Genomic DNA, 72,089 nt, shown 5'->3' with positions numbered 1-72,089 from the left:
CCACTACAGTCATTAAGGGGTTAACCCACCCTCACCCACCACTCGGGATGCCTATATACCCTCCCACACTAACCCCCCCCTGAGGCCTAACCACCCAGTACCCACAAGGGAGGCCTACCCACATACCGTTGGGGAACCCCCCCCCCCACCACCAGTACCCACAATAAAAACAGTACAGTGACCCACAATAAACAGCATTATATTTATTAAATACATTACCCACCCCCTGTGCCCCCCCATAAATACAAGATTTATCCTTTTACATACAGGGTTCATAACGCAGCCCCACGCGAGTCCCTGGTGGGCTGGCGGGGCACCTGGACAGACCTACAGTTTACCAGCAGCCCTTTTTACACAGGTTCTGGAGGCCTGCTGGTGGATCCCGCCAGCACCATGGCCCCCAGGTGGTCTCCTTGGGTTACCGTGGGCCACAATTGGGTCCCCACGGTAGGCTCGCGGATGTCTGGGAGCCCCGGGTCAGACCACAGGTGTCTGCGGGGCCTCGGGTGGTTCCCTCGGGGGTCTGGGGAACTCACGGGTGCTCACTACGGGTCCGCGGTGCCCCCACAGAAGTGGGACCACACATCATCATCCCCACACCTACGGGTCGGCGGTGCCCCCACAGAAGTGGGACCACACATCATCATCCCCGCAGACTACGGGTCCGCGGTGCCCCCACAGAAGTGGGACCACACATCATCATCATCCCGCATGTGTCACCCGTGGAACCACCAGCCTGATACCCTTGGGATACCCGAGGATACCCGCAGGTGGTCTCCAGAGGTCCCACGCAGAACCACGGAACCAACCCTGAATGTAAAAAAAATAAACCTGGCCAAGCAGGGAAGCTTAGCAGACACAATAGGGGGAGGGGGTTTTACATAGATTACAGTGAAGGCAGGGAAGCTTCACACACAATAGTGGGAGGGTTTTTTACATAGATTACAGTGAAGGCAGGCAGGTTTAAAACACACAATAAAAATATGTATGTCATGTATTTATTGTTTATGTATTTTAAATACACAGGGGGTGTACTGTATGTTGTTTATTGCAATGTTTATTGGGGGCAAATCAAATGTCCCCAATAAACATGCTATTCTGCCTTCATTGCCTTAGCGGCTATCAGCTAAGGTAATGAAGCAGCATTTCTGTATTTTTAATAATATTGTGCAGGAGCAGGGGGTCCCCTGAGCATTAATTTCTGGCTCAGGGAACTCCCTGCACACTGTACAATATTATTAAAATACAGAAATGCTGCTTCATTACCATAGCACATAGCCGCTAAGGTAAGGAACGATTCTTTATTGATGTGTGTGTTTTATTTATACTGTACATGTGCAGAGGGTCTCCGGAGCAGAACCGCTGTGGTTTTAGGTCCGGGGACCCCCTGCTCCCCGAGATACAGGCCCCTTTAGGGGGTGCCGGTATCCCTTTGCTTGGTTTACAGGCCGCGGTCACGTGATCGGGACCTTTAAAGGCAGAGGGATACCGGCACCTCATAAAGGGGGCTGTATCTCGGGGAGAAGGGGGTCCCCCGACCTGAAACCAACGCTGTTCAGCTCCGGAGACCCCCTGCACATCTACACTATAAATAAAAATGTATTTCAAATGTATTTATTTATAGTCATTTATTTATTTAGATTTATTTATTTATTTTTTGGCGGCTGCTGTGTGTGAGTTTTTTTTTATTGTGGGTAGTGGGGGTGGGTGAAGGGGGTATTAGCCCCAACGGTGGTTGTTTAGGGCTTGCGGGGGGTAACGGGAGGGCTTAACCCCTTCATGACCGTAGCGGTATTAACTGCTACGGTCGTGAAGGGGTTAAGTGCACCCGCAACCCCCCCGCAAGTCCTAAACTCACACCAAGGGCCAAATACCCCCCTCACCCACCCCCGCTACCCACAATAAAGCGGGCACGGTGAGTTAACCCCTTCATTGCCTTAGTGGCTATACGCTAAGGTAATGAAGCAGCATTTCTGTATTTTTAATAATATTGTGCAGGAGCAGGGGGTCCCTGAGCATTAATTTCTGGCTCAGGGAACCCCCTGCACACTGTACAATATTATTAAAATACAGAAATGGTGCTTCGTTACCATAGCACATAGCCGCTAAGGTAAGGAATAAGTTTTTATTTATATATGTTTTTTATTCACAGTGTAGATGTGCAGAGGGTCTCCGGAGCAGAACCGCTGTGGTTTTAGGTCCGGGGACCCCCTGCTCCCCGAGATACAGGCCCCTTTAGGGGGTGCCGGTATCCCTCTGCTTTGTTTACAGGCCGCGGTCACGTGATCGGGACCTTTAAACGCAGAGTGATACCGGCACCTCATAAAGGGGGCTGTATCTCGGGGAGCAAGGGGTCCCCTGACCTGAAACCAACGCGGTTCAGCTCTGGAGACCCCCTGCACATGTACACTAGGAATAAAAATGTATTTTAAATAATTTTGAATGTGCCGATGTTTGCGCAGAGAGAGCAGCGGTTCTCTCTCTGCTGCAAACACATCTCGCCCCCGCCGGCCTACAGTATCATTGATGTGCATATACAGCACTGTATGTGTACAGTACTGTATGTTAGGGGTTATAGGGGTTGTTGTTATACAGTATATATATATATATGTATATATATATATATATACTGCATTACAATTTATGAATTTATGCCATCTGGCGGACACGCGAAGCATTGCAGCCTAGTAAATCCTGAACCATTATTAATTAACACATCAACCGCGCGTCAGCCGGGCATGACCCCTGGCTGGGAAGGCAAAAGGAGCCCGGCATGCTCCGGGTGAAAAGTGTCACATTCCAGGAACATGCCAGGTACAAGCCAGTGATTAGTAAGAATAAAGTCTGCCGCAGCAGTACATGTACAGCTATATATCTGACCCCAGCAGGCTCTTTGCCAGCTGATTAGTATCGCTTGCATAGGGGAGTGGTGGACTCGGGCACCTGCCCTGGTATTTTCATATATATAAATCAATCTATGGAAACAAGAGGGGTTAGATATAGGATTAGACAGAATGAGACAAAGGAATAGAGAAAACATGACAAAGGGAGAGAGGAGAAAGAGGGACAGATGGGGGGGGGGGTTAAAATCAGCTGGAGATGTTGAGTAGAGATGTGCAAACGGTAGGGAGTTCGAGTCTTAAGTTTTTTTTATTGTGAAATGTACTTAATTTAGCAATTTTCTTGGTTGGTGAGAACATGGGGCACCACAATCAGATGGAGAGATTGTTAAGTACGTACATTTTTTTTATACAAACACATACCATTAACCTATTATATTATATATAATAATCTTTACAAAAAATTGCATTACTATTTAGTAATTGTAAGTGTGCTAGATTAAAGGCCATTGGCTTCACATTGACCCTTCAACTCCTCCAGCCAAGGCATTATTGCTCAGTAATATCTGCTGTATCATAAATAAGTAGGTGGACAGCACAGGGAAAGTTAAAGTGCATGAAAAATGTAATTAAACAAATTAAATGAAGGTGTCCCTGCCCAACAGAGCTAAAACTGCCCATTTCACATCTATGGCTGCAATCTAGCCCGCCGTGAGGTGACGAGAAATATTTAACAAGTATTTTTTTTTCCGTTTTGTATTTTGAACTTTATGAGATGAAGACATTTTTGACATACTGCGCAAATTTGCAGAGCCGGAATAAAATTGTGTGGTTTGGACATGTGAGAAGTATTTAGAATACAGCGTGACGCTAAGCCAAGTGTAAAGGGAAGTCCTCGCATGGAATAGGCCCCTATGTGTATCTATTCCTATTTCAATATTTCTAATATGTTCTCGAATTCTTATTTTAAGTTCTTTACTCATCTTGCATACATATTGAAGCCCAAAGGGGCACTCCAACATATAAATAATACATTTGCTGCTGCAGTTAATATAATGCTTTATGCTAACCTTGTCCCCTGTAATGTTAGATTTAAAACTCTTGTTTTATTCATTCCTTAGTTACACGGCGTACACGACTGACAACCATAAAATCCCAGTGGTTTCTCTGATAGTCAATTTATATTGGCTCTCTTTTCTTGGGGCATTTTTTAATTTTAAATTGTCTGCTTTAGTAATAATCATGCAGGCTATCTGCAAAGATGTCAATAAAAATTGGGTCTTTTTGTAGTATGTCCCAATGTTTATTTAAAATAGTTTATGGATGGAACCGCTTAGTTAAGTTGGGTAACAAAAGGAAGAAAATGTTTGTCTTTCAGAATTTTATATTTATTGTTCTAATCTATTAATTATGGCCTATATAGTTTTTCCTGACTATATAGTAGACATGCTTTCCGTACAGCTGATTTTATGAAGCCGTTTCCGATTTGCATTTTTAAAATCATCCACTTTATAGCAATTCCTCCAAATTCCCCAAATATGATGTTTTCTATATCCATTTTTTTAATGGTTGCTTGTGGCTAGGGAATAGTTATTATTATCTACTTTTGCAACATTAATCCTAGGTACAGTAGCATGACTGCGTGACCGCTGCACCAAAGACAGTTCGTTTAGCTACATCTATACATTGGCCAGGAGTCATAAACCCGGAATGCAAGACTTTGCGTCAGATGTTACGGTAACGACTAGAATGGCAGTTACTGCCAGATTGGTTGGGATGTACTGCTTTGCGGCTTAATGACTTGCAATCATTGTCTTCCCATTCTCCTAAATATAGGTTGGCATAACACTAGGGGCCATCACTGTTCCACAAATTTGAAGATAAAAATTATCTGTGAACCAGAAATACAGCTTAACCCCGTTATAGCGCGGTCCTCGGGGGCCACCCGCGACCACCGCGTTATAAACGGGGTCGCGGAAAAAAAATGGCCGCCTAAAAAAAACCATTTTTTTTCCAACTTTTTTTTTTTTGTGGTGGTATTGTGTCCACTGGAGGGGGAAAGCTGAGAACTCTCCCAGCGTTCCCAGACCCGTTGGGGCAGCGGCAACAGCACACAGCACTTACCCGGCATCTGGCGTCTCTTCTCCCTGACTCTGCTTCCTGCTTCTGCTTCCGTCTTGCGAGAGCAAGCTCCCTTAAAGAGACAGTGTGTCTGTGTGTGTGTGTGTGTGTGTGTGTGTGTGTGTGTGTGTGTGTGTGTGTGTGTGTATTTGACTGTGTGAGACTGTGTGTGTGCTGTTTGTCTGCAGTGTGCAGTGAGTGTGTGCATTGTGTGCAAAAAAAAAAACTTTAAAAAAAACCCTTTTTTTTAAAAAATTTGGGGTCCACGCTCAAACCGCGTTATTTGCGGAACCGCGTTATAGCGGATCACGCTATAACGGGGTTGAGCTGTAATTGTGTTTTAATATACAAAGTATACTTTCAATGTAAAATAATGTTTGTATCGGGTCCATTAAAAGATCTGCATTGTAAAAATATCTAATCGCCTCATATCCCTGTAAATGATCTATACTAGTGTAGAAGGATATGACATCACATTACAAAAATAAATGGAAATGTATTTTTATTATTTTTTCATAATAATTTAAATTTTTTAGATGTGATTTTAAATTATTGATTAACTTCTCCAGAAATATGTTATGTATTCAGAGGTTTGATGTTGCAGATCAAATACCTGATATTATTAGTTTAACAAAAAAATTAAATATATCCAACAATTTCTGACCCCCTTATGATTTGCTTACACTTCTGATATATATATTTAATCACTTACTCTAGGCTGGCGTTAGCTCTATCTAGCCTATGTATATAATGGCCAATATATTAGCTATTATATAAATAGGCAAGAAAAGCTAACTTTAAATACATTACAGTACATATTAACTCCATATTCTCCCAAGTCATCAACTAACCATGGGTTTCCATGACTAGCTGACCGTAAAGGGCAGCAAAGGGGTTAATATCAACATGAAAGTACACTACCTACCCTACTTAACCACCTTAGTGGCTAGTAAAGCATTGCCATGTAATGGTTTACTAAGCGCTAAGGTAATCCAGGAGTTAACCCGTAATGCCCCCCACGACATGCACCCCCTTGCCCCTCAGAGGTCTAATTCCCCACCCAGGGCAATAACTACCATCACCCACCCCCATACCCCCACCACTCCCAACAAACCTAACCCCTCCCCCTATTGACTAATGACCAATAGCTGTATTAGCCAAATGTGGCTAATAGGGCTATTGAACATTTCAAATACTAAAAAAAAAACACTACCATAACAAATAATACAAAAATAAATTTGAAACATAAAACCACGGATTGGCATTGTGGTCACCTAAGCGCTCTCAATGGGGACCTAGATAGCCACATTGGCAATCAATGGTAACATTAAACTAAGCTACTTAGCCCTCTTGGCTACCTTACTGGTTAGTAAAGCATTGCCATGCAATTCTTTACTATCTACTAAAGCAAACAAGGTGTAAATCCCTACAATCCCATCTCCGGAAGGCCTAACCACCATCCACCGGGTAACTATCCCCATCACCCACCGAGTCTACACCAACACCTCCTCCCAACAAACCCATGCAAATGTGGTAAACTCTGCTTTTGGCCATTCAAAGGCAAAAAAAGTAGTGTAAAAAAAATACATAGTAAGACTGTAGTTTAAAAAAAAAACACAAAATAAAAATCCAATTTAAACCATAAATCCATTGATTTTTCCAGTGGGTACATACCGGTATGTCTCTACCAAAAAGAAAATCCAAAGCCTGATGGCTACCACCCATAAAAATCAATTCCAGGCCCGATGGCAAACTCCTCCTCCCCCCAAACCAGAAACAATCAATCAAAGCCCTATTACGACATTGGATCCTCATTTTGCCACGAAGCCCTGATCCTCTGTTGATTGAACAATCTACATCTGTTAGTATTTCTGTTATACTATCATCTTTTATTCTTCTTTTCTTGAGAGATGTCTCCTTTTTCCTTCTTCTTTAGTCTTCAGCCACCAGATGTCGCCTCTTCAGTAACTTTTGACCTTCAGAGAGAGTTGCAAGAGTTGGTTGTAGTGTTAACTCCTTGTTGCCATTGCGGTTAGTAAAGCATTGGGTGGCAATGTTTTACTAGCTACTAAGGTATTCAAGGGGAGTAGGTAGTGTATTACAACTTTGATGCTGTGGTATACCTTGGTAGCCACAGGCATCTAAGGGGGTTAATGTTATATATAACAGATATTACAGAAGCCTATGATTGAAATATTATTAATGCAGTAATTAGCACGTTATTAACAGTTGTGTCAATACCCAAATCGCGACTATGGGTAAAATATTGTACCCAGTAAATTATTAACACAATTTTGATGAATTCCGTCATAAAATTGCAGAAATAAGGTGCCTTTTTTTTCTGCCTGGTGCGATATTAACTCCGTTTTAACGGAGCTCGATGTAATCGGGCTATTGTGTTTAAATACCATGCACAACTTGAAAGTTAATTTTCCCCCTTGCTTTTGGATATCAAGTTTGAACTAATAGAGGGTGTGGGGTACTATTTGTATCCAGGTGCAGCACAGGCTCACCATGTTTTTGTTTTTTTCAGCAAAATGTCACAGAAACACATTTATTATACACACGAATATTGGTTTGGGAGAAGCGCTCTTCACAATACTGTACACTATTATTATGTGTTACCTTACTGTAAGGATTTTAAATCATATTCCACTGACATGTAAATAACATAATAAAGGTGATAAAGGTTATATTCACACATTAGATAAAAAATGCTGAACCATCCTCTACTCTGATTTAGTCTTAAAATAAACATTTTTGTGCCTCTTCCTCTCTCTCTCTGCCTTTTTTTATCGTCTAAAAATAGAAACTTGCTATAAACATAAGTATTCAGAATTACTCACACACAGTAATGTACACATTTTAAACACTCTTCATCTCATTATGAACGAAAGATTGTACCTGGATTGCAAGTTTACCCAAATATATAAATAAAAATATGACTGGATTCTGTGTTTAGGCGCAGAAATGGGTGTCATGATTTGCATATCTAGGATAGTATAAAGGAATGTAAACAGTATATGATGCATGTAAAAATTATAAATGTATAGGAAAGCCTGGGGATGCACTCTTCAAGTACGGCAGTGTCATTGGCTGCAATATTCCAGCATTGTTTCGGAGTAATACAAGCACTTTAAATATTCATACATTTTATACAATCAACATATTTTTTACAAAACTGAAGCAAAAAAATATTGCTAATGGCTAATTTCTTAACACCATGCACCTGTCATGTATAACAGACCTGTTAGCAATGATACACCACACTTAAGCTACAAAAGACATAAAAGTCCAATTCTACAGTACATCCAATATACATCCAATGTGACAAAAATACATTGTGAAATACTTGAATATTCTCTTGAGTAAGGATCATTTAGTTAAACCCTTTGGCCAAAGCGTTAAAAGCCTGCAAGCCTCGTCACGGGTGGCTTAAGCTGTACTGATGTGATGTAGTCTTTTCCCTTTCACACCCATAATAACCGTTTGTGTCTTATTTTCATCTTTCAGCCATTTCTGGAGGCCATATCTTCAGCCGAACATAAATAAATTAGAGATTGGGCAAAGAAGGGCTACTAATGAAGCAATAGATGTGTGTGTAACCAGATGGAGGGCACCAGGTTCAGCCTATGATTGGTCATGCCCAGGCCTGATGTACTGCCTTCCGCTGTCACTCAAATGCAGCTCCTCGAAGGGGGAAAATCCTATAACAACTACTGGCAAGGCCTGCTTATATCCGGACTGCCAGGAGGGAACAAACTAGTGGCATTGCTACATTCAGTTGCAGACTTAATGACCCATTGGATTAACACAGCAGGTGTGTGAGTCCTACTGGGGTCTGCCTGTCTGTAATAGACGCGCAGTAAGGGATAAGCTGAATCAGTCACTCTAAGTGTGCACCTCTCACAGGCGATTGCAGGGTTTTTATTTAATTTTAAACATTACATTAATGTAGCAGGGGTTCTCCAGAGCTGAACGCATTGATTTCAGGTTCGGGGACCCCCAACTTCCTGAGATGCAGGCCCCATTATGGGGTTCCGGTATCCCCGCCATGTTAAAATCCTGTGGGTCACATGACCGTGGAATTTAAACAAAGCAGAGGGATACCGGCACCCCATAACAGGGTCTGTATCTCGGGAAGTAGGGGGTCCGAAAGGCTGAAATCAACTTTGTTCAGCTAAGGAGACCCCCTGCTCATGCACACTATAAATAAAAATAAAATGTAAGCAATTTCATTACCTTAGCGGCTAACCACTAAGGCAATGAAAGGGTTAAGGCAGACTACCAGGTGTATTGGGGGCAGAGGGGGGGAGTGAAGAGGGTAATAGCCCCAAGATGGTTGGTTAGGCCTCTCGGGTCAGCATTGGGAGGGGTTAACCCCTTCATTACCGTAATGGTAGTAACTGCTATGGTAATGAAAGGGTTAACCCCTCCCACTACATACCGAGGCCTGACCACCCCTCCTGTGGCAACTACCCCCTTCAATCAATCCCTCTACCTACAATAAACATTAAAATACCTACTACTGTAGTGCCGACGAGTATTCTAAAACAATCTGGGGCAATCACCAACAAGATCCAGGTACATGCTGGGTACATACTGGGTACATGCTGCAACATTTCCCTGACATTTCTGCAGACAGACTACTGGCCCATCGGATTAACAGCGGGGGTCCCTGGCAGTCCCATTCAAACTGAATGGGACTGCCAGGGACCCTGCGGTGTTAATCTGATGGGCCATTAGTCTCTGCAGAAATGTCACTGAAACATTTGCAGCATGTAGCCAGTATGTACCCAGCATGTACCTGGATCTTGTTGGTGATAGCCCCAGATTTTCCAAGGCAAGTTTAAGGCAAGTGTTAGAATACTCGTCGGCGCACCTGTACTTACTGTACCAATACACAACCCACCCCTTGTACCCCCAACAACCCCCCTAACACATACAGTACAAAAACGGCCAAAATTACTATTATTCAGATATGGATAATAGTGCATTTTCCCATTTAAAATAAAACATACAGTTAATCAGCAGCATAATTAAATTAAACTGGCACTTACCCCTGCCAAGTTGAAGACTGTCCTCATCCTCATGACTGTCCATGTTCTCCGTGGGCATCTTCACCACAGGATCTTGGAGCCCAAAGATACCTCTACAAGTGTGTGCTCACACTGGCCCGTGTGAGTATTTTGATATATCATTTTTTCCCCTCTCATCATTGTTAACATCTGACCTTTGGTCTGTGTTTATTTACTTGAAGACCTGTTATCTACACGGGTGCCAACAATATACGGCTATAGGAGATCACTCACATTAGGCCGTGTGAGTGAAATATTAACCTATATATGCAATAAGATATTGCTTTATCTCCTCCCCCTGTATCGCAGCTGAGTTGTGTATGTATGTGTCTAATTGCCTTTTCATTCACATTTACATTCTTATGAGAGGCGAATTACTGTGAAGAATCCATCTATTCAACGACAAACATCCAGGACTTAGTGAGAAAAAAGGACCGGAAAGAAAGAAGTACTGGTATCCAGAAGAAAGATACGAATGCGAAAGAAACCTTGATGGGAGAGAACTTACACAAGGCCGTGTAAGTGATCCACTTATTTATTTTGCAAACCTACACACTTATTACCATACCTGAGCTCCCCACCCAAGGAGCTAACCATCTCTCACTGAGGGTTCAATAGAGGTGTTAGCACCTCATTGACCATCAGTGAAAGAATATACACTTCAACCTCATCTTCCCTCACGCTGTGCTCCCCCATCTCTTCTTGTATTCCATTTCTCCGTGGGCATCAACAGCAACAGCACACTAAAAAAAATTGACTGGCATGGTGGCACTCACATGGCCAGTGGGCATGAGCTGCCACTATGTCAGGCAACAACATGCATCCTGCCAATCTGCAAAAGAAGCCTCTTATAAAAAAAACACATTCAATTTTAATCTTAAAATAGCACACCAAAAAATTGACTGGCATGGTGGCACTTCGTGTATCAGCCATGTGCATGTGTGTGAAACCGATCACAGGACTCTACAGTACTTTAGTTCAATGGCAAAAATTTAAAGCTTGAGAAATAATGAATCGCTCTGGGGAGGTGTCGATAAGCAGTTGAATGCCCTTCTGCTATGCTTTGTGAGGGGGGAAGGTGCAACTTTGCCAGTCTGAGTGTGCAGGATAATACACTGTAGCTCATAGATATCATTTGAACAGTTTTACAATAAAGGTTCACTGCAGTACATACTGTAAATAACATGGGTGTGTGTTTGAGATATTTCCATAAACAGTATGTAAAGCAGACCAAGCCTAGAAATAGGTGAATGTTTTCAATAGCATAACCCCCCCCCCAAAAAAAAATAGAGTATGCCACCTCATACATGTATATAGTAGAAATAAAAAGTAAGTGATTTTAAGAATGTAAAATTTGATAAAATATTAAAAACACATCACATAATGTTTTCTTAAAATCCCTCATTTATTAAGCCCTTTTTTGTTTTGTTTCACTTCACACTTGAAATACACATTGGCAGTCCCAATGATGGACTTACTGTATCAGCCGTGCGCATGTGTGTGAAACCGGTCACAGGACTCTACAGTACTTTAGTTCAACGGGCAAAAATTAAAAGCTTGAGAAATAATGAATCGCTCTGTGGGAGGTGTCGATAAGCAGTTGAATGCCCTTCTGCTATGCTTTGTGAGGGTGGAAGGTGCAACTTTGCCAGTCCGAGTGTGCAGGATAATACACTGTAGTTCAAAGACATCATTTGAACAGTTTTACAATAAACGTTCAATGCTATACATACTGTAAATAACATGGGTGTGTGTCTGAGATATTTCCATAAACAGTAGGCAAAGCAGACCAAGACTAGAAAAAGGTGAATGTTTTCAATAGTATAAACCCCCCACCCCCCAATTGAATGGGAAAATATTGCATCATACTGTATACGGTTTTGTATAAAGCTTACAATTATAGTGTGTTGTCCAAAAGAATAGCATGGCAAAGTTTTAAAAGTGTGAAGCTGGTAATACTAACTGTATAAATGTAAAAAAGCAATGTTTTTAAAAAGCGGTATTAGAGTTCCGTCGAACTTCCTCCTTAGAGTATCTTTTGATGCTCGATGTTTCTTTTCTGGATTTTTTTTTGCTATTATTTCAGGGATTGCGCATGCGTCAATTCGCGTTGTAGTGTGCAGGAGTACAGTACAAGCATTGATACTGTATGGCAGGCATACACTACTATAGTGTCATTGGGAATTAAAGTTAATAGTGTACTGTATAGTGTGATACAGTATATTGTAGTACATTATATTTACCTTCATTATAAACTGTGCCAAGCGTGTGGAGATGAGCCAATGTCAGAGGTGTATTGTGCGTAGAAGCTTGGGTCACTCCTGTAGTCTGCATTATAGTTGACAGGTGCATGCTGAAGTGGCGGAAGCTGTTGAAGCTGGTAATAATGTTGGGAATCAGGCTGGAAATCTTGCTGTTACTCTGGCGGGGTCAGATACTGTAGCAAGGATTGTGGTTCGTCAGGTTTTCACTGACGGTAGGACCGTTATTGTAAGCCATTGCTGGATTCAGGCTGGAAATCTTGACGGTAATATGGCGGGGCCAGGTAACAAGCATTGTGGTTCGCCAGGTTTTCACTGACGGTCGGACCAGTATTGGTGCTGGTGCTGGTGCTAGTACATTGCTGGGTCAGGACAGACAAATCTTGCATTTTTTAAACCTGACCTTTCTCCATTTGTAGTTGCCATGAGCAAACATACTGTCAAAAAGTGGGACCACAGACCAATACCCTCTTCTAACTCCCAGAGGAGGAGCAGTGCGAAAAAAAGAAATTATCATTAGTTAAGGTTCGCCTTACCGAATGCTTCCACCCATAAACTTTCAGTGAAAATTTGAAAAAATCATAGTTTGAAATGAAATATTCATATATTTCTGATAAAGTCGCCCTCTTATCTGTTCCAGCATTAATTGCAGAAAATAATAAAAAATGTATAACTATGGTAGGTTTGGTATACATGTACGGAGTTGACATGGTGTCCATTCAACTGTATGTTGTGCAAAGAACTGCACCCAAAGAATCCAGGTACTGTAATTCAAAGAAATCAACAACGGTAAACACAGTTGTGACTGGTGTGATTGGTGGCATGCACTGAAGAATAACGCGTGAATGCCGCGTGGAATACTGCAGCGTTCACGAAAATGGCTCCGTGAAATGTTAGAATAACGGCCGCTGCATCTGTATCAAAGTAAACATTTAAATTAAACATATGGGAGCTTATTAAATAAGTTCCAAAGTGACCGATCCCACTGCGATTGCCTAAAAACTCTTGTTGACTTGAATTGGAGCTTTCAGCTGATCACAGCCATCAGCCACTCTCTAGCATATTGAATAAGCCCATTAAAGAACAATCTATTTTACAAGGTTTTTCAAAGAAGTCACTTTTAAATTAGAGAAGGAAGTGTTTTGAAATAATATAATATTGGTAACAATGGTTTCCCTAGTATAAGCTTCTCAAAGCTGGGCACAGTCTATAAAATAATTGATAGCTAGTAAGTCTCTCTCACTCTCTCTCTCTCTCTCGTTTGTTTGTTTGCAGAACAGTTTGTTTGTCCGTGCCTCTAGAGAATCTGATTGGTCCGTTGATCCGCCCGCCCCCCAATGGCTCTCATTGGCCTGCGGTGTGCGCGGACGTCACTGACACACCTAACCCATTGTCTGTCACACACACAAACACACAGACTCATACTGCCTGAGCCTCTCACCCCTGCGGACTCAGAATACCCCTGAGACTCATACCTCCTGAGCCTATCACCCCTGCAGACTCCACATACCCCCTGCAGACTCCTTACCCCTGCGGACTCAGCAGACCAAGACACTCATACCTCCTAAGCCTATCACCCCTGCAGACTCCACATACCCCCTGCAGACTCCACATACCCGTCGCCTGACCAGCACTTATCAAAGACATACATACATACATACATACATACATATATACATACAGCAAAGATCAAGGTGTCCTATTTATCTTACTTTCGGTGGCATGATAGGTAAGAAGATTAGAATAAATTATTATATAGTTCATATACAGTAGAGGCAACGTTTATTCGAACATTTGCCGTAAACTAGCCGGGTTACATTCTGGGTATGTGCTGGGTATGTGCTGGGTATGTTCTGGGCTAGTTTGAGGCACGTTTAAGGCATTTCTGCATTGACTAACGACCCATAGGATTAAAACAGCAGGGATCCCTGGCAGTCCAATTCAGTTTGAATGGGACTGCCAGGGACCCCCTCTGTTAATCTGATAGGCCATTAATCAATGCAGAAATGCTGGGGCTAGTTTAAGGAAAGTTTAAGGCATGTATTCAGAATGTACCTGGGTGTTTCCTGGGTTTTTTGGGGAATTGCCACTGGTTTTTGTTCGAATAAGAGTTGCCTCTACTGTATGTGGAGCTTATATAAGCTTCATGCACTGAAATGTTCACATGGTAATATGCAGTCGTGTTATTATATGCACCTGTATGTAGAAATTAATCTGTCTTGGAAAAGATTTACACAAAATGCCTGCTGTGACAATCTCCTCACTAACTGTCATTTTAGCCTACTATAATTTTGGCTCCACCCCTTATTTACATTTGACCAATTAGAACTTTATCTGACTCAGTGTGTAGTTGGGCTACATTAATTACTAAGGCATTGTAGTTGCGGTTTTATTTTTAGCACATGGATTAATGCAACTTCATGCCTGAAAGGGTGAGGGAGGGAAACAGCAGGAATTACATACACAAGCTTCGTTTAATCTCATTACAATATGGTCAGGCAAGAGTCCCATGGTTTAAGGTGTGCAGTATGAGTTGTAGGATTGCAGCACAATACTGCCATTACATTATGTATACAGATGTATGCGTGATCCATGGTATCTGTTGAGCTTAAATTTGAGGTACTGTATATTCCATCGCTCAATGTGCAGCTATTTCACTTTTATTTTCAATTGTATTACTTTGTGCTGACATGAAGGCAGGTATCCTGCAACATGCCACAGCCCTGAATTTACAGTTAAGGAATGCCACCTCCTCCGTCCCCCCGGGCCACCGTGCACCCTCCGCTCCCCCCCCCCCCCGGCTCCGCCACACGCACCATAATGGCTGCCACCCGAGGGGGCTCTCACCCACTCAACACTTACCCCGTATGGGTGAGGAGGGCGTAATGGCCGGCTGCGCGCTCCCTTTCCCACCACTCCCACTTCATTGTACTGTTGTTTGTTTAGAAACAAACTTTTTTCAACAACAACATCATTTTTCTTTACATCCCAGGCAACGCCGGGTATATCAGCTAGTATACTAAATTTTCATTGCCAGAAGGCATGCAAATCTTCATGACAGAGATATTGGGGCCTATCCATTAAACTCTGATATTGTCCAAAAAACGGCATGCAATTGGACATGATACAAATCTGAATACAAAATGCTAATTTAAATCATATATATTTTTACATAATTAAAATAGCATATTCCCAAGGCATCTCAGATGTGTTCACTAGTATCTCCCCCCGTAGAGTAGAAGTTTGTCTATTTAGTGGTACAGGCATACCCCACATTAACGTACGCAATGGGACCGGAGCATGTATGTAAAGTGAAAATGTACTTAAAGTGAAGCACTACCTTTTCCCACTTATCGATGCATGTACTGTACGGCAATCGTCATATACGTGCATAACTGATGTAAATAACGCATGTGTAACAGGCTCTATAGTCTCCCCGCTTGCGCACAGCTTCGGTACAGGTAGGGAGCCGGTATTGCTGTTCAGGACGTGCAGACAGGCGCATGCGTGAGCTGCCGTTTGCCTATTGAGCGAGATGTACTTACTCGCGAGTGTACTTAAAGTGAGTGTACTTAAAGTGAGTGTCCTTAAACCGGGGTATGCCTGTATATAAGTCAATAGGCCCTTTTGTAAATTGAAGTCTCTCCTCACGTGGAGTATCAGTTAATCCAGGGGTGCACAAACTTTTTCTTTATGCCCCCCTGCCTGCTCACCCCCTGCTCACAAGCTCCCCTCCCCCCTTACCTTCTCTCCGGCATCAGACACCACCGGAGCGCAGGTAAGAGGCAGTTACTGAGGCCTCACACGCTCCCCCGCCATTTTCTTTAAATGTTGTGTGGAATAGCATGGGGCCTCTAAAAGCGCTGCGTACCCTTTCCAGAATATTTTGCATCCTCCCTGGAGGGCATGCCCCCCAGTTTGTGCACCCCTGGGTTAATCTATTTGGAGTTATATAGGTAAGTAGACCATCCACTACATTGGTCTTTTTCGTTATCTCATCTAATTAAGGGAGGTGAGATTTCTCTCCAGGCCTTTCTAAAGTGATCTGCAAATCCGAAGCTTTGTGATTAGCCCATGTAATTCTGTGAGTTTGTCTCATTTGTATAACATTTTGCATACCGCAAGGAATTGCACAGAAGGAAACAAAACCGTGTTTAAAATACAACCGTTTTCAAATGGTTTGGACGTGTGATAAGGGTATGGTAAGATGTAAATCCATGCATACATTTCAGTTTTTAGCCTGAAATGCAGTAATTGAACTTGAATAAATAGGTCTCATTGACTCAAAGCCAGGAAAGTGCTTGTCCTGAGAAAATATGTTCAGTAGAGATCACTCTTCACACCTTTATGTGCTATACCAGTTCTAGGCACAAATCACAGGATTCGTGCTGTAGCATTCACTTATTGCATGTACTCCACTATCAGTGATGTTTTGGGGTTGCATCGGAACAGCCTGCCAGATCCAAATGGAAGTGAAGCTTCCTCCACAAATTTCAGGCATATTAGGCCTGGGTGTGTCGCGAATGCTCCTGGAGCAGTCACATGTCATTGAAGTGCCCGGAAGTCCTGTGGCACTCTAATGACTCTGAACCCCTAGCACTATATAGTTACATAATAGATGAGGTTGAAAAAAGACGTACGTCCATCAAGTTCAACCTATACTAAATTTAGACAACAGATACTTTATCCTATATCTACACTTACTTATTGATCAAGAGGAAGGCAAACAAAAAAAACCAGAGTCATATCATCCAATGATATCTCATAAGGGAAAAAATTAATTCCTTCCTGACTCCAATAATTGGCTGATTAATCCCTGGATCAACATTCTTCCCATGTATCCTTATTTGGTATATCCCTGTATACCTTTCCTTTCTAAAAAAGACGTCCAACTTTTTTTTTGATCAAATTTATTGTATCTGCCATCACAGTCTCCATGGGTAATGAATTCCACAATTTAACTGCCATATAATGGTTAAGTATTCGGCAAGTTGTGTGTATCACACAGCAATAGGAGAAAACAGATACTAACTTTTCTACTCATACTTCTTCTACTTTCTACTCTGTACACAGCCAGATACACTGATTTCTGCAGGCACAAAAAAAATTCTGCTTTTGGGAGCACCTCGTTCAATTGTGGTGCTTGAGGCATAGGAAAATAATGTTCCCTAGGTCACAATAAGTTGATCCTGGGAATTAAAAGGATTTTCCCACTTCAAAAACAAAGCTACAGGCACTTTGTCACCCCTTGCTCTGACTTTTGTTTAATCTTTTATTATTTTTACCCTACTGATTTTGTTATTGATTTGTCTGAAATTTTCATGTATTGTCAGGTCAAAGTTTAAGAAATACTTGTCACTTGGCTATAGTTTTGCAAAAATAGAAATGTTTAAATAAGCAATAAAGATAATTGAAGGGTGTTTGTAGTTTTTTCTTGCATAGCCGTGTAGGTAGGCTAGTGAAGAGTTAGTTATGCTCAATGGTTCCATGTCTGAAGGAGGCCTTGAAAAGTGTGAGTTACAGTATATCAAGCTTCAACCTGAAGTACATCTTCAGTCTGAAACTGTGGAAACAGCCCTCCACTATTTGAGGGCAGAAAGATTCGGGGATAAATGGTCATGAAAAAGGATAATATGCACATGATAAAACGTGGTACAACATTTACAGTGCAGAGAGACCTGCACAGCTTCCCTTTTTAAATCCCAAATCATTGTATTTTCCTGTGGGACCTGAAACCCCTAGACTTTACCCTGGGGATTCTAGGTAAATGTTAACAAGCAAGGGAAGCGTTAATACCCCACGGCTGTGGAATTTCTTAAGTGTCACATGTGAAGTGTCTGTGGAGTTCAAATTAGAGTTGAATTGGAGGTGAAGTATACAAGAGGAACTGGATTCTGCACATTGTCAACAACTATTCAACTGTGAGAACTTGGCTTTCTAAATGCCAATTTTTACACAGCTAAAGACTAACTTTCTAAACTGCTGTTTAACCTTCTACTACTCTGCCCTCCCAGGACTAATTTATACAGCTGCTTTTTCACCACCTACTCCTCATCTCCTCCAATAACTGGGAACTCTCTCCTCCTACCTGTCCCTACATCTCATTATGTTCTCCATATTGCTCTTCCTGTTTGCTGTTTCCTCACTCCTTTGTAAACTTTTCTGTTCTCTCCAACTTTCCCGCTCTCCTTCTATCCACATTTCTTCATCTTTCCTTCCCTTCACCTATGCTTGTGCCATACACTGCACCACTACTGTATGTACACACCTTTCCCAACCACGTCTACAACCCTCAATAAAAAGCTCCACCACAATACTCTTCTCACTTCCTCTCTCTACTCCTCATTCTTGCTGCTGGTGATATCTCTCCTAATATTTGACCCATCCATATACACACCTGCTCTCACCCATACCTTTTTTTCCTAACTGAACCCTTACATGTGGAACTCCCTCACACTCAGTATATGCCAAGCACCTTCCCTCCCCACCTTTAAGACTATCCTTAAAACTCACCTCTTAAATAAAGCATTCCAATAGCCTAGACTCATGACTACTGTCGCAAACCCACAGTCACTCCCCCCTACCCTAACTGCTAAAACCTTTGAAGTTAACCCCGTAACCTAACCGCTAAAAGCCCTAAAGTTAACCCCTACACTATATGACGGTGAGGGGGTACCCAGGCCACTAATAAAGGTATTATGCCTGGTATTATGGGTGCCCCTGAGCCAGGTTGGGGAATTGTGAATTGTCAGCTCTGCAACCCAATCATGGCAGAAAAACTGTTTTTGTGAATAAAACTGTATGTGTGTGTCTTACTATTCATGTGGTAATAACCAGCGGACGAACCCCTGCTTCAGTACAGATCAGAATAGTAAGACCGGACAGGGAATGGAATTACATTCAAAGGTCCCCGGTATGTGCCCAAAACCCAGTGTGGGGATCAGTACATCTCTCACCAGGTATAAGGTGGCGAGAGTTATATGTTTTTAAGTTACAGTAATGTTCAGAGGGGAAAAAATCCATTTGCATGGGAGACAGCGTTGCTACTCCACCCTCTAAGCTTCAAAGGCTATCCAGGATATGGAAGTGTGAAACCATTTGTTAGCTTGCTTGATAGGGGAAGAGAACTTCAATAAGCCATACTGGAAAGATGTCAACCTGCCTAGACTGAGCGGCACCAGGTAAGAGGGGCAGGGTTTCATATGCTAAGCGGCAAAGGGGCAAAATTTGCACGTGCCCAGAGCAGAATGAGAAGCCCCCTTTGCAAGGTTTGCAGAGTATTGGCAACTCCGTGATAGGGGAACGGCAATATTCCCACAGAGAGATAGGCTGCACTAGTTATGTATTGGAATATTGACCCTATAAGAATCCATGCAGCCCATCAGGAAGAAGTCATCATGCTGTAACAGATTCACCTAAGAGTCATCATGCTGTAACAGATTCACCTAAGAATCATCATGCTGTAAGAGATACATAACATCGTAACAAAGATTCAGCTAAGCTTCAAGAGTTCGTAAGAACTAAGGTTCCAAGATCCAGTACTACTGGAACAGAATGAAAGAAGCAGCTCCGGCAGAGTAAAACAGCAGTGGCAAGTTGTACTGCTGACCGAGGACTGTTTCAGGCTCTTTCCGCGAGCAACTCCCGCTCCTGGGAAATTGCTCCTAGAGACTTTGTTTTGCAACATTTCGTTTTGGGAACAAGATATTTTGTTTTACCATATTCCAGTAAGTGTATTTTGAGTGTAATTGTAAACTAATGTGAGTGTGTTCATTCTGTAAATAAATCACAATTTATTTTATCTCTTGCTTTGCTCAATCAAAGGATCCGGGTATTTTGGTGTTAAAAGTTCTGGTCTACCATAACGCCCTATCGCTAAAAAACCCCAAAGTGTACCCCCTTCACTAACCGCTAAAACCCATAGAGTTAACTCCCTACCATAAAACATACCTTCTTGTTGAAGAGGGAGTCTATTAAAGTTGGGGTTGTCAAAAAACTTTGCTTGAACACAGTGTATCCAGCAATACTGCACGAATTGTCAAGCCACAAAAAAGAGGAGATGGACAGGATGGTGTAGATAGTCTGTAGAAAGGCGCTGTCTTGTGCTCCAGGGTGCGTAATTAGTAGCTTATCTAGCTATATGTAGATCGGGCGAGAGGTAGTGCATTGTCCGTCGGGAGAAGTATCTGTCATAGAAACTTTGGCACTGCGGCTACAATCCGTTTAAGGACCTGAATAGGATTCCGCCATTGTATGCAGGTCCGTTGCTGGGTATGGGTAATGGAGGAAGGGGAGATCTTCTTACCTCTGGTGTATTCCCTCACGTCTGACCTGAAATCCGGCTGCTAGTGGTTTCAATCCACGCCGCACATCCGCGGCTTCAGAGGAACCTCCTTCTCCCCCCTCCGGGTGCCACAGATAATAGGAAATGACAAGTAGAAAAGATCAGGTCACACACGCAATATCCATGGAGTGAATGAAGAAAAATAGGGTAGCCAGGTAATCAGGAACTAGAAAAGGCTTTATTAGAACATAGATGGTGTTCAATAGGGAACAGTCCTCCCATGCGCTTCACGCAAGTGTTGCACTTTCTCAAGGAATGATTGTATACCAGAAGTGAGCACATATATGTACTGAATGATTAAGAAACCACATCAGACAAAGCTGATTGCGGTATGATAGTATAATTACATTTTAATCAATTAGAAAGAAAAAAAATAGGTATAAAAGTAAAACATGATGAGACCAAAAAATAAAAAAAAAACATTATAAGAAACACAATTATTCTTGATTGTCATAACAAACATATAATTCACATACCAAATCCAAGAACCTTAATTCCATAGATATGTTTTATATGGATGGCAATCAGTAGGTCAGTCTAAGTTTAATGCACCAATATATAATTGTATGTTTACAATAATATACAAATAGAATAATGGATATGTTGAAAAACCATAATCCATCAATTCGCCAAACACAGAGCATGAAGAACCTAGTATATGTTGCAACAAATTAAGCATAATAATTAGTGCTACAAAATGTTGAATTGAAATAAAAACATGCAGAGGTTAAGACATAAAGTGACAAAAGGAACATTAACCATCAACATGTCCTTAGTACCATATTAGATGAATCTACACAGTAGTAGCTTAAATAGCAAATTCAAATATTCATCCAAAACATTGGTACAGATATATAACATAAACATTCAAGATTCAAATATATACGTCTTGAAATATATAAGAATAATTTAGGATTTTTATAATGACAATATTGATGGTTATATACAAACCAGCAGTAGAACGCAATAACTAATTATAAGCTCATATAGACTGAACTTGAAGATAGATTATTATATCAAAGAAAACAACACAGGTCCCAGTCTAAATTGAGACCATTGGGTTGAAGCATTCCCAGCGTACACATCCAAAATGCTTCTCTTTGGTATAATAATTTTGTTCTATTACCCCCTCTATTGGGAATAGGAATATGTTCCAATATATACATTTCAGTGAAAAGAACCCAAGGGACATTCTAGAAAGTGTTTTGTTACTGATGATTAGTATCTTGTTGGCGAATTAATCTTACATACTCCAAAACAAGTATTTTAAGCAATCTTGTAGTTAATCCCACATATTGTTTGTGGCAACCACAGATAAGGAGATAACCACATAGTTTGTCTGACATGTAATAAAAGATTTAATAGTATATTTGTGTCTTGTCCTTATTCTCAAACATTAATGTTTTCAGAATATAAGGGCAGATTATACAGTGTCCACATTTATGTGAGCCTTGAAGTTGAGGAAAAAATCACCTATTCTTTATTTTCTTATTTCTTTGAAACAGACTAGGTGATACATAATTACCTAAGGTTTGAGATTTGGAAAATATTATTTTAGGGTCATAAGATACAATATCGCGTAGACGAGGATCTAAAGATAGAACTGGCCAGTGTTTTCTAATAACAGCAGATATGGCCGTAGCCTGACTGCTATATTGAGTGATGAAGTAAGGCACTTCATGGGCAGCATTATGTGAAACCTTACTCTCCTTGTCAGATTTGGTATTAGTCATTGAAATGAGATCAGTCCTATTCATTGACAGTGCGTATTCAAACACCTCATTTAAGTCACAACTCTTGTAACCCCTCTGTAAAAAGCGTTTTTAAAGATCTAGTGAAGAACAATTTCTTCGAAGACGCAGAGGGATCTCTTATGGCAACTCCCCGCATACAACAAAACATTGCGGGAATTGTCTTTACGATAAATGTCACTTTGGACTTTAAGGTCCAAATCTATGAATAATGTCAGATCCAAAAACTGAATGTGGTGTCGATGGAAATTATGTGTAAATCATAAATTGAATGTATTTAAATAATCAAAAAAGAGCTGAAGGTCCTGTGTAGAACCACTCCAAATAATAAGTAAGTCATCAATGTAGCGCATGTATACAGTAGAGGCAACGCTTATTCTAACATTTGCCTTAAACTAGCCGGGTTACATTCAGGGTATGTGCTGGGTATGTTCTGGGCTAGTTTGAGGCACGTTTAAGGCATTTCTGCATTGACTAACGACCCATAGGATTAACACAGCAGGGATCCCTGGCATTCCAATTCAGTTTGAATGGGACTGCCAGGAACCCCCGCTGTTAATCTGATAGGCCATTAATCAATGCAAAAATGCTGGGGCTAGTTTAAGGAAATGTATTCAGAATGTACCTGGGTGTACCTGGGTCTTTTGGGGAATTGCCACTGGTTTTTGTTGGAATAATCGCTGCCTCTACTGTAGCACCACATTGCGACGAAACAGATTTTTATTTCCTAACACGTGGGACATCTCCCACCAAACCATAAACAAGTTGGTGTGGGATGGAGCAAAGCAGGTCCCCATAGCGCTCCCACGTGTTTGGAGATAAAACTGACCGTCAAACTGAAAATAGTTATGATGAAGCAAAAAAAAAACAATACTGTCTAACAAGATAGTAATGTGAGCAGGTGAAAGGGTAGAGGTGTGTTCTAGATAATGTCGAATGGCAATAAGGTCATGGGTATGTGAAATGATAGTGTAAAGGGAGGTCACGTCTAATGTAACCCATATGTAATTGGAGTGCCAGGTTAAATCGTGAAAGAGTGATAAAACGTGTTTGGTGTCAAGTAAAAAATAGGGTAATATGCAGACTTGTGGCTGTAAGTAGTGATCAACATAAATAAGTGCTCCCCAAGGGACCCAATACTGGAAACTATAGGTCTACCCGAGGGTGCAAGAAGTGATTTGTGTACTTTTGGTAAGTGATGGAAAATAGGTGTCACCGGGTGAGTAAAATTGAGATAATCACATTAAGTTTTGGATAAGATCTGAAGTATAATACTCTCTTCAATTAGCTAATTTTCTTCATTCAATCCGTGGATATTGCATTAGTGCCCTGATCTTTGCTATATTTCTACTGGTGTAGATAGTCACAATATATTATAAAATACACAGGATAAAAAATGGCAACTTACATAGTGACCCTAGGCATTGTACGAAAGGCAGCCAGAATGTATCCGGCGATGGAAGTGAGTGTACCGTGGATGGCGGGGCTTCTGCACAGGAGCTGATGTGCCTTCAGCTCCTTGCGATGACTCTGAAGTTGGCACTTCCACGTTCCAGACCTCACGTGTTCGGCGTCCGCACCGGATGACGTCAACCCACGGATAGCACTCGCTAGCCTGCCAGCAATCAGGACTCTACGCATTCAACTTTGTTAACATACCTCCATGTCAGCTTCACGTTTTTACATTTCTAAAAAGAGTGGAACAAGAGCGAACAAGCAAAAAGGGAAGCAAGTGTGACCAAAACTGGACACAAGTAGTGTGATATTGGATGAGATGCTCAAGACTTGGTAAGATACATTGTTTCTATCATACAAAGCCGCCTAAGGGATATTTAAACACAAGAAGAAGAATATGGAAAACCAAATGTTCTCAAAAATAATGGTCTCGGCTAAGATATTGGTTCTTTGCAGATGCAGCATATGTTATTGGACCCTCTGATGGGACATAGGATGCAATGGTGTGTCTAACCCACCTCCTTTAGAAACGTGTAGCCAATTTAAAACTATGGCTTCTTCTCTCTGGAGCATTGTGCATGTAATAATATCTGCTACATCTGTTACTCAATAAGAGGGAAATATGTGAAGTTGCTCGTTTCCCGAATGTTCAGGCATTTTTATTAAGAAATGCATCCACAAACAAAGCTTTTTTTTCAAGTTCACAAGTAACATTTTACAGGAAAACAATCGTGTAAATCAGATTTTTCTTTCCAATTTTTGATTAATTCTCCATGGTCACTAAGTGTGTAGCGACACCTGCCAATGTTGCCAAATCTGTCAGGTTACCTGTTGAAAATGATCTTATTGGTCCATTAAAATGTATCACAGTCTGCAATTAACACAATTCTCCAAGACCAATATGGTTCCTATAAATATGCACTACATCATTTTTGATCTTAGTGGAAAAAGGGAATAGGTTATTTAGCCACTAAGACTGTGTTTGGCTCGGTTCCATACCTATAAATACATTGCTTGGCAACTGATGGTGCAGCTAAGAATTTCATGTCTCTGGAAGGAATAGTAATAACACTTACAAAGCTTCAGATGTGACATAGTGAATTTTTAAATGCATATGTGAAACAAAAGACATGGCAATTTAAACAGCAGGTATTTGTTACAACTGCTATGAGTTATTGAGCTTTACAAACCGGCGCTCCAAGTGAAACTTAAGTGCAATAAACCAGTTGCCAGTTCATGCTGCAGCTGAAGGCTACTTCTAAAAAAATAGTGACACAATGAATTTATCATCAAAAAGCTATAGTCCTCAACCAGATCATGCCTATAAGGCTTATGTCCCATAACGTAAATGGTCTGAACAGCCCAATTAAGTGACGTATTGCTATGGCCTCATACAAAAAGCTCCATGTCGATATGATGTTCTTACAAGAAACTAACATAAAAACAACCATAGCCTCAGCATTCTTTGATAGACAATATAAACAAGTATATACGGCCTCAGCTAATGTTAAAAAACAAGGAGTGGCTATAGTAATCTCGAGAGCCTGTCCCTTCTATATGACTAAATTAAAAAAAGATCCAGAAGGAAGAATTCTATTGTTACATAGTTACATATAGTTACATAGTAGATGAGGTTGAAAAAAGACGTAGGTCCATCAAGTTCGACCTATGCTAAATTTAGACAACAGATACTTTATCCTATATCTATACTTACTTATTGATCCAGAGGAAGGCAAACAAAAAACCCCATTAAGGGGAAAAATTAATTCCTTCCTGACTCCAAGAATTGGCAATCGGATTAATCCCTGGATCAACATCCTTACCATGTATACTTATTTGGTATATCCCTGTATACCTTTCCCATCTAAAAAGATGTCCAACCTTTTTTTGAACAAATCTATTGTATCTGCCATCACAGTCTCCATGGGTAATGAATTCCACATTTTAACTGCCCTTACTGTAAAGAACACTTTCCTTTGTTGCTGGTGAAATTTCCTTTCCTCCAACCTTAAGAAATGGCCCGAGTGCTTTGTACTGCCCATGAGATGAATAGTTCTTTTGAAAGCTCCTTGTATTGTCCCTGAATATATTTGTATATAGTTATCATATCCCCTCTTAGACGCCTCTTTTCTAATGTAAATAAATCAAATTTAGCTAGCCTCTCCTCATAAGTTAGAATATCCATCCCCTTTATTAATTTGGTGGCTCTTCTCTGCACTCTCTCTAGTTCCATAATGTCTTTTCTTAGGATTGGTGCCCAAAATTGTACTCCATATTCAAGGTGTGGTCTTACTAATGCTTTGTAAAGGGGCATAATTATGTTTACTTCCCTTCCATCCATTGCCCGTTTGATGCAAGATAAGATCTTGTTTGCCTTTGCAGCTACTGCATGACATTGGGCACTATTGCTAAGCCTGCTGTCTACAAGCACTCCTAAATCCTTCACCATCAAGGATTCCCCCAATATATCTCCATTTAATTTGTAAGTGGCCTTTTTATTCTTGTATCCCAAATGCATAACCTTACATTTATCTGTATTAAACCTCATCTGCCATTTACCTGCCCACGTTTCCAGTCTCTCCAAGTCCTTCTGAAGAGAAATTACATCCTGCTATGATTCTATTACCTTACACAATTTAGTATCATTAGCAAAGATGGAGACTTGCTCTTGATCCCAACCTCAAGGTCATTAATAAACAATTTAAAAAGCCGGGGTCCCAGTACCGATACCTGAGGTACTCCACTCACAACTTTAGCTCAACCTGAAAAAGTTCCATTTATGACAACCCTCTGTTGTCTGTCCTTTAACCAGTTTTCAATCCAGGTGCATATATTATTACTGAGTCCAATTTTCTTTATTTTGTACACCAACCTCTTGTGTGAAACCGTATCAAAAGCCTTTGCAAAATCTAAGTAGAACACATCAACTGCATTACCCTGGTCTAAATTCCTACTTACCTCCTCAAAGAAACAAATAAGGTTAGTTTGGCAAGATTTATCCTTCATAAATCCATTAGGTATTCCTGAATATTATCCCGTATTAAACCTTCAAGTAGTTTCCCTACTATTGAAGTCAAGCTTCCAGGTCTGTAATTTCCCGGTTGTGATCTAGCTCCCTTTTTAAATATATGCACCACATCTGCTTTACGCCAATCTTGTAGTACTGAGCCTGTGGAAATGGAGTCCTTGAATATTAAATATAATTGTTTTGCTATTACTGAGCTTAACTCCTTGAGAACTCTTGGATGTATGCCATCGGGGCCAGGTGCCTTATTTACTTTAATTTTTTCAAGTCGCTTATGAACTTCTTCCAATTGTTCATTAATAGGAGGTTGTGGCTTCCTCCTGCAGCACTACTATTGAACTTGATTCTTCCCTGGTAAACACAGAGGCAAAGAATTTGTTTAATACCTCAGTTTTTTCCTTATCTCCAATAATCTGCCTACCCATCTCACACTGAAAGGGTCCTATATTTTCTTTTCTCATTTTTTTGTTATTAAGGTACTTAAAGAACTTTTTAGGGTTGACCTTACTTTCTATTGCAATCCTTTTTTCATTATCCATTTTTGCTAATTTGATTGCCCTTTTGCAATTTTTGTTACATTCCTTATAATTCTGATACGATGTCTCCGTCCCTCCTGACTTAAAGAATCTAAACGTCTTCCTCTTCTTGTCCATTTCCTCCCCTACCTGTTTATTTAGCCACATTGGTTTTGACTTATTTCTTTTATACTTATTACCCAAGGGTATACACTGATAAGTGTGCTTTTCTAACAATGTTTTAAAGACTGCCCATTTATCTTCTACATTTTTCCCTGCAAAAACATCATCCCATTGTATTACTACTCGATTAGACCTCAATTTATTCAAATCTGCCTTTCTAAAGTTTAAGGTCTTTGTTGAACCCAAGTAATCTGTTTTTTGATAATTTATTTCAAATGAGACCATGTTATGATCACTGTTACCCAAATGTTCCAGGACTTGAATATTTGTTATAACTTCTACAATGTTTGATTTGACCAAATCCAGAACTGCCCCTCTCCCGGTTGGTTCCCCAATAATTTGGGTCATATAATTGTCTTTAAGCACCCCCAAGAACCTGTTTCATTTTGTTGTAACGCTAATCTCATTGCCCCAATCTATGTCTGGATAATTAAAATCCCCCATTATGCAAACATGATCCTGTTTTGATGCCGTCTCCATTTGCAAAAGTATTTTAGCTTCCTCAATCTCACAGATATTTGGTGGTTTATAGCATATTACCATAAACATTTTCTTTATACTTTTACCTCCACTGCTAATTTCTATCCACAAAGTCTCTACATTTTCATCATTCCCTTCATAGACATCATCCCTTATAATAGGTTTTAGATCCGGTTTAACATATAAACATACTAAAGCATGGGAACTAAACTAACTAACACTAGTTAACATACTGTATATGTGCGTAATAAAGTCAAAGGCCAATTTTTGAAGACTCTATTACATTCATAGACAAACATCATATGGGTCACCACTTTTTAGCAGGGGACTTCAACATTACCCTAAACATTTCTCTAGGCAACCAACGGGCTAGAATCAGCTGTACCGTAACAGTGAACTAAAAACCCGAAAACAAGAAATACTGTTGATATGTTGAGGAAACTACATCCCTGATAAAGAGATTATTCCTTTTTTTTCATCTCTCAACCATGTGTACACAATAATTGACTACATTTTTCTAGACTCCAATATGACCCCCCCAGTTGACCAGAGTTAATTGACTACCCATAACATGGTCGGATCCCACTCCTATAGAAATGGAAGTGTGCGATTTATATACACAGCTAGGTAGAAGCTCATGGAGGTTCAATGTGTCATTACTAAGAATTCCAGAAATTCTCTCAGAGGTGAGCATACAGTAGAAATAAGCAATTACTTTATGCATAACAAAGGAAGGGTTGATTCTCCCTTTACACTGTGGGAAGAGCACAAATCAGCAATATGGGGTAAAATAATGAGTATTACAGCCTTTAGGGAAAAAACTAGGCAGATGCAGGCCATTCAACTCCAATCCCAGATTAGCGACTGTCATGATAATGTCACGATATATTAGGTATTTTAATCCCTCTGGTGCTTAAGGCGTTAATGAGCTGCAGTTTGAGTTTAAAATACAAAATTTGTGGTCTGTCTTGTCAGGAATCTGTGGAGGCTTCAAAAGGGCTTGATTGAAATTGGGTGTGAAAAGTGCAAAGTGTGGGTTTATTGTATGTTAACACCTTTTTGCAGGCCTGGTGTATATGACTGTTAGACTCGAGATAAGGGCAATGTCAGGAGACTTGGGTGTAAAATATAGCCCCTGTGACAACTTTCTGTATAAAGGAGACCGAGCTTCAAAGCATTTCTCGGCAGGGGATGTATGGATGGCCAGGGGTGTGGCTACAGAAGGTATCAAATCAAGAGTTACCTTTAATATATAGATATTATATATAGATATATATATATATATATATATATATATATATATACTGCTGCGGCACAGTTTATTCGAGCATTTGCCCGTTCTGTGCCGCAGCAGTAGCCTGGCGCGCGCCCGAGTGTGACGGGCGCACGCCGAAGCAGCGGAAGAGCGCCCTCCGATCGGGGCGCTCTCCCTACCGCTGCCGGGTCCGCCGGGTCCCCCGGAACCCCCTGCCGCTGTCCCGCGATCGCGGGACACCAGGGCTCCCTCGGGGAGCCCCTGGACACGCGTGCAGCGGGCGCACGCTCCCGATGACGCGTGACCGCGCGTCTATGACGCGCGGCACGCCGAGGGGCGGCCACTAGCAAGCCGGGAGATTTCCCGGCTTGCGGTACCGACCACACTTCAATAAAGTGTGTCGGTAGTGTATACAGTGTTCGACAATTGTATACATTTACTCGCCCGGGGCGGGTGGATTTAACCCCCGGGCGAGTTAATATTGGCACAAGCAGCACACGTGTATTTTTTAAATTTCCCGCGCTCGCACTGCTGTTTTTCCCGTGCTCGCGCTGGAGAAAAAAAAAAAAGCCAGCTCTCTGATCACTGCCTTCGCTCCTCCCCCGCCTCTCAGCAACTTCCCCTCCTCAGCTCTTCCACTCCTCCCCCTTCCGCCAGCCAGCCCCTTCCACGCCTGTCTGCCTCAGGCCCCTGCAGGGCCATCTGTCACCCCCCCCTCCCTCCCATCGGGCCATCCGCCACCCCCCCCTCCCTCCCATCGGGCCATCCGCCCCCCCCTCCCTCCCATCGGGCCATCCGCCCCCCCTCGCATCGGCCATCCACCACCCCCTCCCATCGGGCCATCCACCCCCCCCCCTCACCCCAATCTCTCCCGGCCTCCGTGCTCCCCCCCCCCCCCCTCACCCCACGCGTGCCTCTGCCTGCTCTAAGCAGGGGAAATCCCCTCACCGGGGCCTCTCCCTGCTCTAAGCAGGGGAAATCCCCTCACCGGGGCCTCTCCCTGCTCTAAGCAGGGGAAATCCCCTCACCGGAGCCTCTGCCTGCTCTAAGCAGGGGAAATCCCCTCACCGGAGCCTCACCCTGCTCGGTCTAAGCAGGATACTGCGGTGTCGGCGTTCCCCTCTGGAGGGGGCGCGGCCCCTTGCAGAGGCCCCCGCTGCCATGTGCGACCCCCCTGCCTTGCAGAGGCCCTCCTGCCATGCGGAGGCCCCCCGCTGCCATGTGCGACCCCCTGCCTTGCGGGTGAGTGTTTGTGTGTGTGAGTGACAGACTGTGTGTGTGTGTGAGTTTGTCTGAGTGAGAGTGGGTGTCTGTGTCTGTGAGTGTGTCACCATCTCTCCCTCTCCCTGTGTCACCCTCTCCCTGTGTCACCCTCTCCCTGTGTCACCCTCTCCCTCTCCCTGTGTCACCCTCACCTCTCCCTGTGTCACCCTCACCTCTCCCTGTGTCACCCTCTCCCTCTCCCTGTGTCACCCTCACCATGTGTCACCCTCTCCCTCTCCCTGTGTCACCCTCTCCCTGTGTCTCCCTCTCCCTGTGTCACCGTCTCTCTCCCTCCCTCTCCCTGTGTCACCCTCTCCCTCTCCCTGTGTCACCCTCTCCATGTGTCTCCCTCTCCCTGTGTCACCCTCTCCCTGTGTCACCCTCTCCCTGTGTCACCCTCTCCCTGTGTCACCCTCTCCCTGTGTCACCCTCTCCCTGTGTCACCCTCTCCCTGTGTCACCCTCTCCGTGTCACCCTCTCCGTGTCACCCTCCCTCTCCGTGTCACCCTCCCTCTCCCTGTGTCACCATCTCCCTCCCTCCCTGTGTCACCCTCTCCCTGTGTCACCCTCTCCCTCCCTCCCTCCCTGTGTCACCCTCTCCCTGTGTCACCCTCTCCCTGTGTCACTCTCCCTCTCCCTGTGTCACCCTCTCCCTGTGTCACCCTCTCCCTGTGTCACCCTCTCTCTCCCTCTCCCTGTGTCACCCTCTCCCTGTGTCACCCTCTCCTTGTGTCACCCTCTCCCTGTCTCTGTGTCACCCTCTCCCTCTCCGTGTCACCCTCCCTGTCACCCTCCCTGTCCCTGTCACCCTCCCTCTCCCTGTGTCTCCCTCCTTCTCCCTGTGTCTCCCTCCCTCTCCCTGTGTCTCCCTCCCTCTCCCTGTGTCACCCTCCCTCTCCCTGTGTCACCCTCCCTCCCTGTGTCACCCTCCCTCTCCCTGTGTCACCCTCCCTCTCCCTGTGTCACCCTCCCTCTCCCTGTGTCACCCACCCTCTCCCTCTCCCTGTGTCACCCTCTCCGTATCACCCTCTCCGTGTCACCCTCTCCGTGTCACCCTCCCTCTCCCTGTGTCACCCTCCCTCTCCCTGTGTCACCCTCCCTCTCCCTGTGTCAACCTCTCCCTCCCTCCCTGTGTCTCCCTCTCTCCCTCTACCTGTGTCACCCTCTCCCTGTGTCACCCTCCCTCTCCCTGTGTCACCCTCTCTCTCCCTCTCCCTGTGTCACCCTCTCTCTCCCTCTCCCTGTGTCACCCTCTCTCTCCCTGTCCCTGTGTCACCCTCTCCCTGTCCCTGTGTCACCCTGTCCCTGTGTCACCCTCTCCCTCTCCCTGTGTCACCCTCCCTCTCCCTGTCACCCTCCCTCTCCCTGTGTCACCCTCCCTCTCCCTGTGTCACCCTCTCCCTGTGTCACCCTCCCTCTCCCTGTGTCACCCTCTCCCTGTGTCACCCTCTCCCTGTCCCTGTGTCACCCTCTCCCTCTCCCTGTGTCACCCTCCCTCTCCCTGTGTCACCCACCCTCTCCCTGTGTCGCCCTCTCCCTCTCTCTGTCACCCTCTCTCTGTCACCCTCTCCCTCTCTCTGTCACCCTCTCCCTCTCTCTGTCACCCTCTCCCTCTCTCTGTCACCCTCTCCCTCTCTCTGTCACCATCTCCCTCTCCCTCTCTCTGTCACCCTCTCCCTCTCTCTGTCGCACTCTCTCTGTCGCACTCTCTCTTTGTCTCTCATTCTCTCACTGTGTGTGTCTCTCATTCTCTCCCTTTCTCTGTGTGTCTCTCTTTCTCTCTGTGTGGGTGTGCCGCTCTCTGTGTGTGTGTGTGTGTGTGTCTGTCTGTCTCTCTCTGTCTCTCTCTGTGAAGCGCCGACGTCCAGACACTGGTTAAGGGGTTCAGGAAACTAGTCATTCACATCTGGCTTTTATTTCTAGATCCGACATTGACACACACACACACACACACACACACACACACACACACACACACACACACACACACACACACACACACACACACACACGACTAATTGTAGTATAATGTAATACAATAAATACATTTATGTCAAAAACGAATGTTGTTCTGACTAGGAATTTATTAAATGTATTTTATTTATATATTTTATTTTAAAGCGGGGTTGGGGGCGGGACTAGGGGCGGAGTTGGGGGTGGGACTAGGGGCGGAGTTGGGGGCGGGACTAGGTGGCGAGTAGATTTTTTGGTTGGGCGAGTAGATTTTTGGGTGATTTGTCGAACACTGTATATATATATATATATATATATATATATATATATATATATATATATATATGAGAATATCATGTGACGTCCTGTGCTGAACATGCTAAAAATTACATGTGTGTATCCATGGAACCAAGTCACACATAATGTGTGGTGCAGGTTCTAAGAGACAGATATTAATATTTCTCTTAATTTAGGATTACACTGTTATATTTAGTCTCATTGTGTCTGTCATGACTGCCTGAATGTATTGATGTGTCTCACGTGTGAGTAAGTATTAGAGAAGTGAAGTTACAAGTACATTTAGATATGGAAAATAAGTTTTAAACGTCATTTGGTGGGAGGTGTTTTACTCCGTCACTCATAGCTGATTTACGACAGGGGCTGGGTTTAGGTTGTGTTCAATGGGAAATAATTGTATTTAAGTCTGGGCAAGTATTATACTATTCAGATGTCTACAGTGGTGTATCCAGGTGTCGAGACCAATATATTATAGATCTTCGGGAGATGGTGGAAGATAGGTATGACCGGGTAGGCCTTGTAAAGAAAATGAAGTTCCTTTTCCTAAAGTACTCCAAGTACTCCAAGTACTCCAAGGATACACCCCAGCTCCAAAAGTAACTTAAATTCTCTGCGAAAAGGGACTGTGGGATCTCCCCAAAGAGTGGCATATGATGTAGTGTCCCCCAATTTGTGAAGAGCTTCGAGCCTATACTGACACCTGCCCTGGACTACTATTGCCCCTCCCTTATCAGCTCCCTTAATAACAATGTTTTTATTTAATTTAAGGGTTTGTAACGCATCTTTTTCTTCTCTAGTGAGGTTTTCTAATGACTGATTAAGGGGAGTGGTATGGAATGTGTAGCCTCTGGAAAGGAGGGTAAGGTCTCTCTCTACTAGTTTCTCAAAAGTAATTAAACTTGTACCTTTGCAATGTGCAGGATAATAATTAGATTTTTCTTAGACCAGATCCCGTATGGCCTAAAAAGGATGAGGGGTCATATTCATTGAATTGATAATTTAGTAAATCATTGAGATCCTGAAAATTGCAAAGGTCTTTAAAAGACGTTGGTTCAATCCTCGGAAAGGAGATGGAGATACAGCAAGGAGGAAAATAGCACAGCCAAGAAAAAAGGAAATAAGTATTGCACTCATAAAGGTACTAATGTGATCTGGTTACAGAGAGATGGTATAGGCATAAAATTATGTGGATGGTGGGAGGAAAAGGTGTTAATATAAGTATTGTTGCATTTAGCGATATTAAGTTGATCAAGTTCAAAAGCAATGGAAGGGTTATATTGCTAGGAGAACATTATAATATGTCTTTTAAAAAAATTCTCCAAACAAAAGTTTTCTAATTGGTTACATGTTACAAATAAAAAGTTAAGAAAATCTGTTTTTAAAAATATAAATTAGAGTGGTGGGTTAAAAGGAGGATGAAGCAGCGGTGAGCTGTGATGAGGCTAAAATGTCACTTCTGGAAAAAGGAATGTCATTAATCTATGCTGTTTTGTGTTTTGTGTTTTTTTTATACTCTGACGTATATATGTATTATTTGAAATGTTTTTCACTGGTCAGATATATTGTGATAGAGAAAAAGGAAACAACAGGCAATCATGGTAAAGTAAGGTTCTTTAAGTCATTATATACATTATGTAAAGGCGAGCTAGACAATCAGTTTAACAACTAACCAATGACGAGACTGGTTTCATGGAATGTTAAGGGTATTAACTCCCCAATTAAAATGAACAAAATATTAAAGCATCTGAAGCTCTTAAAAGCAGATATAGCACTTATTCAGGAAAAAGGGAGGAGAGTAAGAAACTCCAGACTAACTGGGTAGGTGAATGCGTATTCTACCCAGCAGTGGGAAAGAAAGGGGGGGATGGGGAGTAGGGATTCTGATAAGCAAAACACTACCATATGAGCTTATATCAACTTGGAGTGACACAGAGGGAAGGGTGGTACAGTGTGTTCTCAAGATCAATAATATGGATATATGTATATATAATATTTATGGCCTGAATGAAAAGAGCCAACCTTTCTTCTAGAGTGTAACTGATAAATTGTTGATAGAAAGAGGAGGTAACCTAATTGTAGGCGGTGATTTTAACGCTGTCAGTGATCTTAAGCAGAGAAAATGAAAATCAAGAACTGCACAGAGAAGCATAGGGCTGTTACAAGAAACATTGGTTTTGTTAAACTGCTGGAGGCTATTTAACCCCACTGAGAGAGAACATACCTTTTTATTTCACCCGCATAACTCTTTCTCAAGAATAGACTATATTCTAACAAGCGACCATATGATGGACAAGGTGTCCGCAGTGGCGATTGAAGATATAATCATATTAGACCACGCACCAGTATGGTTAGAGATACATTTAGGATTTAGGGAACACAAAAATAGAATCTGGAGATTTCCATCTTATCTTCATAATAATGAGGAGTTTAAAGCTTTCCTCCTCAATAGCTGGTACTATTTCCAGGAAACAAACGCTATACACCAAAATGAGGGGAAATTGTATTGGGAAACCGCTAAAGCGGTAACGAGAGGCAAGATTCTAACATACATGAACAAACGTAGGAAAGAAACAGAAGCAGAATACATTAAATCTAACAAGGAACTGAACAGGGCGCTCTGTCACTTCAAACAAAATCCCACCCAAGAAAACAGGGACAAATACATGGACACAAAGAATGTATGTGAAATATAACTACACAGAAAAGAACAAAGAAAGTTCCAATTTAGAGACCTTAACCTTTATTAGTACGTAACAAGGCAGGTAAATTATTAGGAAATCTAGTTAGACGAGCTACACAGTCAAAACACATACAGTACTAAGGATGCGTAAAGCTTCACGTGAACTAACATCAGCCCCTGAAGAAATATGTACAGTGTTTAGGGACTTTTATCAAAAACTGTATACTACCTGTGAGCAGGATGATGTAGCTCAAGACAAGTTTTTACAGTGATTAAAGTTCCCAAAAGTAGCGAATGAAGAGCAATTTAAAGCTCCAATTACCAGGGAAGAAATAGAGGCAGTCATAAAGAAACTTAAAAATGGGAAGGCATCAGGCCCTGATGGCTTTACGACCGAATTCTATAAGATCTACCCCTGCAAAACGCTTTCAAAGAGATAGTAGACAGAGGAAAATATTTGGAAACCGGGAAAACAGCATTTATCAGAATTTTAAATAAAGAAGGTAAAGACCCTCTTCTGCCAGGTTCATATCGACCCATATCCTTATTAAATCAGGATGTAGAAATTCTGGCAGAGAGGCTGGCCGCAGTATTACCAGGTCTGACGCATAAAGATCAGACAGGGTTTGTAAATGGTAGATCTTCAGTGAAGAACATAAGAAAAGTATTAGGAGCCCTTTATTGGAACAAATCAAATCCACAAGATAATTGGAAGAAAAAGCCTTTGATAATGTTAGATGGGAATTTTTATTTGATATACTTCAAAGAATGGGAATATCGGGCATGTTTTTTAACATGATTAGAATGATGTATGAGGGTCCAAAGGCACGGATCATGGCTATGGGAATACTCTACCAGGAATTCAATTTATACAGAGGAACAAGGCAAGGGTGTCCCTTGTCGCCATTGCTATTCAACATAGCAATGGAACCATTGGCTATGTCCTTAGGGACATGGCAGACTATAAAGGCATTGAAATAGGAAACAAGGAAGTGAAGTTGGCTCTTTTTGCGGATGACCTTTTGATGTTTCTCACATCTGGAAACAGCGGTTAAAAATATATATTAGACACTTAAAGAACATGGAAAATGTATGGGGTTTATAGTTAATGCCTCCAAAACTGAGATTCTAGTGCCGTCTCTCAACAACAATGTTAGGTGGGAGGAAGAACTCCCTTTTAAAAAGACAAGACAGCCAATCAAATACTTGGGGGTTAATATAGTCCCCAACCTAGAAAAATTGTATGCAACCAATTTTAAATCAATCCTAACCAAAGTGATTAAAGAGCTGGAAAGCTGGCAAGGCCTCCCACTGAACTTTGTGGGTAGATGTCAACTCGTTAAGTTGATCAGCTTCGCTAGGATTATATACCCGTTGCAGATGCTGCCTGTCCTGGTTCGCCATGCAGACATAAAATGGATTAATAATGTAATATATACATTTATATAGAACAAAGGCAGAAATAGAATTGCAATGTCAAAACTATTTCTCTCAAAGGAACTTGGTGGAGTGAGTTTACCTGACATTAGAAAATACAATTTGGCATGCATAGCCAGGCATATGGGAGACTGGCTAATGGACAAAGAAATATATTCCTGTACGAAACTGAAGGAACAATGGTGCTCCCAATGACGCTGAAAGAGATCCTACACATGACATGGGGAAATAAACCTTTAGTAATTAGAGGGAATCCACTGATAAAAGATACCTGGGCCACATGGAAGACACTGAGAAAATAGTGTGGGATGTCCTACAAAATATCCAAATTTCTACCTATACAAGGTAACATAAAATTTGAACCAGGTTGATCTCAAAATATGTTTAAGGCGTGGGAAATCAATGGAATAAAAAATATAGGGCAGCTGGTAGATACAGAACGGGAACGCTTTATGTCATTTGAAGAGCTGAAAGTTAAGAAGGAATGAGAACAATCTCACTACTTCCCCTACATGCATATCATACATTAGTCTAGAGAACTATAAGAAATTGATATTAGAAAACAACACGTTTCATAGCTACTTTAGGACTGAAAATAATATTACATATTCGATCTCTGAATTATATGATTGGATCCGAGATAAAGATCATGGTAAACAATTGCAAAAAGTGGCAGCCAAGTGGAACAAGGACTTCCCAGACATAACTGAGATTGGCTCTTAGCTTCTAGGATTGGGTAGAAAAAGGAAAATAATAATATCAGAGACATGGAGGGAATTAAAATTTAAATTACTACATAGAGCATATTATGCATTTGATATCCAATATAAACAGATAGAAAAGGATAAAAGTAAATGCCCAAAATGTCTGCTTATTAAAGCGGATCTAAAACACTGCCTATGGGAATGCCTATGTATATCTGATTTTTGGGACCAGGTTCTAATATATATACATGACATGACAAAAGTGGTAACAGTGAAGGAACCTCGATCGGTTTTATTTGGGAACATGTAAGGGTGGAAAGAAGTTAATGGGGACCCAGGAATCTCAAGGATTGCTGACATTATACTCCTGGCAGCTAGAAAGTCTATAATGGGCAATGTGACAATGGGTGAAGTGTGACCCTCCAAACTTGGAAATGGTTTAAACATATCTCACTCAGCTAATCACCTTAGATGAAAAATGAAACGGAGACCAATAAGGAACAAAAAACTGAGAAAAATACCAAATATATCAGGCTTTCGCACCCATATCTGGAGTCTCTTGTACCAAATTGCACAAGGTCATAGATGAGGTAAACAGAGGGATAGCTGATAGAAAAAAAAGCAGCATGTAAGTGCTGCATGGAGACACTGTATCTCCATGCATGGTTCTTACAGGCGATCATACAATAAAAATATTGATTTTAATAATAGTGTACATGTCCAGGCGGTCTCCTGAGCTGAACCGCATTGGTTTCAGCCTCGGGGACCCCCTACTTCATGAGATACAGGCCCCATTATGTTCCCGCTGGCCTGCGGTACCAATCCTGTGTCCAAAAAAAAACAATTAACCAATACTTTTAAATAAATAGACCCACCCCCGGGCCCCCTAAAACATACAGTATAGTAATTGTCAAAATTACTATTATCCAGAAATGGATAATAGTGCATTTGTCCATTAAAATTAAAACATTAACTAGCACAAATAAAGTAAATAAAACTTGCAATTACTCCTGCCAGGCTGCCATGATGAAGGCCATCCTCATCCTCGTCCATGTCCTCCGTTGCCTTAAACAATGCAATACAAAATACAATCTAATGGCCCCTAACCTCTTAATCACCTTAGCGGTTAATAAATGCTTTAGTAATGAAGGGGTTAATCCACCATCCCCCACTACCCACCAAGGAGGCCTAACCACCCTCCCCAGCCAACTACCTTACCCTCCGCCCATTCATTGGTACAGTGGGCACATCATGTTCATATAATAGTATATGATTTACCACTATAGCAATAAATGGTGAAGCAAACAAAAAACAGGCCCAAAATAGGCCCTAAAGGGTCATACATATATACATTTGCAATCAATGGGCAATCCAAAAAATGACATCAGAATAAAAATACAATGAAAAAAACGGTAAAAGAAAAATAACATACATTCAATGTTTTTTCTTACCTTTAGATGCCTTCACCCTCTGATTCCAGGGGTCTCCGGAAGCTCTGGAACCGATCCACGATCCCAAACAGCAACGGCCACAGGCAAAATCCAAAGTCCTTTTCGTATTTCTTCATCTTCATCTATTAATTGTAATCCAATGTGGGGTCTTCTTTCTTCTTCTTGATCGATCGGCGATGCACTGATTTGATCACTGTTTAGTGAATAGGCCCCTATATGTTTTAATAGATATGCTTTGCTAATATTTCTTTTTTAGTGAAAAAATACTTTTATATATAACAAATATATTTTTGAGGCACAAACAATACAATGCAATTTTCATCCTTTATTACTATAGAAAATAATTTGGGGAAGAGGGATAATTAACAGAGGAGGAAGTTCAGTCATTTGTTTCTTATTATGTGTAACTTGTTTCATTTAAACTGCTTCTTTGCGATTCCCTTGCTTTACTATATATCCTGTATTATCCATTGTTTTAAACATTGTGAACCGCTTCAATGTTCTTGGATCATTACAGTAACAATGTACTATTTCTATCCAATTATGATACAACACAATCTGTCATAACTCAGTAAAATTCGTTTTTAATGATTGCCCTAAGAAAGGGCAGATGGTTGCAAGTATTACCTAATTTCATATGTAATGAAATAATGCAAATGTAAATTCATTGGAGTAATTAAATAACACTTTAAACTCTTCGCTTTTTGTCTATCTCCTGTTCCCATATCAATATGCTTTCTTAAAAGCTTAGATATTAACATTCATTAAATGTATTTTTGATACTACAATGGTTTGGCTAACACTAACTAATCTGATGGGATTAAGAATGGGGGAAAGGGATAAGAATCAGACTGCAGAGCCTGTGACTGGCTGTGTTTGAGGTTGTGCTGTTCTAAACTACCTGTGATTACCTGTTGCAGCATGACTGTGAATCACCCCTCTCAGATCTCTTTGACCCAGCCCTCTCCTTGTAATTTGCCTCTCGACTCCTCCAATGTCCCAATGAGTCCCCTGTGGTAGCTCTCTCATGCCCCCTTGTAGATTTCCCCCCAGTAATTTGGTTTATTTATGATCATATGGTGTCATTTTGTGTCATCGTGTTCTGGGGTGAGGGGGGTAGATACTGTATTCTTGCACAGTGACCATTATTCACCAGTTCCATCACTGACAGCAGTTATACTTCCTACTAAGCCACCTGGTCTGAGATTACACTGACTTTATATACAGTATGTAAGACATTGATAACAAAAAATAGATTTCACCCAACACTAAAGGTTGGGATTACAAGTGTTAAGGATTTAAATGTGTTTGCTGAACCAAACAATAGTAAATCACAAACAGTACACACACCACAAATATGTTAATGTTTTATTCCTTGAAAAAGAACGCTGCGACGTTCGAAATGCATTGGATGGGTCTTTTGCCACATTAAAGTGCCCTTTTAATCATTTTTTTGTTCTGGTTTCTTCCTGCTCCGTTTGTGCTGGTGCGCTTTTTGGTCTCCCTTTTCCCTGTATTGCATTGAGTAGCTGCACAGCCTGCCTGCCTGCCCTACCAGGATGTGAGTATTTGCATATTTTTCAGGGGAACCTGCCAATGAGACATATGGTGAGTGGGTTGCACCACACACCACCTGTCTTCAGGAGGATAGTACCCATTATATGACACAATAGGTACTATATCAATTGTTAGTACCCTGGTACAGTGGTCTGGCTTATTATCATTTTGAGATATACCTGCATTTGAGCGCTTCAGCTATTTTCCATACTTCAGATACAGCAATTAATGCAGCAGATCTTAGTATGGTTAGCTTTGTGACTTTCTTCCAATTAGTAAGACTAGAAAAGCACAAAGAATTACACAGATGCAGCCACATGGTAGATCGCATAGTCCTTGCGTATTCCTGCAGGAGTGGCACCCGCCTACTGTGGGAGAGGTACCGCCTCCTGCGCCTTAAATTTTTGCTCGCATTTGGCACGTGATGTGACAGTGGGGTGACAATGGAATTTTACTGTTGTTTGCAGTACCATCCAGAAATGCTAGTAGGCGTTATAATGTAACCCGTCCCTTATTCACGTTTATTTTCGTACGATCCGATATCATACAATATCATGCTGTAAGTAATTGTATGGAAATGTATGTATAATGTTTGAAATGAAATGTGAAATGTAAAATCTTGAGAAGACTAAAAAGTAGTTTAAAAGAAGAAATATTTGTATTTGATATCATTAGGCTTTATGAAAAATGCAATGAAACAAATGTCTTCGCTCTTCTTCAAAATGTACAATGTTCTTCTTTCTTCATCTTCTTTGGCCTGGCTGGCTCTTAGACCGTAAAGCGAGAATATTCAATATTAATAACCTCGCATAAATACAGCAGTGTACTGCGCTTGCGTGTCTCTATGGAACCTGGTTGAATGCATATGCGTCATTGAATTTCTGCGCATGCAAGTTTCTATGAAACCTGGTTGAAAATAAAACTACAAGATGCATGAATTACAGTACTGAACATTACCTGACAGTGCAACTGGATGTCTTTCCTGCACAAACCCACTTGGCTTCAGCCTGCCATTAAACTACATTATGAATTTTTGCATTTTTGAACTACAGTACAACAGTAGAATAAGACTATAATAAAAACTTCTTCACCCACAAACTAACATCTTATAGCTGTATCTGTTACTGTACATGTAGAAATGCTACAATATAGTACTGTAATTGAGCAATTGAAAATACTGTAGATGCATGAATTAAAGAACAGTACATTACCTGGCAGTATTGATGGGTGAGTTTCCTGCATGAACACAGTGTTATCACCGACCCGCCAAAACTCCCAAAAAAAAGAATGAAAAGAAGAATTGAACAATAACTTTAATAATACTAAATTAAAATATTATATTCACAACTGTATTTATTGGATTAAAAACATTTAAGTTGAAGCTTTAATTTTTTAATAAAGATAGTCCTCCTCTACGCCCTGAGTACTCAAGCAATGAGCCCTCTGATGCCGCAAAAGGGCATTGATGGTGTCTTTGACGGTTTTGACATTTTCAGGGGAAATTTTTAATTGCTTCTTGAGTTCCTCCATCATGGCTCACCTCAAATTGTTCCTAGGCACCCTCTTTCCCCTTGATCCATCAACATTTACTTGTTGGCACCATTGCAGGCCTAGGTTATGCCTGGCTCTCGATAGGAGATGAAATTTAAGAGGAGTGTGCCAGAGCTGAGTTTTTCTACTCCTGAGAGCCAAAGACCGAATGAATGGAGAGTGGCCCTTGGCTGCCCCGGGGAGTCATTAAAGCTTGATTGAAACAAAGGGGTGGAGGGGGGAAGGGCTCTGTGTGGTTTATGCAAACAGCAAAATCCCTGCCCCAGCACCAAAATGAACAGCAAAAAGAGCGATAATGTATTACATTGTATAACACATGAAAAGAGTCACTGCGCCATTGCAATGTGTTGTATTTTAACAAAGTGTAAGTGCACTATATACAATATATCTACCTCTATGTGCTCACCACGCTTAAAATACAAACATGTACAGTAAATATTTAAAAACATCTAAAAACATCTAAAACCCCTGTATTATAAGGAGTCAATGTGCAAAGCATTTGCAATGCTGTTTTGGTAGCCAATATGCCACTAGTATAAAAATAAAAAAGTAAAAGGGTAAAAGTAAAGTTACAAATATAGTATAAATGTGTCCTCATGATAATGGTTTTCAACTTCCATCAACATTTTCTTCTGCTGCCAATTTGACACTTTGATTTCTGTAAAATAATTGTGAAAAAATGTACTGTACTTTACTCTATGAATAAACAATAATGAACTGCTTTAAGTACAGTGCACATGCGTGAAACCTTGAATGTGTGTTTACTGAAGACTTCTGGGTCGGACCGCAGGGGCGTTCTCCTATTCAGCTTTTCTCCTGCTGCTCACATGGATTTCAATGCTCTCCTGCCGCTGGCCGCCATCTACAGCACCTGCTGGCATGGTGACATGGTGATCCTCTTCTCCTGCCGCCAGTTTCTTCTTCCGCTCCCATCTTCATCCGTCACCTTCCACCGAAGCCAGGTAAGTGAGGGGGGTGAGAGAGGTAGGGGGTGAGTGTAAAAGAGAATTTTACAGCATAAAAAAAATGGGGGGGGGGGCAAGTTCCTTTTTTTTCCAGGCGAGTGGCATTTTTTATAATTTGTCGTTTAATTTGCCCTGCTGGCAACAATATAGGGACAGATGGAGACAGATATCAGGTTGAGGCTAGAACTCTGGTTGGGGCAGAATAGCTGGGATGAAAGTTCATCTGGTTTTCAGTGTTGGTTGGCATGTACTGGTAACGGTATTGGCATTGAGGCAGGCACTCATGCTGGAGTTCATAACCGGGTGGTGGCAGATTGGAGAAACCGGCTCGGGAAGGTCTATTATTCAATCTCTTGGTCCCGATCGATCTCATTCTCCTTCTAAAGTTGCCATGATCAAACATACCCACCCAAGATGGGTGCAGCGACCAGCAAACTCCCATCTTGCTGGGACGCAGAGGTGTTTGAATAAAACAATCATTCAAAGTAAAGTTGTGTCTTATAGAATTCCTCCACCCTTCCTGGTTTGGTTAATTTTTGTAGTATTCGTACTTGTCAATGATATACTCATACTGAAGATCTCAGATAGAGTTGCTCTCTTATCTGTCCCATCGTCAATTGCGGAATATATCATATATGCTTAACTGCAAGCTGGTCTTTTGCTACAAGGAGTTGCCATCATGTCCCATGCAACACTCAGAAATGAAGTTAATGTCTGACATAGATCCCGTTAAATACATACTGCTTTTTAATAAAATGTGAAACACCAACATTAGATACAGTATTGACATTACAAAGTCATTAAACAAAGAAACATACTTTTTTTCTCCAACTACTGTACTGTAAGGCACGTTCTTCAGACATTGAACTGCACTGTAACATTGAGAGTCCCATAGGCAAAGATATTCAGTGCGCCACCTGCAGGACAAGCACTGAACTGCAACAACACAAATAGTAATTCAGTCTGACTACAAACAAAATTCAGACGGCACAAGAACAGCATGCCACAGCACTGCACTTCTTGCCACATTGAGTGACAGTGGAGGACATGGGGAGCATCTGGGACACTTAGATATACAACTGTCTGCATTTGTACATCACTACAATCATGCTGAATTGCATTAATGCAGTTAATTTAATCCATTCACTTAAAATATATACATACATATATGTAATTATGTTTTGTACCAGAATGTTGTCAAGAGATAATACATTAAGTGGTAGTACAAAGTTATTGTAGCCATATTGGTACTGGATAGAGATGGACAAAACTTAGAGACATTTGGTTCACAAATTACTTTCAAAACTTTCAAAAAAGCAAAAAAAAAAAATTTGCAAACATTTAATCAAACTTTCAAAATGAATATTTGTCATAAAATTATCCAATTTTGCCAGAAAATCTATTTCCAAAAACGAGTAGCCACTATCTAGCTGCAAAATTGCTTCATTTGTTAAATTGATTTGTACATTGTTTTAAAACTTTTTTTTCCCTAAATTATTTTGTGACATTTCAAAAGGCATATTCACAGTTATTTAATCTATTTTTGTTTACACACCCTAGGCTGGCATTAGGCCTATCTTGAAAATCTATATAATGACCACTGCAGTATATATAGACAGTATACGGCTCCCCATCCTACAGTAGAAGGGGTGATAAAATTACTTAATATTAACATTGTAGAGCATACTGTATTAATATATGAACACCTTAGCTGACCAACTGGCCAGATAGTCTTGGTTAACACATGACTAGCGAAGAAAAGAGCAAAACAAGCGCAATGTCAGTGAAAAACCTTAAATTAGTGGTATAATTAATAATTATGCAATACAATACGAAGGACAAAAATGCTGCTCCAGAAAAGGGACTTGTTTTCAATGGATGGAAAGGATATGGAACAGGGATTTCAGAGCACCCCCCGATGTATAAGTAAAAAGAACATATAGTGCAATACTATATACCGTATTTTCTCGATTGTAAGAAGCCTGATGCTTCAGTCTGTGAGTGTTGAGGAAGATATGAGTTGTTGTATCGTACTTAAAGCATTCTGGTAAGACTGAGTCAACACAAAGAAATATAATAAAACATTGTGTGTTGTAGTTGGTGGAATATGGCTCAATCCTCAACAAAGACAGAACTCTTCCCTGGCATATTGCTGTGTGTGGTACTTTCCTATCAGAAATATTAATATGTAAAAGGTATAAGTGATTCATGTAATTATAACCATACATGGACGGATCATCTACAGTACCTACCTGTAAATAAATATATATGTATAACATGCATGCTGCCATACTGTACATGAATCATTTTTTACCTGGCACTTATGTAACATCTGGGAAGAGTAAAGGACATTTTATGAATATAAAAAACATATATCCCTTTCCAGAGGTCTTATGTCATAAATTGCTGTTATTTATACTTTATTATACTCATTTCTTGGCATAGTCACACTTTCCTCCATTTAAATCTGTATAATGAGTGATTATAAGAAAAGGAATACTGTATGTTAGGTTTTACTAGTGAAACTGGGAATCCCTCTCTTATACTGTCAGTCTATGCAGATATTTCTTTCTAAGCTTTAATGCTCTAAATTGTAGATCTATCATTCTTTGGCCTAGAGTCATCAATGTTTAATAAGGGAAAAATGCATTATTACTATGAAAAAAAGTGTTATTTTTATCATGCAAGTCATCTTTATTGCATCTCTAAAAATACAGCAATACATTTTTTTAACGGGTCCGTAAAAAATGAAACCCTCCAAACAATGGATGCAAGGGAATTCGGCACCCTAGGTGAACCTTCAGTCCTGCAATTTTATTTAATGTTATTATAGCCCCACTCTCACTCACCTCCATCCTTATCCTCTCTTGTGTCACCCCCTCCTCAATCACCCTTCTCCTCTTCCTCTTTCACTCCCTACTTCTCTTCCTCTCACCCCTCTCATTCTCTACCTCTCTGACTAGCCTTTTACTCTTCCTCTCTCAACCCCTTCCTTCTCCTCTACTTCACTCATCTCCCTCCTTCTCCTCTTTCTCTCTCAGACCTCTCCTTCTCTCACACCCTTCCTTCTCCACCTCCTCTCACCTACCTGGCTTCAGTGGTGCAGGGCAGCAGAAGAGGAGAATGGCAGGTAGCAACACGAGAAGAGAACAAAGTAACAGGATGTCAATCGGTGGTTGGAAAAGAGGATGGAGAACGGCAGCAGCAGAGCATGGTTGCGGGGGAGGATTTAAGGCAGTGGGAGAAGAGGATTGAGCAGAGCTGGACGGGACAGGTGGACGGCCTGGGATGAGTTCTGCTGTAGCAACGGCAGACACAGAAAGTCAGTGAAGTGGCCGTCCTGTTGTGCCACCCTGCTCAACTCTCGTGGTCCTCAATCCTCTTCTCGGCCACCACCTCACGTCCTCCTTTCCCACCCTGCTCTGCTCCTGCAGTTCTCCTCCTCTCCTGCCCGCCATCCTCCTCTATCCTCTTCTGCCACCGCTGTCCCCCAAAATGTGCCACCCTAGGTGACCTCCTAAGTTGCCTAGTGGTAGCACCGGCCCTGCCTCCAAAAAGCTGCCATCTTTACCAGAGTCTAACCACCGGCAGAAATAGCACACATTTTTTTGTGGTCACGTTAGTCCTATTGTGCCTATATATATATATATATATAATGGTGATTATAAAGAGTACATAGGCAAGATAACCTAAACGAAAGAGAAAGGATCTATATTGATGCACACTCCAATACTAATTGAATTTTTTTTATTGATATATGTAAGGATGTGTATACATATATATGATGGTTCCGCGCTGTCACTGACATAGGAAGCGCCATACTGTTCTTTTGCCAGTAAGGTCACTGAGTAAGAGTCAGGCTGCGCATGCGCGAGGAAAGCGCGCGAACGGCAACCAATCTGGAGAGACTTAGGGGGTTGCACTCTGAACTCTGAACTGTGGGAGAGTCAGCTGAGGCTGAGGACCAATAGGGTGCGAGACTCTGGATAGAGAAGACAGGATGCGTGTGGGCGGTGGGACACACGAGTGAGAGGTGAAGGAGAAAGGTGGCGGAACCTCGTGTGCGCGAGCGGAGGGTCAGTGACCCTTCCGCTTAGGTGAGAGACATTCCCCAGCCCCCAGGAGCATTACCCCTGTCATCATAGGGTGCCGCTTTTGTAGGGACGGCCGTAGTAGTTAGGGACCCACCCTTTAGTGCGGTTCAGCTGCGGAGTTGCGGACGCCATCTTGGTCTGGAGGACAGACCGCACAGCATAAGGAGTGTCGGCGCAAGGCTGGAGCAACACTGGGTACCTGTGTGAAGTGGTGTGGTCACCGTAGTGACCGGAAGGTTATCTTTAATCAACAAGTGCACCTACACCGGTCATCAGGCGCTGATCCCGCCTCCCACTAACTAATTGGGGGCACCAGTGTGCCAGCGTACTATGCTATACAGATACTAGTTACAGGACATACTCATCGGGAGAGTGGCAGAGCCACCTGTGTATAGAACATTATACCTAACAAGGTGTGGCTGAGCCACTGTGTGTGTGTTACATGATGTGATATATAGAGTATAAGGGTTAAGACGTGTCATGTATACTCTCTAAGCTTTCGTTACTAATTGCAATAGTAAAAGGTTGCCTGTTGCACAATACCGTTGTATGTTTCTTACTCAGGGTAGATTCTCTAATATGGGGATCCTGGGTAAGTGGAGGCGCTGCACCATGATAGTTAAGGGTATGACCCCAGGCTCTCCCATGGCGGAGGCTCAGAGCTCCTGAAACCACAGGTATACACAGCACACCAGTAGTTCCCTTAGATCTGGGATTCACAAAAAGGGCTACATTTGGAGGCGCTGCTGAGAGACTTAGACCTGGGGTGCCCCCTCATTTTTTTCTCATATTGTGCAACCAAAATACATCGTGTCGGTGCCCTCGGCGCTCGAGGTGCGCAAGTGGGCCCAGCGGCGCGGGATTCCCTTAAATCGTGCTTTCGCGCTGGGCCATGTTCCCGCCACAATCTCGTTAGGTACAGTGACCGAGCAGGTCCGCAAACTCCCGCTCCTGGACAATGCCCAAGTACAAGACCATTTCTATGACCGCGACCAGGCCTGGCGCCGGGTCTTGTATGCCACTGAACAAGATATATGCCCCGAGGCCTTGCCCCGTATACTGCTGTTGCCCGAGGCCCCGGGGGTGCGCTGCCCCATAGTCCAGGCGGACGCCCCTGCGCCCCTGGCCACTTCCACCCCACAGAGAGAGTATACAGCCGCAGTAGGTGCCGCGACTGGGGGCACAGACCATTCCCCTGACCGTGGTCTGCAAACGCGCTGGCCAGCAGCCCTGAACCTAGGCTCCTCGGCCACCCCGCCAGGCCTGCGGTCCGGCCTCAACCGACTTAGCTTATCCAGACTGGACACTTACCCCGCAGTCGGGGATAGCCTACCGGGAGACACCTCTATTCCCGCGATAGCAGCCGCTCTCCACAACACAACCCAGTCGCTCCAGTATAGGAAGTTAAAGGCCTTCTCCGGCGAGAAACCCACGCCCCAAGGGGAAGTAGGAATAGAGGACTGGTTGGATCACACAGAACAAGTGCTGCCTGAATGGACCTGCACGGACGCGGTCCGAAGACAACGCATTGTTGAGTGCTTACGGCCCCCCGCGTCCCACATGGTGCACTACTACCGAGATGACAATCCGGAGGCTGATGCAGCAGATCTCATCTACTGCCTGACAAAGGCGTATGGGGCTCCGGTGGATACTTATGCGTTGATGTCCAAATTTCACGCGTTAGCCCAGAAGGAAGGGGAAATGGTATCCGACTTCCTCAGGCTACTACACCTGGACTTATGGAATCTGGTGAGGAAGGGCGTGTTGCCAAGGATAGAAGCCAATGGACTGCGCACCACTCAGCTGTTGAGGGGGCTCCTACCCCTACACCCCGTGTCGGTACGGGTTAGTAGCTGTCTAACTCCCGGGCAAGCCTTATCGTTTCACGACCTAATGGATCGGGTCCAAGCGCACGAGACGGTGTTGTTAGGACGTGACCTGGATCCTGGGAAGATAGAAGCGGTGGTGAACTGGCCTAGGCCTCAGAATATTCAGGAGCTGTGGTCGTTTTTGGGATTTTGTGGCTATTATCGGCGGTTCGTGGAAGGCTACTCTAGCAAAGCAAAGCGGCTGAACGATCTTCTAAGGGTGTTCCCAGGAGAAACCGAGAGGAAGGGGGTCACGGCACAGACGCCCTTTGGGGAGAAATGGACCCCAGAATGTGAACAGGCCTTCCTGAACTTAAAGACTAGCCTCACTCAGGCTCCGGTCTTGGCCTATGCGGATCCAGAACGGGAATATGTCCTACATGTCGATGCTAGCCTTAGCGGGCTGGGAGCGGTATTGCATCAGAAGTATGAGACAGGGCTACGTCCGGTGGCCTATGCGAGCCAAAGCTTGACACTTAGTGAGCAGAACTATCCGGTCCATAAACTGGAATTCTTGGCCCTAAAATGGGCCGTGGTGGACAAGCTGCATGACTACCTGTATGGGGTACAGTTCGAAGTACGCACGGATAACAACCCCATGACATATATAAATACATCAGCCAAATTGGATGCCACTGGACACCGTTGGTTAGCTGCCCTGGCCAACTATAGGTTCAACCTCAAATACAAACCCGGACCCACCAACATAGGTGCCGACGCTCTGTCTCGTCGGCCTGGCCTTCAATCTACCCCTGATGAGGAAGTATGGGAAGAAATACTGGGTCCCGGGATTCGTGCTCTCTGCTCCGTGGCTGCGGTAGTCGACAATCAGGTAGCATTCTCGGAATTACGGGTTGCTGACTCTTTGGGATGCCATTCACGAGCCATTCCTCGGGCCTATCAAGGTCGAGAAGGGATGAATATCACGGAAGATAATATCATCTCATGGAGGGATCTAGTGCATTACCAAACTCAAGACCCCATAGTGGAGATGGCTCGTCAAGCGGTACAACGAGATAATCCTTCTATACTGAAGCAAGCCCCCAAGAACTTGGTGAAACTCCTGTTGAACGAGTTTGGGAAGTTCGAAATGGACAATTGTTTGTTATATCGGGTGATACCATATCATAACCATCCCGATCGGCGTCAGCTGTTTCTACCGGAACGCTTGAGGACCCTAGTCCTTCGGGCCCTTCACGATGACCATGGCCATTTGGGCATTGATAAGACATTTGGGCTGCTACAGGATAGGTTCTACTGGCCTTGGATGAGGGAGTCCGTGGAGCAGCATTGTCGAAGGTGTAACCGCTGCCTACAAAGGAAGACACTGCCCACCAGGGCGGCTCCCATGGCACACTTGAAAAGTTCGGGCCCCATGGATCTGGTGTGTATGGACTTTCTCTGTATTGAGCCCGACTGTCGGGGCGTTAGTAATGTTCTCGTGATCACTGACCACTACACCAGGTACGCCCAAGCGTTCCCTACGAAAGATCAGAAGGCCGTAACGGTGGCCCGAGTCCTGTGGGAGAAGTATTTCATTCATTATGGATTACCAAATCGTCTTCACTCTGATCAGGGCAGGGACTTTGAGAGTACACTGATAAAGGAATTGCTCACACTACTAAACATTGCCAAGTCACGGACTACCCCGTACCACCCTGAAGGGGATGCGTTGCCCGAACGGTTCAATCGCACCTTGTTAGATATGTTGGGGTCACTGACAAGCCCACAAAAGACGGAGTGGAGTAAGCACGTCGAAGCGTTGGTGCATGCGTATAATTGTACCCGGCATGAGTCCACTGGGTACACCCCGTACTTTTTGATGTTCGGAAGAGAAGCCCGGTTACCGGTGGATGTGCGACTACGGATATCTACCGATGGGGTATCCAATAGGACGCATTTTCGATATGTACAGCGACTAAGGGACAGTTTGCAGCAGGCTTATAAATTGGCTGAACGAACGGCAGCACAATTGAATGCGGGAAATAAAAGACGCTACGATCACAAAGTACGTCACAAGGAGATTCACCCCGGGGATGCGGTCCTCTTACGCAACTTAGGTGTTCCTGGGAAACATAAATTGGCGGACCGGTGGCGGGAAGGTGTGTACGAGGTGGAGTCACAAATGCCTGGCCTTCCTGTGTATCGGATCAAGGACTCCGAAGGCCGCGTAAAAGTGTGGCATAGGAATCATCTACTTCCCATACCTCAAGTAGGGAACAATGAGTTAGAATTATCTGCTACGCCAATAGATGGAGAAGCTGAAACTCCAGAGGATGGCCTAGAGACTGTGAAAATTGCCACCTCTGAGGATCCGATGGAAGGAACCTCTCAAAGGGGCCTTCCGGCCACGGGGGCATCTCCCGAAGGAGCTACGGGTAAAGAGCCTCTTGGCCCGAACATTGATAATCTGACTCCAGTGAGTCAGTCCCTAGATCCACAAAGCCCATGTTTCACACCCCAAAGAGACTTTAATAATGCTGAAAACCCCTCAAGGGTAGAGATGGAAATACCAGATGAGACTGGATACTCTGCAGAGGAAGCAGAGGAGAATCAACCTCGGCGAAGTCAAAGAACCAGTCAGCCTCCCATGCGAATGGCATACGATCAATTTGGGGCACCCCATTATGAGGCTCAGCAGTGGGCTCGGCATAGAATGCAAGCTATGGTGGTACTGTTCAACGAAATGTGTAACCTGATCTAGGAAAGAGAGGGCGGTGTAAATAAGTTCACATATATGTTGTTTAGGTAGTCCAGCGGGGACGTTGGAATCTGGAGAGGGGAGAATGTAAGGATGTGTATACATATATATGATGGTTCCGCGCTGTCACTGACATAGGAAGCGCCATACTGTTCTTTTGCCAGTAAGGTCACTGAGTAAGAGTCAGGCTGCGCATGCGCGAGGAAAGCGCGCGAACGGCAACCAATCTGGAGAGACTTTGGGGGTTGCACTCTGAACTGTGGGAGAGTCAGCTGAGGCTGAGGACCAATAGGGTGCGAGACTCTGGATAGAGAAGACAGGATGCGTGTGGGCGGTGGGACACACGAGTGAGAGGTGAAGGAGAAAGGTGGCGGAACCTCGTGTGCGCGAGCGGAGGGTCAGTGACCCTTCCGCTTAGGTGAGAGACATTCCCCAGCCCCCAGGAGCATTACCCCTGTCATCGTAGGGTGCCGCTTTTGTAGGGACGGCCGTAGTAGTTAGGGACCCACCCTTTAGTGCGGTTCAGCTGCGGAGTTGCAGACGCCATCTTGGTCTGGAGGACAGATCGCACAGCATAAGGAGTGTCGGCGCAAGGCTGGAGCAACACTGGGTACCTGTGTGAAGTGGTGTGGTCACCGTAGTGACCGGAAGGTATCTTTAATCAACAAGTGCACCTACACCGGTCATCAGGCGCTGATCCCGCCTCCCACTAACTAATTGGGGGCACCAGTGTGCCAGCGTACTATGCTATACAGATATTAGTTACAGGACATACTCATCGGGAGAGTGGCAGAGCCACCTGTGTACAGAACATTATACCTAACAAGGTGTGGCTGAGCCACTGTGTGTGTGTTACATGATGTGATATATAGAGTATAAGGGTTAAGACGTGTCATGTATACTCTCTAAGCTTTCGTTACTAATTGCAATAGTAAAAGGTTGCCTGTTGCACAATACCGTTGTATGTTTCTTACTCAGGGTAGATTCTCTAATATGGGGATCCTGGGTAAGTGGAGGCGCTGCACCATGATAGTTAAGGGTATGACCCCAGGCTCTCCCATGGCGGAGGCTCAGAGCTCCTGAAACCACAGGTATACACAGCACACCAGTAGTTCCCTTAGATCTGGGATTCACAAAAAGGGCTACATATAGAACAAAACACCAAAAAAAAGGCGTTTAAAAACCTAGTATTAGTGCTAAAGTGTCAAGTGACAAAAAAATCTCTATTTTGTGAAGGGGTTGATGGTTCAAACTCTTTGGGTGTTCTTTAAAGTATTGGATTACACACTTATTAACCACAATACTGCTAGATAAATCCGAAACTCTAGAGTTGCTTATAAAATATTGCTCTAGTACTTATGATGTATCACAGAAGAAAGGTAATCATTATTCTAGTTTCTATGTTAGAATTCTAACTGAAACCGAGAAATTGCCCTGAATAGTATACAGCCATTGAAAGTAATTGACTCAACACAATGTTACTCTATTACAGATGGAACAATGGCAGATCTGCCTTTCAAAAATCCGTGCTCTTATTAGTATATTGGAAGGGCACAGAAGAACAATTAAGCCTCCACCGGTGAGTAGTATGTTTAAATCACTACCGCATAGTTAACACTTGATAAATGACTCCCTGCTTAGTATGATGTGTGGTGATTAAAACAAGATATACCATTGTAGTTCTTGTCTTATTTATGTGCGTGAAACCCTTGTTACTAATAAACTTTATAATGATTAGCACGAGCAGGGCCCCCCTCCCTCTGTTGTGTTAGATAACCTAAATCAACCTGTGTCAGGTGCTAACAAATATAATTACAATGCATTACAGTAGTAGCCCTAGGGTCAGCTAATCATGGATTTCCATGACTAGCTAACTACTAAGGGCTGCAAAGAAGTTAAAATAACATTAAACAGCACTACCCCCCTGGTTACCTTAGTGGCTAAGGCAAACAAGGGGTTAACCCCTACCACCATTATCCCTCCCAGCCTACCACCCTCCCCACAGCAACTACCCCCATCACCCACCCACCTAACCCAACAAACCTAATACCCTTTTTGAATAGTGGCCATTTGCCCTATTAGCCAAATGTGGCTAATAGGGCTTTTGGCCATTGAAAAGGCATACATAAATACATGTATTAAAAAAAACACACTACATTACAAATAATAAAAAAAAAAACATTGTAAACATAAATCCATTGAATGTCACTGTGGCTACCTTTGGCTCTCTCAGTGGGGACCTTGATTGCCAATGTGGCTATCAAGGGTGAACTTTAAAATAAAATTGGGTTACTTACCACAGCCAGGATGAAGGCAATGCTTTATTACCACAAAGGTAGCCATGTGGGGTAGGTACGTACCATAGTGTAGTTTATTTGTGTACCTTGGTAGCCACAGGCATCAAAGGGGTTAATGTAATGTCTACCATAGAGTTCTGTAATAATTCATATTACAGAACACTATGGTATACATACTGTAGTAGTAATGTGATTGTGATTAGGGAGTTAATATGGTACTCATTTTCGCATTAATATCCTCCGCATCGCATCAAGTAAAACAATATTGCACCCGGTAAATTATTACTTAATGACTTAGGTAATAAAATTGTGGTAATAAGTGATACATTTTTTGGGTCAGGGTGTAATATTATCTCTGTTTTAATGTAGTTTGAGTACCGGACTTTGTCTTATACTTTCTCCACTGTGCTTAGACAAGCTAACAGTAAATTATGCTGAAAGCAGAAGTTTATTTTTCAGATTTCATCAAAGTTCCCGATGACCGTCACCCTATTGATTCTGAAAGGTCTCTGGAAAACCTAGAGATAGCAATACACTCTCATGGAATACAAAACATTGCCCAGTATGTACAGTGTATGGAAATACACTGAATGTTATGTAGTCCTCTATGTGTTGTTTTCCGATAGTACAAATAAATGTACAGCATACATATACATATATATAGGTAGGAAATGCATACATATACATATATATAGGTAGGAAATGCATACATATACATATATATGAGGAAACATGTATTACTAAAACTGTTCAAATATCCCTGCTTTTTCATTAATGTGAACATTACTCATTGTTAGTTTACTGCCTGTTTACAATCCAGCTTGTTGCTGTTGTTCATAAAATACAATATATGGTTATAGAATTTAAAAAATATATATCTATCCCTCATTGAGATCTGATTGATTTGAAAGCATTACTGTTATGTGCAAGATTCAACTATATATTGATTGGTAAGTGGCAACAATTTAGCGTATAACCTCCCCATAAATGAATCTTTAATTTAATGAAAACCAAGCAGTTTGTTCAATGCCACTTTAGAGAATAAGCAGTTTTATATATATATATATATATATATATATATATATATATATATATATATATATATATATATATATATATATATATATATATATTTAGTTAAGTTATGGTGGGTAAAAAAGTGACAAAAACCCTCCACAGCAAAGCATATAGCAAATGGAAATATTTCCATTTGCTATATATATATATATATATATATATACATATATTATATATATATATATATATATATATATATATATATATATATATATATATATATATATATATATATAATCAATGCAGTTTAAAACTAACGTGAAGTGAAAAAAATATTCCGTGTGCAAAATGAGCTGTGAAATTGTACATTGGGGAAAAATCAAGATTTATGTTGCAGGAATGGGATTATGTTGTTATCCATAATGGTCACAAGTGAGATGTAAAAAATAATATTCCAGTGATGGACACTCAATAAATTATTTTTATTAACCTACGCCACATACAAAAGGATTATGTAAAAAAAATAATGATGTTCAGAGACGATACATAGTAGTTTAAAACCAGACACAGTCCCTATACACTATCACCTTATTTTTTCTTTACACCTGCATACTCCCAGAATCCCAGGGCAAGACAGAGGATGAAATCCTATATCATATATGTTATTATTATTATGCAGATGGGGAAACTCAAACTAAAAGACCCTGCAAGAAACCCTACTGCCCCAGAGCATGATATTCACATGTGAGCATCATGGAAAAATATACAATAAAAACACACACACACACACACATATATATATATATATATATAAAGAATATACAGTATAATATATTATATATATTATATAATTTATATTATATGATATATATTATATGATATATATATATATTATGTATGTATACATTCATAATCAATATTTATATATATATTGTACACAGATTTAGCAGACTTTATTGCACCCTGTAATACTCACAAGTAGTGCTATTGAAAACAATAGTTAAAGAGATTACGTGATAATTAACCTGTTATTGTGTGGGTTAATTTGCATTAATAGAGATTATATATATATATTGCCTGTAGTTATTTACAAGACATGGTAAATGTTAAGATACCATCAGATCTAAATAAAATAATAATTTCACAATCAATTGTGTTCACTTTTTATTTGGTATACTTACACTTGCAAAAATGTTTTGTTTGCTTACAGTTAACCAAAACTTTAACAACTGAACTGTGTTCTAGAGTTACAATACTGTCATATTAGAAAACAGATATTTTTAATGGTAATTACTTATTTCAACGGAAAACACTAACCATAGGATTGCTGGTTTGGCTGTGATATTCATGTTATGACATCATAAACACTATGAGCATGAGAGGCGCTTGGAATTGTGGCATCACTCGTCTGTCAAATCTAATCATTGAAGAAAAAAAAATCTGTTATAACTGCTATTCCAGCTGCTTTATAACTAAGAAAGTGTAAGACCCAGTTTTCTGCTCAGGAAGCTGACATACTACTAGACAGTGAGATCATGTCCTATGCAAACCAATTATTTGGGCCAGCTGCATAAAATACCCCATTTGCCAGATAATCTTGTAAAGAAAAGGATCCTAAAGAAAGTGTTTTGATGTTTCCTTAAGTGCCCAGAGCCTTCTTCTTCACTTTATTGTTGCATCATTCATTTTTTAAACCGGCTGATAAGGGTTCTCGGTAATGACACCTACTGTATTTATACAATGGACAATATATTACATATATTGGCCGTTATATACAGTACATAGGCAACATTTCCTAAACCAACATGGAATAGATGATAGTACATATTAATCCCTTAGTAGCTATGTCAGCTAGAGTAGTCATGGGTTTCCTTTTAAAGGGATTCATATAAAACTTTAACTACTGTACACTATCTACCCCTACTCCCTGGGGTAACTACCCCCATAACTCATCCCTCTACTCTACGCCTCCCACAAACCTCTCCCCCCCCCCCCCAAATACAGCTAATAGGGATTTTGGTCAACAACAATTTAAAAAAAAAGGTATAAAAAAAAATCAATACATTATCAATAAATACAGATTACATAATAAAAAATATATTTCAAACATAAACACGTATATTGTCACTGTGACTACCTAGGCTCTCTAAATGGGAGCCTAGATTGGAAATGTGGCTATGAATGGGACCCCCAATTAAAAATAGGTTACTAGTTACTTCGATGTTTCACTTAAAAAAACAAGCAAATCTTGCTAAGTTTGTGAACTTGTGCAAAAAGAATTGCACATCCCTACTGTAGAAAAGTAATGTTGGTAACAAATCAATATGTGATTTTTTTTTTACTGTAGATGTGTTAGACGACAATATGCAGTACAGGTGATGAATAAATAATCAGTAAGGGTCTTATAAAATGGCTTGGGAACAAGGAATGCTTCAGACAAGTTCATAGAGAGGGTAATGACCTCATCAGTACACTATATCAAATTAATTTTCTCAGGGACTAAAATGCATAAAGTATCAAAACAAAGATAGGGGAAGGTAATTGAAGATGAAGTCATTATTTTTTTTCCTCTTAAAACAATGCAACCATAGAAATAAATCTAATCTCAAATTGATATTGCACACTGGTAAGTGAAAGTTATGCACTTGGAATGCCATTAGGCAACATCACTCCTACAGCTGTCCCCTGTTTGAGTTTCACACCAACTGTGGGACCTGTGCAGATATTTACCAAGGTGAGGAAAACAAGCACAGTTAGCAAACTGCAATTTCTCACCTTCCATGGCAGGTCTTGCGCCCCTACAAATGGTATAATTGTAATCACATTTAAAAATAATAATAATAATCCCAAATATCTGCAGCAATTCCCCATCAAAATGGATTGAAATACACCTGTTGTGAAGTTCTTGGGACAGTCTGTAAACAATGCAAAACATTAAGTAATAATAGGGAGCAAAATGACAACTTGATAGATACAGTAGACCTAACACATACCACTTTAAAACAAAAGGCCATTTTTTTGCATTGATCTTTTAAGAGAAATTGGGATAGATGACAACGAATGGAGAAAAGTACTGTAGTGAAAGGTACAGCAAAAGAAAATGGAGACTACAGGAAACAATAGTATATATATATATATCAACCCCACACTGATGAGACCCATCAAGGTCGAAACGGCTGTCTGTGTGTGGTTTTCTGGGTATGCACCTTAACCCTGGCTGTGCTCAAAGCTGTGACCATGCAGCAAGCTTAAGCCTATAGGGAACCATGTTAAAAATGGTTATTGAGGCAAAAAGTGACACTGTGTGCTCATTTGCATGTCATTTCCCAGAATCCCTTGCTGCAGTGGAAGTGCTGTATGCTGGGTGATAATGGGGAAAGACGGGGTTGCAGACCTGCCTAAGACATGCAGATGAGCATACAGTTATATATATATAGCCCTGGTAAGAAATTTTACATTTGGAGGCGAGCTCCTGAGATCTAGAAACAGGACATGTTTACAGCGAAGCAGAGCTGGAAGTGTTAAGTACACCTTCCATGCAAGTGCTGTAGAAAGTAGGGCGCAATTGCACATCAGGGGTAGTCAGGAAAGTATGTCCTCTCACACAGTACGCCATGGGTGCCCTAAGAGGGTGTTGTAAGAAGGGTGACAGATAGTGTATTGCAAATGGGGGGGTTAGCCTGTTAACTAGTCCAGGGACCATGGCCCAGGGTCTGCACTATGTGTGGCCAAAAGTAGGAGACACCCGGTATAGGGAGATGCCCGGTACACTAGCCAGCACCCACATAAAACACACCACAGAGTACTTGTAGGAACCGTCAGCGAGTGCGGTGTACCAAGAAAGAGTTCTGCCTAGCCTGGGGTATGCCATACATCATATCAGTGGGTAAAAGCATTCAGAGAGCATGCAGAGAGTATCAGAGAGTATCAGTGAGAACAGTCAGTGTCTAGGAACGAGTTACACACTAGACACTGAGCGTAGCGATATTGTACATTTGGAGGGCTCACTAAAGATGGCGGCCGCTAATACATGTGCTCTGCAGGGCATAAAGGAGTTAAAAATGGCGACAGCAGTGTCATCCACGGCCCAGCAGCTAGCAGCCGTTCCAAAATGGCGACTCCCGCCAAGCCTGGATCGTGCACGTGCCACGTGCAAGCAAGCTGCAAGAGAAATGTGGCGAGAGATGTGCCAAACCCAGTTCCCCTGCAGAAGGAGTGGAGCGGCGCGAAAGCCCAAGATACGCCCACCTGTACAGTGACTGGCCAACAGAAGAAGCCACGTCACGCAGAGCGAGAGAGTGCCCCTCCTCTTGTTTCCACCAGAGGGAGGGGGCACTGCAAGAGCCAATCAGAATTGTCCTCTCCAGAGAAAGGAGGGACAGGAAGTGAGAGTGAGGAACTTCACTTCTGTCTGACAATTGAACAGCAAGGAGCTAAAGAACTGAACTGTTCAACCCCTGCGCCAAAGATGTCTGAATTAAATATGACACCCTATCAGTTTCCAAGAGGCTTCCTGGTTGTGGAGGTTGACGGCCGAGAGTATCTCCGGTGCCTGTGCGTACACTGCAGGACACCCGGACCGGCCCCAAGCACGACAGCACGATGCCCTCAATGTGGCACGTTCAATCTATGGCCAGTCAAGCCATGGCCTATGTTGAAGACGCCATGAAGTGCCTCTCCGGGACCCTAACGGAGGTTGCGGAGGCGGTGGAGAAGGCTGCCCCGGTTCCCTGTATCACCATTGAGGTGGGAACCGAGGTCCAGCCAACCAAAGAACCAAGAGATGTCACGGTGGAGAAGAGCGGGACCGCAGTGGAGGTACCGGAGCGGGCCCGTTTCGTACCAATAACCACTGGCGGTGCGGCAAAAGACTCAGGTGACTCCCTAGCGGAGGAACCGGCAAAGTCATCTTCGGAGGAAGGAGATGGCCTATCATCGGTGGCGAAGACGGAACCTGCAGAGGGCGAGAGAGAAAGGCTTGCAGCCTACCTGCCCGTCCGCGGACCAGATGATCCACCACTGCCCCTTCTGGTCCTCGACGCACTTCCGGTGCAAGACCACGGAGCGGATGGAGATTCTGCAGCCACCAGCGATGATGTCACTTCCGGGTCCGGCTGGCAAAGAGGGCCGGGAGCGTTGTTCTCAGAGAGGAGAGTGGCTATGGCAGCCGCGCTTGCAGCACTAAAGGTCCAAGGCGTTACACGAGGAGCACGAAGCACGCCGGAGTGGGCAAGTTGAAAGATGCCCACTGGTCGCGGCATTGCCCGACTTATAGACACTATACCGGACATTGCCGATGCCCCAGTCCCTACCCCTAGCGTCATTACCCCGGCCACTGCCCCTGCCCCGTCATGAGTTAAGACACCGGGCCCTAGCGGGGATAAGTTAACTAAGAATCCCAAGTACTCTACAGATTGGAGGGATTAGGAACTCAGTGATGAAGGATCTGATGGGGAGATACCTTATGCAAATGTGATTCATGTACCTAATCCTGTGCCTTTTTCTCCTGTACATGGAGGTAGGGCCCGAGGGTCCCACACTACTGCAGAAGCTGGGCCTGTGAGTAAGGTAGTGCACAAGATGAACCCCACCATTTACACAGATGATACAAGAAGTAGACGCAGGGGCTCGCACTCTACTGAGGTGGCCACGTCAGGTGTGTCCTCACAAGTGGAATCAGATACAGGTACCACCAGTGCAGTGTCAGGGTATGGGCACCAAGATAAGTGGTGGGCACCTTTATTCACCGGGTACCACAAAGGAATGGACCGTACGCGGTTCTTGCTCATAAAGAATAATATAGTTGACCATTGGTGGGCTATAGGTGCCTTTTCTCCCCAGGAGGTGGCCGATGAATTAGAGATCGTTACAGGGAGATTGAGCAGAAGAACATCCTTCCCAAGGGTGCCGCCATTCTGTATGATGATGTTGCTCCAGAGGAGCCTGAGTTTTGGGTGCTGCCAAGCAGGGCAGGTAACCGAAAGCTGACCAAGCTCAGCCGAGCAGACAGGGCCATAGTGGCCAGGTATAGACAGTCTCATGGCTATGAGTTCCCCTATGTACCTGAGCCTATTATGCAGGAAATAGAGGAGCAGAGAGATATCTGGCTCCGGGAAGCAGTTATGGAGTACCTTCGAACTAGGTTCGGTAGGGCGGCTTATCACAATGAGGACAAAGTCTGTGATGTTATACGGGCCTAGAGCATTGGGAGGAGCATCTACATGCATAGTGTAGTGTATTGGCCTGAGTATGGGTCGGTACAGCCCTATTATGTAAAGGTTACTGATCGCAATGGGCGGGAAGTTCGTAAGCCTGACCTGCACCGTTATTATTAGTTAGGTTCTCTATGTTGGGAGTTACCGTCATCTTTTATCGCCATCTGGGTGGAACCTTCTGAGGTATAGACACTAAAAAATTTGTGTTTGTTTTCCAGATTGTTCACCTACAGGATGGTGCTGCTAAATTTAGGTCCAAGTGGGGATCATTGGATTCCACCTGAGGGAGAGTGTAGCCCTGGTAAGAAATTGGGCTATATGTCTTTCCTCCTACTGGTATAAGTCCTGCTTAGGGCAGGCTGCCAGTAGTTATCATGGGTTTCCCCCGCTTCAAGCCCTGCCTTGATTGGTGGAGGTAGGCCCCCTGACTCTGTGTCTAAGACAAGAGACATAGGGGAGGGGCCTGCCAAACACATAAAGGGCAATGCACAGTCAATTTAGTGGGGTGTTCCAGCAGAAGGAGTGTGTCAGTTCAGAGCTGGAGAGTTATGTATCACATTTGGAGGAGCTCAGGCAGGCCCTGAGTAGAGTTGATAGAACTACGGTGGACCAGTGCCCCTCACCCTGCTTAGGGGGTGAGGGAAGAGCGAGCCCCACCATGAGTGCCTGTGACTTGGGGTGGGGGCAGGGGAACAAAGAGTCCCAGACAGCCCATCCTGAAGGGGTACCTGCTGTACCTGATACTGCTGTGTGCTGTGTGCTGCTGCGGATAATAAAGAGCTGCTGCTACTTGTTTTATAAGAGACTGTGTGAGACTGAAATCTCACGCCCCATCGAGGGGTTCTCTGGTAGGATTTCACCCTACCCTGCTAGGGCTTGCCAGAGATGGAGGCGCTGTACCACTAAGAGATGAAGGCAAGAAACCTGTCCCTGTTGTCCCCCATACCATCGCGGGAGACTCAGGCCCTCCTGTTCCTCACAGGTATGCACCACCAAGATACATGTAGCCAGACCTTAGCACACCCTAGGGGGTCCGATCTGCGACCGGGGGGGGGGGGGGTCTATGGGTTACATATATATACATACATATATATGTATATTTTTTATATAGCTCAGCAAATTTATGCAGCACTTTACAAAATTACAAGATAATAAAACGTTGCACACGTGAAGGTAAAGAGTAGGAATTAGGAGTCCTTGCTCCCAAATTGAATAATAGGAGATATGCAGAATACAATAGAAGCAAGTGCAGTACAAAAAAGTACACTAGGCGTGCGAGGAGTAGCATCAGGCCGAAATTAATGAAGTACTTCACTGAGGAGGTGTGGTTTCAGGGGTGACTTGAAGATAGGGAGGAATGTGGATTGGCTAATGCTGGGGAGTAAGGATTTTTACAATTAGGAATTTTAAGTCTTAGTGGCATTGGATAAATTATATATGAACAACAGAGAATATGAAGAAATGTGTTCTGTCTCCAACCTGTGTTTTTTTCTCCTGTTGTCTCTCAGTTTCCCTTTACCCTAGGTTCTGTCTTCTTTAATACTATGTAAAGTGTACAATAACTGTAAGTCAGCCTGTTGCCTCAGCAACTACACTTCCCAGATCCCTGGGGGTTTGGTATGTTCATCCCTCACTGTTTTCTATTTGTCCAGTCTACAGTGCTTCTTTTTCGAGCTTGAATCCACAGCTAAGTGATCTCTCCCAAATTGCTCTCCCTGTCATACATTGTGAATATGGTTAACCCCCGTATCTAGTGCTCAAGAGCTGTGGTATGTAGAAAGATTAAAAGGTCATGTCCACAATGAAACGATAGCTATCCAGCTGCTACGTATAATGTAAAACAGAAACTCATGAACTTGTGTTGACCTGCATACAGGGAGGGGGGGGGTGAATATAGCGGGACCAGGGAATCGAAGCCGCCAGAACGCTCACCGGAAGGCAAGTGTCTGTCAGTTAACAACAACGGTTAGCAGTGTACCGCCTTCCTGCATTTTTCTACTCCCTGTCATACTATTGTTTTTTCATCTTCTCCCAATTTATGCATGCTCAAGAGTTTTCTATTAATTTCTGTTTGTGCTTGTAAATAAAGTTTATTAGAAATTGAAGGAGGACTCTATTTTGCAAGAAGAAGGAAATGAGTTTAACTGCCTGTCAAATCTTACTGAATCCCAGGAAGCCTAGGACAGAACAGTGAAGCAGCTTTACAAGAGACAGGTTGGTTATAGACAGTGGCAGCAGTGAAAAACAGCTATACCAGAGAGAGATCACACGGCATCTCAGCACAGAAAAACAGAGTAAGTAAACACACAGCATTTCAGCACAGCTGCACACGCCAACCTATAAGCCCCTCAGATCCACTTCTGTGCTATGTCCTCACAACTAGGGCTACCAAGTGCCAGACATACAGCCAGGACATGGATCAGAGCCACAGACACCTGTGAGTAAAACTATTACTATGCTGACTGCTACAGGACACTGACTGGCACTTTCAAAGACAGTCGCCCGCCGTTATCACAGGTAACTGACTGCATGCCACATAAATTGGCAAAGGTCTACAGACACCTCCAACATTGCAGAACTCGGTCTCTCCAGACACCATGCAACAGATTGATGTTGCAGACACTGAGTCACACAACCGCAAGAGAGTGTAAGGCCAAAAAGGGCACTCACATTTACACAGAAGGCCCACAAAGATATGAATCTGACATTGATGAACACCGTGACAATTTAGAAAAAAACTGGAAAAAAACTGGACTTGAAATGTTTAATGTATGTATTTATGTATGTATGTATGTACTGTATGTCTTTATTTATATAGCGTCATTAGTGTACATAGCGCTTCACATTAGTAATACATGTGACAATCATATAAATAACAAATAATACGAATGACAGGTCATGGGAATGAGTGCTTCAGAGATAAAAGTAACATTTTGGAAGAGGAGTCCCTGCTCCGAGGAGCTTACAATCTAATTGGTGGGGAGAACGTACAGAGACAGTAGGAGGGCATTCAGGTAAGTGCATCTGCAGGGGGCCAAGCTTTATGTATCGTGTATAGTATTAGCCACGGTGTTACTCATATGCTTCTTTAAGCAAGTGTGTCTTAAGGTGGGTCTTAAAGGTGGATAGAGAGGGTGCTAGTCGGGTATTGAGGGGAAGGGCATTCCAGAGGTGCGGGGCAGAAAGTGAGAAAGGTGTAAGGCGGGAGAGGGCTTTAGATACAAAGGGGGTAAAGAGAAGACAGCCTTGAGCAGAACGCAAGAGTCGGGATGGTGCATAGCGAGAAATTAGGGCTAAGATATAAGTAGGAGCAGAAGAGTGTAAAGCTTTAAAATAGAGGAGAATTGAGTGTGAGATGCTTTATTTGATAGGAAGCCAGGAGAGTGATTTCAGCAGCGGAGATGCTGAGACAGATTTTGGAAATAGTAGAGTGATTCTGGCAGCAGCGTTTAAGATAGATTGTAGGGGAGACAGGTGAGAGGCAGGAAGGCCAGACAGCAGGAGGTCACAGAAATCGAGGCGGGAGAGAATGAGGGCCTGAGTCAGAGTTTTAGCAGTCGAGCAACAGAGGAAAGGGCGTATCTTTGTTATATTGCAGAGGAAAAAGCGACAGGTTTTATATATGTTTTTAATGTGAGGGACGAATGTGAGAGAGGAGTTGAGTGTGACCCCTAGGCAGCGTGCTTAGGCTACTGGGTGAATGTTGGTACTTCCAACACTAATGTGGAAGGAGGTAGTAGGGCCAGGTTTGGGAGGAAGTATAAGAAGCTCTGTTTTTGCCATGTTAAGTTTCAGTTGGTGGATATTCCAGAGAGACATTCAGAAACTTTGGTCTGTATAGCAGGTGTAAGGTCAGGGGTTGAAAGGTAAATTTGTTTGTCGTCAGCATAGAGGTGATATTTGAACCCAAAAGATGATGGTGATTAGGTCACCTAGAGAGAGTGTGAAAAGAGAAAAGAGAAGGGGTCCCAGGACAGAGCCCTGGGGTACACCCACAGAGAGATCGATAGAGGAGGAGGAGGTGTTAGCAAAAGTGACACTGAAAATACGATGGGAGAGGTAAGAGGAGCACCAGGATAGAGCTGTGTTCCAAATACCAAGAGTATGGAGAATGTGAAGGAGAAGAGGGTGGTCCTCAGTGTCAAATGCGGCAGAGAGGTCGAGTAATATGAGCAGAGTGTAATGACCTCTGTCTTTGGCAGCATGGAGGTCATCAGCTATTTTGGTGGGGGCTGTTTCAGTGTAGTGAGCAGTGCGGAAGCCAGATTGTAGAGGGTCTAGGAGAGAATAGGTGTTGAGAAAGTGTAGCAATCGAGAGAATACAAGACGTTCAAGGAGTTTGGAGGCAAAAGGCAGGATGGAGACAGGTCGATAGTTAGAAGGACAGGTAGGGTCAAGCTTGCTGTTTTTGAGTAATGGTATAACGGTTGCATGTTTGAAGGAGGATGGAAAGGTACCAGAGTAGAGGGAAGAGTAAAAAATCTGTGTGAGCGTAGGGATTATAGAAGGAGCAAGAGGTTTTAGCAGATGGGAAGGGATGGGGTCAAGAGGGCTGGTGGTAGAGGGAGATGAGGAGATCAGCAGTGACACCTCCTCCTCCGAGACAGCGGAAAAAGAGTCAAGAAAGGCAGGAGGAGAGATAGGAAGCGGTGAGGGATGGGAGGAAGCAACAGATGGGATGTTCTGTCGTATGGATTCCACCTTTTCCTTTAAAAAGCCAGCAAAATCCTGAGGTAAGATGGAGGAAGTGATTATGAAAAGCAGCTTAAGCAGCTTAAGCAGGCTGTAGCTTAACTGAGGTGCCACAAATGCATGTTATTAAATGCAGTCAGACATATGACACCTACTGTACTTGACAAGAACTGATACCGGAGAAAGCATACAAAGAATGAGACCTACAAAAAACAATCAATCTAGAACGCGACAGCTGTGTGCAGACCGCAATCACGGAAGCTGAAAGTCAGAGAAAGACACTCTTGCTGTAGATTGCTTCACAGCATTCCGGATGCATCCACAAATTCAACAAGGTCCCCGAACCTAGTGCGATCTAACATATCTAGCATAAGCTCTGTGCTACCAAGGTGTGGGCTACTGTAGTACAGAGGCGACACATAAGAGGGCTGATTACAGTTAAAAAGAGGTAGCCATGAAATTGTATAGAAGAGAAAGAGCAAGGGGACGTTACTGCAGCCACAACAGCTGCTGCTACGACTGCTGCTAATGCTGCCGCCAACGCCACTGCTACTACAAGTAGCAAGGCCAAGCTGGAAGTCAATTCAGAGGTCTTATGTGAAGAAAAAGAACAGGTTGCAGCTGAAGCCAAAGCAGAGATCTTTGAAGCAGCTGCAAGACAAGGTGGTGGGGAGTACTGGAGCACACCAGGGACTTTGTAATAAGTCCCGCCAGTTTGAACACCAATTCATTATCTCTATCAGACCTGCTCCAAGGTTAATGTGGGTAGTGGGACGTTCACGCTGCAAGTATTCAACTTTAGATATAATGTGCCTGACGGGGGATGACCCAGGAGAGATGGTGGAGGTGAAGCGGAGTGGAACCGGAGAGACACGGAGAAAGATCTTGGCAGACCGAACAAACACCTGACTCGGAAGTTGCTCAGAGAGCCAGACGGAGGTTTGTTGCTGCGGGTTGTGGGGTTGGAGGACGACTCGGCAGAAGTCAGGGGCGCTGTAGTGCCAGAATTATCAGGCACATTATATCTAAAGTTGAATACTGGCCTCTAAGATGGCGGCACCCTGCAAAGGGAGCCGCCGGCGACGCGATCGCCATCGTAACCTCCCCAACCTCCGCTGTCGGAAGCAGCGGCAGGTAAGGGGATGAAGGGGAACCCGGAGGAAACCAGTGGGTCAAGGGGAGCCCAGAGGGAGACCCAAGCTATTTAACTCAAATTTTATTGAAGTTTTTTGTCATGTAACAATACATTGTTTCATATTCATATGAATCACAGTTGTTATACTGTACATATCATCAAAACTTGTAAGAAAAAAAAATTGAACCCAAATCAGGAAGGTTGGGAGGGGTGTGTGTGTGTGGGGTTTGTCCAATCCTCTATCTCTCATTCTTCTAATCCAAGCTTCACCTCTTCCAAGAATCTAGGTTAAGTCTCCTGCGTGGCCAGCCTATCTGTTCTCTATCAAGAGTTCTATTTGAGATCTCTTCTGACTAATGTCTGTCCTCTTCGAGTCACCAGAAAACACATTTCCGAAACTATCAAAGCAGAATTGTTGTACCATCCACACTTATTTTTTTATGCCAAATGTGTGACGGGGACAGATTTGGCCTAAACTATCTGGGAAATTCTGAAAAATGGATTTGGACTGTTCCACCCATCTCTGCTGGTGAGTCCTCTTACAAAACAACAAACTCTACTCCTAGCTGTAGGACAGGAACAAGCCTATCTGCAGGTAGTGGGAGAGGGCTTTAATGGTACTACAGGCAGAATCAATTTATTTTCGTACTTAAGCTATGGGTGGAGTTAACCCTAGGTTGCCCACTGCCATAGGCAACAGGAAATATAATGAGGTAGTCTCCTAGATAAATAGGATTAGTCAGTGCTGTATATACATAAACATTGTTGTTTTTCATTTAAAAGCAACTGCCTGATATAACACTAAATTACAACATATATGAGTAATATTTAATATATACAGTACTGCAGACAGAAAGATTTAGTTTAAAAATGTAAATTGAAAGCACATAGGGTAATATTTACTAAGAGGAGATGTGCCATGAGACAATTTCTGGTGCTGGAAGGCATCTTCTTTCCCATTGACTAGAATGTATTTAATGGCGTAGCATTGCTTAGTAAATATGGGCCATTATGTACTGTATATCAAACTATAATGAACAATTTGGATATATTTACAAAGAATATTATGTATGCCAAACTTGCAAGTCCCAATCTCAGCTTAATATGTTTTTAATTTATTCTGTAGTAGTTAAAGCACTGCAATTAATCTTAATAGGAGAATGCCTTTGTGAAAGCAGTTACAGTAGGCATTTTAGTTGTGCTGAGATTGCCAGAGTACAGTAATTTATTATCCAGTGAAGCTAGTGATGCATAGATGGGATCCTCACTACTCACCACATTCCTTTTTGAAGATGGTCAAGTGACATATTGTGAGTAATTCAAAATGAGTTACTTTTAGTACATTTTAATACAACATACTATACTATTTGATATACTGTATGTAAACCAAAAACAATGAATTTCTGGTGGTTTTTTTTATTTTATTTTTTATTTCTTTTAACTAGAGATGTGCATTTTTTTGTTGAAATTCACAAACTAGGTGAAATTTGCAGATATTTTTATAGTGAAAGATATTTGAAGACGTTTAGACAATTAAGGTCACATGATAATCATCGGGCTCAAGAAAAGCCTCAAGGAAGCACCCTTCTTGGCTTATGCCAACCCTGAGAAACCATATATTGCACACGTGGATGCCAGTTTCAATGGTCTAGGAGCTGTACTGCATCAAAGTACCCTGCTGGTCTCCGCCCTGTGGCGTATGTGAGACGAAGCTTGACACCCTCTGAGCAGAACTACCCAGTCCACAAACTGGAGTTTCTCGCACTCAAGTGGGCAGTAGTTGACAAGCTCCACAATTACTTATAAGGAGTGTCCTTTGAGGTCCTGACAGACAACAACCCACTGACCTATATTCTGACCTGTGTCAAATTGGACACCACCGATCACAGGTGGCTAGCGGCACTGTCAAACTATCAATTTACCCTCAAGTACAAACCGGGGCCCTTAAACATCGGGGCTGATGCCCTGTCCCCCAGCCTGGGACTGAATACCACGGCGTACGACAGCCCGTGGGAAGAAATCCCTGCATCTGGGATTCGGGCAATGTGCTCGACTGCCACCATAGTTAAAGACAAGGTGGCATTCTCTGAGCTAAGAGTAGCCGACTCGCTGGGATGCCAGTCCAAGGCACTCCCTGCCGCCTACTGCCACCCTGATGGCATGTATATCACCCAAAATAATATCATGCGATGGAAAGAATTGGTAGAACTCCCGATGTTTTCCCATGGCTAGAGCTATATGCCAGGCCATCCAACAAAACAAACCCTCATTGGTGAAGCTTGCTCCCACCAACACAGTCGGTGTCATAATGAGAGAATGGGACAAATTCCACATATAGCGTGGTCTCCTTTACAGAATTTTCCCCTATCACATCTACCCCGAAAGTAGACATGTACTGCTGCGACACACTTTATTCGAGCAAATACCCAGTATGTACCTGGCAGATACCTGGAATGCGCCGCTCCTCACCTCTGACAAGCCCCGTTGCGTTTGCCTTCCCAGCCATGGTTCATGCCTGGCTGACGGGCGGCTGATCTGTTAAATGATAATGATTAGGATTTAATAGGCTGCAATGCTTCGCGTGTCTACCAGATGGCATAAATTCATGAATTGTAATGCAGTATATATATATATACTGTGCAGTATTGCAGCCAGCGGGAATAAAATGCTTCAATCCCTGCCTGGAAAATAACGCAATGCACTCGGGCAGAAAACAGTCACAAACCTCAATACACCCGAGTATACCCGAATTCGTGGGACTAGCCGAGCTCGAATAAAGTGTGTCGCCAGTGTAGTTCTACCCAGAAGACTGCAGTTCCCTGTCCTATGGTCCCTGCACGATGACCATGGACACCTGGGTGTAAATAAGATTTTCGGACTGGTGAGAGACCACTTCTTCTTGTCCAATATGCGAATCAGTAGAGTGCCATTGTTGGAAGTGCCTGCGGTGTATCCGGCGGATGGCACTGCCCACACGCGCAGCCCCAATGGGCCATCTAAAGAGCTCTGGTTCCATGGACCTAGTCTGCATTGACTTTCTATGTATAAAGGCAGACTCAAAGGGCATGTGGAACGTCCTGGAAGTAACCAATCACTACACCCGGCACACCCAAGCATTTCCGACGAAAGATCAGAAAGCTCTCACAGTCACCAAAGTACTGTGGGAGATGTATTTCATCTACTATAGGTTACAGAATCGGATGCACTCCGATCAAGGGAGAGATTTCGAGAGCAAGCTGATCAAGGAACTCCTCAACTTGCTCAACATCCAGAAGTCTCGGACCACTCCATATCATCCAGAGGGAGACACTCTACCAGAGAGGTTCAACCAAACCCTGCTTGACAAGCTAGGCACCCTAAAGGGCTCCCAGAAAGCCTAATGGAGCAAGCACATCGAATCGCTAGTGCATGGATACAACTGCACCCAGCATGAGTCCACGGGATTCACACCATATTTTATGATGTTCGAGCGAGAGACACGACTGCCTGTGGACATCCGTATGCAGGTATCTACAGATGGGGTACCCAATATGGCTCACTACAGGTATGTGAAGCGACTCCAGGACAGCCTGCACCGCGCATATAGTTGGCGGAAAAAGCCACAGCCCAGCTGAACGCGCGCAATATGCGAAGGTATGACCACAAGGTCCACTATCGGGAACTTCGGCCCGGAGATGCCGTTCTCTTATGAAGCCTAGGGATTCCAGTAAACACAAGCTTGCCAACCACTGGAGAGACAGGCCCTTCAAAGTAGAGTCCCAAATGCCAGGGCTCCCTGTCTACTGCATTCAAGACGCGGATGGTAGGATAAAACTCTGGCACCGAAATCACTTGCTGCCCATTCCGCAAGTGGGGGAAAGTGACACCGAACCAGAGACAGTAGTAACGGTCAGTGAGCCACAGGGGTTCCGCGAGATCCCAGATTCCGTGACGAACCAAATCGGGATCCTATGGAAGGCACTAGTTCAAATAGAGACTGGTGGGCACTTCCCGAAAGAGCAACGGGTGATGGGTCCATGCCGCAAGTACCCTCATCAGTAGCTTCAACAAGCCATCCCCTTGACCCAAGAAACCTGAGCTTTGTTCCCCAAAGAGACTTTGTAGAGACTGGTTCACCCCTTATGAGAGGGACAGGGCCTCAAGCCCACATAGCCTCTCCCAAGAAGGAGAAGGACTCCTCCCACAGGAGGCAAGTAACAGCGCACACCCGTAGGACAGAACGGAGGAATAGCTTCTGATGGTGACTAAAAAAAGTTTATTGTGAACAGAGTATACAGCTGACGGATCCTCTGACGCGTTTAAGCCCTGAACCTTGGTCAAAGAGTGATCCGTCAGTACAACCGGAAGCCCTGATATACATAACACAACCTGAAACACCTGTGTCTGCCACTAATCATGCGATAAGTAGCAGGTGAACAGAATGGCATGTATAACAGAGACTGATTGAAAATATACAGCAGTAAAATTGCGACCACATATAGAAACTCTATGAGCTATATAAATCCATTAATACATCACTCCAATAAATATCCAAAAGGGGAGTATTAATCAATGGTCTGCAAATCAAATTAAAAACAATGATAACAATGCATATAATATACTGTTGATACACAAATAAATATTTATATATAACAAAATCATTAATGAGATACCCAATCATGTGATGAATCGTGACATATACTAGTAGAACATGTATAAATAATGAATAATGATTAACACAAATAGTAAAATTAATAATGAAATAAATAAGGGGAAATAAAAGGAGGGGGGAGGGTAGGGGGGAGGGGGGGAGGGGGAGGGGTGATGAATGGAAAGGGGAGAGGAAAGGAAAGGGAGTATCAAATGAATGAATAAAAGATAATAAACTAATCACCAAGAAAATGCTGTAAAGCCCATTCCACATT

Source organism: Ascaphus truei, chromosome 1, assembly GCF_040206685.1.
Source record: "Ascaphus truei isolate aAscTru1 chromosome 1, aAscTru1.hap1, whole genome shotgun sequence".
NCBI lineage: Eukaryota > Metazoa > Chordata > Amphibia > Anura > Ascaphidae > Ascaphus > Ascaphus truei.
The sequence above is the reverse complement of the archived record's forward strand: the minus strand, read 5'-3'. Positions refer to the sequence as shown.